Source organism: Mus musculus, chromosome 9 (assembly GCF_000001635.26).
Source record: "Mus musculus strain C57BL/6J chromosome 9, GRCm38.p6 C57BL/6J".
Lineage (NCBI taxonomy): Eukaryota > Metazoa > Chordata > Mammalia > Rodentia > Muridae > Mus > Mus musculus.
The window spans coordinates 97,217,851-97,269,419 of record NC_000075.6 but is presented as its reverse complement, the minus strand read 5'-3'; the positions used below and the strand labels follow the sequence as shown (position 1 = coordinate 97,269,419).

Below are 51,569 nucleotides of genomic sequence, written 5' to 3'. Positions count from 1 at the left end.
AAGTCCCTCCCTCCTACTGCCTCCCATGATTATTTTGTTCCCCCTTCTAAGTGGAATTGAAGTATCCACACTTGGGCTTTCCTTCTTGTTAAGCTTCCTATGGTCTGTGACTTATATCATGGGTATTCTGAGTTCCAAAGTCCATCTGCAATCCCCTCCCATAAATAGCATGATTGTCTTATTTGGGGTTTTATTGCTATGAAGAGACACCATGGCCATGGCAACTCTTTTTTTTTTAATATTTTTATTATTATGTATTTCCCTCAATTATATTTAGAATGCTATCCCAAAAGTCCCCCATACCCTCTCCCCCCACTTCCCTACCCACCCACTCCCATTTTTTGGCCCTGGCATTCCCCTGTACTGGGGCATATAAAGTTTGCATGTCCAATGGGCCTCTCTTTCCAGTGATGGCCGACTAGGCCATCTTTTGATACATATGCAGCTAGAGTCAAGAGCTCCAGGGTACTGGTTAGTTCATAATGTTGTTGCACCTACAGGGTTGCAGATCTCTTTAGCTCCTTGGGTACTTTCTCTAGTTCCTCCATTGGGGGCCCTGTGGTCCATTCAATAGCTGACTGTGAGCATCCACTTATGTGTTTGCTAGGCCCCGGCCTAGTCTCAGAAGAGACAGCTATATCAGGGTCCTTTCAGCCAACGTTTGCTAGTGTATGCAATGGTGTCATCGTTTGGAGGCTAATTATGGGATGGATCCCTGGATATGGCAGTCTCTATATGATCCATCCTTTTGTCTCAGCTTCAAACTTTGTAACTCCTTCCATGGGTGATTGTTTCCAATTCTAAGAAGGGGCAAAGTGTCCACACTTTGGTCTTCGTTCTTCTTCAGTTTCATGTGTTTTGCAAATTTTATCTTATATCTCGGGTATACTAAGTTTCTGGGCTAATATCCACTTATCAGTGAGTACATATCATTTGAGTTCTTTTGTGATTGTGTTACCTCACTCAGGATGATGCCCTCCAGGTCCATCCATTTGCCTAGGAATTTCATAAATTCATTCTTTTTAATAGCTGAGTAGTACTCCATTGTGTAAATGTACCACATTTTTTGTATCCATTCTGTGGCAACTCTTATAAAGGAAAACATTTAACTGGGGCTGGCTTACAGTTTCAGAGGCTTAGTCCATTATCATCACAGCAGGAAGCATGGCAGCATCCAGGCTGACATGGTGCTGAAGAAGCCAAGAGCTCTATCTACATCTTGATCTACCGGCAGCAGGATACTGTGTGCCACACTAGGTGAATCCTGAGTATACACAGCACCTCAAACCTATCTCCACAGTGACTCACTTCTGCCAACAAGGCCACATCTACTCCAATAAGGACATACCTAATAGTGCCACTCCTTATGGACTAACCAGTCAAACATGTGAGTCTGTGGGGGCCATTCATATTCACACTACCATAATGATCAAGTCTGCCACAGCAAGTCTATCCTACTAAAGACTAGGTCCAAAGCAAATTGAGGAGAAAAAGCTATGGTCTACCACTAAGGGAAGTCAAGGAAGGAACTGAGTCAAATGTCCTAGAGAAACATTACTTACTGGTTTGCCTCACATGGCTTGCTCAGCCTGCTTTTTTATACCACTAGGACCACTTGCCTAAGGATAGAACCACCCACAGTGGGCCATACTTCACAAGGGTGCCAATGTTTGAGATCAGGTCTTCATGCTCACCTTCTGTCAGCTGACCCTTCTCCCTTGTGGTTATTTTTATATGCATTTGCTTGAAACAAAAGACCCCTAAGTCATAACCCAATAGTTGACAGAACATGACAGAGCAGGTCCATCTAGTCAGGTGCCATAATTACAAAGGGGCTTCCAGAGGCAGGTGCTAGGTTGAAATACAGTTTCCCCATTTACTGTATGATCTGGCAAGCTCTTTGGTCTTTTATTTGTACCCCTTTTTGTTGTAGTAAAGGGAGGATAATAACAGTGGTAAGATAAATAGTATGTGCCAATTGAAAACAGAATGCATACACACACGTGCACACAAAGATGATCTCTGCAGAAGTAAACAGAGATTGATGGTTTTGCCAAATAATGACCAGAGAGACATTGGAACTTCACAGTGGTTACAGTCAGGGTGAGAGGAAGAAAGGCACACAGGTCAGGTTTGATGGGACAGAGGTAGAAAAGAATAAATTTATCGGTCAAGGCAAAGTGGCGCAGACCTATAATCTCAGCACTTGGGGTACAGAAGCAAAAGTATTACAAGTTCAAGGTCAGCCCTACTTTCAGCATGAGACCCTATTTAAACAAACAAACAAGCTTGTTTATTGCAGGACTCCAGTAATTCTACAAATTTGCCGGACAGAGCTCGAGACTTCAGTATAAACACAGATCCAACGAAAATCAGAAGGAAGCATAAACAAATGGGAAGGGTGGGCCTAGGGACAGCACACACACAATTGGAATTCACAAGGTCATTACTAGTACAAGAAAGAAACCTGAGCTGCAAATATATCCCTAAGTTTTCTGGCAGCCAAAGGAAAACAGTCAATTACAAAATTGAATCTGTCCACAAACATCACGCATTGGTGCTTTGGGCATGAAACAATGCCCTTCTTATACCCAAGGCTTCCGTTTTTCATGTGGCTGTTCTAACAGGGTCTGCTGATTTAGTGGACAATATCCTTACCAACAAGCAACAATAAATACCATGGAGAGTTTTATCCACCCCTTTCTTACATCATCCATCAAAGGACAAAGATAGCAAGCAGACGAGCTGGTTCTGGGAACTTAAGACAGCTGGATACAGGTCTCTCTCCCCTTGACCTGCTTGATAAGTTCTCACTGCTTTGGTTGGCCTGACCATCAGGACAATACACAAATGATGAATTTCACAAACTTGTGGAGGGGGCAGCAGGGCGGATGGGAGAGCCCTGTGCAGGTAATGGGTCGCCGGTCTGCACCCTCCCGAGGGAGGGAAATGCACCCATCAGTCAGTCGTCACCTAGTGAGCCAAACACCTAAGCTGTATGGCTTCTGGAAATAGTCTCGGGCTCTCCACAGCATCACATATAAGACATATAGTCCCTTTCTGAGGCAAATCTTTATTTCTTTAATAGTCTTTTATTCACAAAACACAATTCGGACCTCATTTGTATCAGCTGAACACTGAGCTAGTTGATGTTTGCGAACAGAATGCCATGTCATCAAGATGACACACGTGCCCCGAAAGACCGTGCCTACGAGTAGATTCCCCCGTACACGGAACTGATTAGGATGTTCATGTATACTGTTACTCAAAGAACTTTCAAACATAACAGAGCTCAGAGAAAAATGTCATTTTCTACCTCAGCAGAGCATGTAATGGTTTGTCACTACATGTAAAGTTTAATTTGTAGAAAGACGCTACATTTTCCTGCTTCCCTCTCGGAGAGCCAAGCCAGGCCACCTGAGCCTCCTCTCCTCTTGTGTCTTCCTGGGAAGGGTCAGGTATGAACATGGCAGTAGGAGAGAGTATATCACCAGATGAGATGCTGCTTGTCTGCTCCACTCCCCATCAGCTAAAAGGAAGAATAAAGGTGGACTTTGGAAGGAGATCCCAAAGCATCCAAGCATCTAAGCACCACTTAGGGTCAGAACGAGGTAAAAATCAGACAGGCACAGCAGAGGGGAACATCTTGGATAAGTGCTAGACAGAGAAAAGACAGCTAGGATAAGAGAAAGAGAAAGGGCAGCTGGGGTAAAAGAAAGACAGAAAAGACAGCTGGGGTAAAAGCTAGCCGGAGGAGGACAATTGGGATCAGGTAAACAGAAGACACTACATCCAGACAGAGGCCAGTGTGCAGCTAAGCCAAGACACACGTTAGTGGTTCCAGATGTGGGGAATAGTCTAGAATCTCTGAAGACATCAGAGCTGAAGACAGAACTCTAGAAATGGATGGGGTCAGACCTAAGAGAGAGAGTGGGGAGGGAGTGGGGGTGGGAAGAGAGAGAGAGAGACAAAGTTGATTCTTTCTTTTTCCTGAAGTTGACAGAAGATAGACCTATGAAGCTTTTGAGCCTGAGAGTAACACCAACTCTCAGCCTAGAAGAAGGAGCAGACAGATGGAAGCCGGTGACACTACACACATCCCACTCCCAGATAATTAGTCACTGTCTTTCAAGCATGACTTCCTCCCCAGCTGGACCACCAGGCCAGTGGTAGGAACATGCCTCCTGAGTTCCCCGTGAAGCCTCCCAGAGTACACTTTCCAGCAGTGCAGGAACTCAGGAGGTTTCTTTGCACACGTCAGAAAGGTTCCACCACTCAGTAGGTCTCTTCCCTTCTCTGTTCCACTACTGGCCTGGAACTTTCTAGAAGAGGTCATACCTTCACTGTAATTCAGAAAAGGCCCTCTCCCCTTGTCTGCTACCCCTTCCAAACATGCACAGAGCCAGGGACTGTGGCTGGGTAGCAAGGCACAGACTGGTTCTCAGCCCCCTAGAGCCCTCCCAATGGCATCCTTGCACAGAGCCAGGCCTAGCCCATCACTCCACCTAGGGACAACCTCCTTTATCACCCTGCCCTCGGTGACAAGCAGCAGAGTGACAGCAAGCCATGGGAGAGAGCAAGTATTGGATAAATGACTGTTTAGAGTCCTTCAGGCCAGCACAGATGGCATGCTATTGGAGATGGGGGGATGTGCCCTTTTTTTGTGGTTTGAAAATGTGTTTATGTGTCCGTAAAAAGGGTCTGGAAGAATGCAGGGCACACGGTCATGAGAGGTCGCCCTGGGGAAGACAGAAGGCTGGAGGGAAGAGAGCTTTATTCCATTTGTGCTTCCTTTTTTTATTAAGAGTGTGTATTACTTTTATAATGCAATATTTTACCTTTAGAGAAAAAAAAAACTTCAAGGTCCAGCTCAGGCCCCAACTGCTGGTATTTTCAGGCGCCTGGCCCTGCTGTTTTTCCCTTCTCTGAGCTCTTACAAAGTAGAGAGCCCAAGCCCATTCTGTTGCTGTGTGTTCTCTGATGCCATATGTCAGTGGGACATAAAGAGAACAGTGAGAATGCCTTGATTGGCTCAGAATCAACCCTATGGCTATGAGTCCTCCGTCTTAAATGTCTCGAGAGAGCATTGGGATGCTGGTTAAGAAAAAAGTATCAGATGGTCCTGTAAACCCAAGCTCCATCCCCACACTCCTTTATACACAGAAAATCAAAAGAGGATACCTACAGGGTGAAGGGAGGTGAGTGTTTACGTGCAACCTGAGCCAGGTGAGGAAGGCTACTCAGAGAGGAACTTAGCAGAGGGCATGGCTAAGGTCTCCTGGGGTACCCTTGGAGAGGGGTGTGGCAGAAGGCATGGATGCAGGCCTCTCCAGTTGGTTGTTTGCTGAGCTGCAGGCGGTTACAGTCTGTCCAAAGGCTGCTCCAGGGAAGAGCACAGGCCTCTTTTGAGGAGGCCTTGGGTTGCCTGGACTTTGCAGTAGAGGGACTGTGGTTTCCCAGGTCCTACCAGTTCTAAAGACAGGATTCTGAGCAGAGCAGCCATGAGAGCCAATGAGACAGCCATAGTTTAAAGGAACAGAGCCTCCTACCATAGGCTAACGGTCCTTGTGGAAGAGACTGTGGAAGGCAGGAGCTGGGACTAGGGGCATGAGAGGTCATTTGGACCATTTCACCAGTTTAGCAGAGCCCACTAACAGCTTCACCCACTTTCTTCTAATTCTCCATCCTGCCTATCCCACAAGATTCCGGTAATGAAAAAAGAAAGAAAGGAAAGCTAAGCCCTAGGCTATGCTTGAGCTGAGGGGTGTAAAGGGCTGGATGGGAGATGGGTGTCAAGATTTGAAACTGCAGTTTAGCTGACTCCTTGCTGCTTAGGTGCGCATCTTGACTGTCCAATTGAGCATAGCTACAGTTATAGGAACCACAAAGTTATACTAACTGCTTGAGCTGTAGGTAACGAGTAGAAAAAGAAAATAGAGCCTGTCTGAAGGCCATAGTTGGTGAGAGGTGAATCCTGTTTTGTAATTCAGAGTGCTAACATTCCAGCTGTGAGATGGTATAAATAGACAGAACCCTAGCAATCCAGAATCTCTTCCTAGGAAAGGATTACAGACTGTATCCCTAGCATCCCCTTAGCAAGCATGGGGAAACCAGAATAACACAGTGAATAAATCCAAATTCATGTGTGGATAGTAGCCTGATCCAGCAAGACTCACAGCCCAGACAGCTTTCCCTCATCTGGAATTCTTTGCCTCCGCTAAATATATTTTTAACTGGAAAGCCCTTCAAAGCAACTCAAGCATCCTGGAGGTGTGGCAGGGAAGATGCAACTTATTCTCCTATAACTAAATACCAACTACTCCTTCCATTGTGACCTTTAGTGAGTTCTTTTAGAACAGCGTATGCTTAAAAACTGCAAGCTGTGCTTCACTGACCCAGCATCTGCCAGGGGCAGAGTCCCAGCCCCGGCTCCCAGATGTGCAATTCTTTTTCTCGTTCATTTTAGAAACACTCCTGCATGAATATTCTGCACCAGGCAAACACAATGGATACTGGAGACGCAGGGAAGAGATACTCTGCTTTCCCCTGTGAACCACATGAGCCATGAATGGGAATGAAGACGTTAAGCCATGGAGGGGATCCCATGATGAAATGATCTGATCCATGAGAACTCTGGGGCAGTTAGTCATCCCTGATGAAGGGACAAGCAAGTCGAGAACTGGGAGATGATTAGGAAATGGTGGAGAGGAGAGAACACAGGCTGGAGAATCAGGCTGGAGGAGCTATGCACACAATGAAGTTTATTTCCCTTCCAAATCCACACACAATCCCCACGGCCTGACTTACCAGACACTTTAGTGGTCAGGAAGAAAGACAAAGAACAAAGACAACAAAGAGAAGTTTCTTGAAAGTTGAATTCTACATTAGCAATCTCTTAACAGTAGTCAGTAGCATTTTTCCAATTCTCTTCCACGAAGAATATGTGAGCATCAAATTACTTCCTGGTGTCATCTCTGCCAGCCTGGGTATCTAATATCTCCTTGAGTGTGGAGGCATTGATAGATGTGCTGGTGGGTTTTTTTTTAATGTGTCTCAGTGTGTCATAATGTATTTCATAAATTAGTATTCTTGCATTCCCATCATATGTCAGTGTTGTTTGATTTATACAATATAGATATGATTTATGAGCTATTACAGTAATATATAGCTCAGATAACTAATTTGTTGACCCAGAACCAAACTATAGAAGTCGCCAAACACTTTTCTCAGTGACACAGGTACTCCCTAAGTGAGTCAGTGATTTAAACTAACAGGGGATGAATTTAACCAAGAGAGCATAGGAAACCAAGGTTTCAAGTCTGTAAATCACTCTTCACCTTAAAGGCTCAAAAAGGATGTCCCTTTATCCACATACTGTGGAGAGCCAAGGAAGGAAGCCCTGGGATGTGTAAGGAGCAATTAAAGTCCTAACAAAATGTTATTGTTGATATGGACACAGTCACATCAGGGACTAAGGCATCAGACCCATGGGAACTTGGCAATTTTCCTCTGGTCTGAGTGTGAATGAGCAGTAGATTAACCATCAACTGTGACTTCCTCCTCCAGGATAACTGCAACCAGTGAGTACATCCATACGGACCTCCTAGGAGACTACCTAATTCCCCCATCCCCCACCCTCTACCCCCACCCTTGTGCTGCACATAATAGATGTGCTGAGGGTTCCAGTTTCTTTGGGGTAGTTGTGACTCTATCAGAGTACACACAGCCACCCTGATCCCAGCTTCTCTGTGCATCTGTTGTCTCCTCAGCATCACTCTCATTCATTCCCTCTCCCTAGATAGGTCAAGTCCTAGCTGCACGGAACATGGTAACATTGCCCCATTTTCAGGCATTTAGCCTAAAGGAAATAAAGGGCCTAAAATTTTAAAATGACAGGCAACAAGAAAAAAGTGTCTCCTTTAGTAAAATTTAGGATAGCAAAAGGTTGGAAACAATACAGATATTCAGAAAGAGGAAATACTTTGGCAGTATATGAGCCAACAATTAATATATAACATTAATGAATAAATGTGAGAGCACAGCTGTCCACCCGGCCCGAGAGGCTTCTGCCTCAGCTTCCGCAGGAGCCACCTTGGTTCCGGGACTCCGCGGAGGGCAGGCTGCACGGGTGAGTGTGTGGAATACAGAGGCCAGCAGTGTCTGGGACAGGCAAGAACCACAGACCTTCTGAGGCGGCGCCATTTTCGGCTCCAGACAACCGGCCACCTTCCAGGTCAGAGCACAGGTTTCCGCCCGGCCCGAGAGGCTTCTGCCTCAGCTTCTGCGGGTGCCACCTTGGTTCCGGGACTCCGCGGAAAGTAATCTACACAGGTGAGAGTGTGGACTACTGAAACAACGGCTTCTGTGACAGGCCAAAGCAACACAGCTTCTGGGAAAGATCCTGTTTTGGGCCTTCATCTTCGGCCAGGAGGAGGTCCAAACACCAGATAACTGTGCACCTTCCCTGAAAGAGAAGAGCTTGCCTGCAGAGACTGCTCTGACCACTGAAACTCAGAGGAGAGATCTAGTCTCCTAGGTCTGCTGATAGAAGGTAACAAAATCACCAGAGGAACAATCTCTAAACATAGACAACTATAACAACTAACTCCAGAGATTGCCAGATGGCGAAAGGTAAACGTAAGAATCCTATTAACAGAAACCAGGACCACTCACCATCATCAGAACCCAGAACACCCACTTCGCCCAGTCCAGGGCACCCCAACACACCTGAAAAGATAGACCTAGATTTAAAAGCATATCTCATGATGATGGTAGAGGACATCAAGAAGGACTTTAATAACTCACTTAAAGAAATACAGGAGAACACTGCTAAAGAGTTACAAGTCCTTATAGAAAAACAGGAAAACACATCCAAACAGGTGATGGAAATGAACAAAACCATACTAGACCTAAAAAGGGAAGTAGACACAATAAAGAAAACCCAAAGTGAGGCAACGCTGGAGATAGAAACCCTAGGAAAGAGATCTGGAACCATACATACCAGCATCAACAACAGAATACAAGAGATGGAAGAGAGAATCTCAGGTGCAGAGGATTCCATAGAGAACATAAGCACAACAATCAAAGAAAATACAAAATCCAAAAAGATCCTAACTCAAAACATCCAGGAAATCCAGGACACAATGAGAAGACCAAACCTACAGATAATAGGAGTGGATGAGAATGAAGATTTTCAACTCAAAGGACCAGCAAACATCTTCAACAAAATTATTGAAGAAAACTTCCCAAATCTAAAGAAAGAGATGCCCATGAACATACAAGAAGCCTACAGAACTCCAAATAGACTGGACCAGAAAAGAAATTCCTCCCGACACATAATAATCAGAACAACAAATGCACTAGATAAAGATAGAATACTAAAAGCAGTAAGGGAAAAAGGTCAAGTAACATATAAAGGCAAGCCTATCAGAATTACACCAGATTTTTCACCAGAGACTATGAAAGCCAGAAGAGCCTGGACAGATGTTATACAGACACTAAGAGAACACAAACTCCAGCCCAGGCTACTATACCCAGCCAAACTCTCAGTTACCATAGATGGAGAAACCAAAGTATTCCACGACAAAACTAAAATCACCCATTATCTCTCCACGAATCCAGTCCTTCAAAGGATAATAACAGAAAAAAACCAATACAAGGACGGGAACCACGCCCTAGAAAAAACAAGAAGGTAATCCCTCAACAAACCTAAAAGAAGACAGCCACAAGAACAGAATGCCAACTTTAATAACAAAAATATCAGGAAGCAACAATTACTTTTCCTTAATATCTCTTAATATCAATGGACTCAACTCCCCAATAAAAAGACATAGACTAACAAACTGGCTACACAAACAAGACCCAACATTTTGCTGCTTACAGGAAACTCATCTCAGAGAAAAAGATAGACACTACCTCAGAATGAAAGGCTGGAAAACAATTTTCCAAGCAAATGGTATGAAGAAACAAGCAGGAATACCCATTCTAATATCTAACAAAATCGACTTCCAACCCAAAATAATCAAAAAAGACAATGAGGGGCACTTCATACTCATCAAAGGTAAAATCCTCCAAGAGGAACTCTCAATTCTGAATATCTATGCTCCAAATACAAGGGCAGCCACATTCATTAAAGAAACTTTAGTAAAGCTCAAAGCACACATTGCACCTCACACAATAATAGTGGGAGACTTCAACACACCACTTTCATCAATGGACAGATCGTGGAAACAGAAACTAAACAGGGACACAGTGAAACTAACAGAAGTGATGAAACAAATGGACTTAACAGATAGCTACAGAACATTTTATCCTAAAACAAAAGGATATACCTTCTTCTCAGCACCTCATGGTACCTTCTCCAAAATTGACCACATAATTGGTCACAATACAAGCCTTAACATATACAAAAATATTGAAATTGTCCCATGCATCCTATCAGATCACCATGGACTAAAGCTGATCTTCAATAACAAAATAAATAATAGAAAGCCAACATTCACGTGGAAACTGAACAACACTCTTCTCAATGATACCTTGGTCAAGGAAGGAATAAAGAAAGAAATTAAGGACTTTTTGGAGTTTAATGAAAATGAAGCCACAACATACCCAAACTTATGGGACACAATGAAAGCATTCCTAAGAGGAAAACTCATAGCTCTGAGTGCCTCCAAAAAGAAACTAGAGAGAGCACACATTAGCACCTTGACAACACACCTAAAAGGTCTAGAAGAAAAGGAAGCAAATTCACCCAAGAAGAGTAGAAGGCAGGAAATAATCAAACTCAGGGATGAAATCAACCAAGTGGAAACAAGAAGAACTATTCAAAGACTCAACCAATCAAGGAGCTGGTTCTTTGAGAAAATCAACAAGATTGATAAACCCTTAGCCAGACTCACTAGAGGGCACAGGGAAAGCATCCTAATTAACAAAATCAGAAATGAAAAGGGAGACATAACAACAAATCCTGAAGAAATCCAAAACACCTTCAGATCCTTCTACAAAAGGCTATACTCAACAAAACTGGAAAACCTGGATGAAATGGACAAGTTTCTAGACAGATACCAGGTACCAAAGCTAAATCAAGATCAGGTTAATGATCTCAACAGTCCTATATCCCCTAAAGAAATAGAAGCAGTCATTAATAGTCTCCCAGCCAAAAAAAGCCCAGGACCAGATGGGTTTAGTGCAGAGTTCTATCAGACCTTCAAAGAAGATCTAATCCCAGTTCTTCACAAACTATTCCACAAAATAGAAATGGAAGGTACTCTACCCAACTCATTCTATGAAGCCACAATTACTCTGATACCTAAACCACAAAAAGACCCAACAAAGATAGAGAACTTCAGACCAATTTCCCTTATGAATATCGATGCAAAAATCCTCAATAAAGTTCTTGCTAACCGAATCCAAGAACACATCAAAATAATCATCCATCCTGACCAAGTAGGTTTCATCCCAGGGATGCAGGGATGGTTCAATATACGGAAATCCATCAACGTAATCCAGTATATAAAAAAACTCAAAGACAAAAACCACATGATCATCTCGTTAGATGCTGAGAAAGCATTTAACAAAATCCAACACCCATTCATGATAAAAGTCTTGGAAAGATCAGGAATTCAAGGCCCATACCTGAACATGATAAAAACAATCTACAGCAAACCAATAGCCAACATCAAAGTAAATGGTGAGAAGCTGGAAGCAATCCCACTAAAATCAGGGACTAGATAAGGCTGTCCACCCTCACCGTACCTATTCAACATTGTACTTGAAGTCCTAGCCAGAGCAATTAGACAACAAAAGGAGATCAAGGGGATACAAATTGGAAAGGAAGAAGTCAAAATATCACTTTTTGCAGATGATATGATAGTATATATAAGTGACCCTAAAAATTCCACCAGAGAACTCCTAAGCCTAATAAACAGCTTCAATGAAGTAGCCGGATATAAAATTAACTCAAACAAGTCAATGGCCTTTCTCTACACAAAGGATAAACAGGCTGAGAAAGAAATTAGGGAAACAACACCCTTCTCAATAGTCACAAATAATATAAAATACCTTGGTGTGACTCTAACTAAGGAAGTGAAAGATCTGTATGATAAGAACTTCAAGTCTCTGAAGAAAGAAATTAAAGATCTCAGAAGATGGAAAGATCTCCCATGCTCATGGATTGGCAGGATCAACATTGTAAAAATGGCTGTTTTGCCAAAAGCAATCTACAGATTCAATGCAATCCCCATCAAAATTCCAACTCAATTCTTCAACGAATTAGAAAGGGCAATCGGCAGATTCATCTGGAATAACAAAAAACCTAGGATAGCAAAAACTCTTGTCAAGGATAAAAGAACCTCTGGTGGAATCACCATGCTGGACCTAAAACTGTACTACAGAGCAATTGTGATAAAAAACTGCATGGTACTGGTATAGTGACAGACAAGTAGACCAATGGAACAGAATTGAAGACCCAGAGATGAACCCACACACCTATGGTCACTTGATCTTTGACAAGGGAGCTAAAACCATCCAGTGGAAAAAAGACAGCATTTTCAACAAATGGTGCTGGCACAACTGGCTGTTATCATGTAGAAGATTGCGAATTGATCCATTTCTATCTCCTTGTACTAAGGTCAAATCTAAGTGGATTAAGGAACTCCACATAAAACCAGAGACACTGAAACTTATAGAGGAGAAAGTAGGGAAAAGCCTCAAAGACATGGGTACAGGGGAAAAATTCCTGAATAGAACAGCAATGGCTTGTGCTGTAAGATCGAGAATCGATAAATGGGACCTCATAAAATTGCAAAGCTTCTGCAAGGCAAAAGACACCGTCAATAAGACAAAAAGGCCACCAACAGATTGGGAAAAGATCTTTACCTATCCCAAATCAGATAGGGGACTAATATCCAATATATATAAAGAACTCAAGAAGGTGGACTCCAGAAAATCAAATAACCCCATTAAAAAATGGGGCTCAGAGCTGAACAAAGAATTCTCACCTGAGGAATAACGAATGGCTGAGAAGCACCTGAAAAAATGTTCAACATCCTTAATCATCAGGGAAATGCAAATCAAAATAACCCTGAGATTCCACTTCACTCCAGTCAGAATGGCTAAGATCAAAAACTCAGGTGACAGCAGATGCTGGCGAGGATGTGGAGAAAGGGGAACACTCCTCCATTGTTGGTGGGATTGCAAGCTTGTACAACCACTCTGGAAATCAGTCTGGCGGTTCCTCAGAAAATTGGACATAGTATTACCGGAGGATCCCGCAATACCTCTCCTGGGCATATATCCAGAAGATGTCCCAACTGGTAAGAGGACACATGCTCCACTATGTTCATAGCAGCCTTATTTATAATAGCCAGAAGCTGGAAAGAACCCAGATGCCCCTCAACAGACGAATGGATACAGAAAATGTGGTACATTTACACAATGGAATACTACTCAGCTATTTAAAAAAATGAATTTATGAAATTCCTAGGCAAATGGATGGACCTGGAGGGCATCATCCTGAGTGAGGTAACCCAATCACAAAGGAACTCGCACAATATGTACTCACTGATAAGTGGATATTAGCCCAGAAACTTACGATACCCAAGATATAAGATACAACTTGCTAAACGCATGAAATTCAAGAAGAAGGAAGACCAAAGTGTGGACACTTTACCCCTTCCTAGAAATGGGAACAAAACACCCATGGAAGGAGTTACAGAGACAAAATTTGGAGCTGTGACAAAAGGATGGACCATCTAGTGATTGCCATATGCAGGGATCCATCCCATAATCAGATTCCAAACGCTGACACCATTGCACACACTAGCAAAATTTTGCTGAAAGGACCCAGATATAGCTCTCTCTTGTGAGACTATGCCGGGGCCTAGCAAATACAGAAGTGGATGATTACAGTCAGCTATTGGATGGGTCACACGGCCCCCAATGCAGGAGCTAGAGATATTACTCAAGGAGCTAAAGGGAATTGCAACCCTATAGGTGGAACAACAATATGAACTAACCAGTACCCCAGAGCTCTTGTCTCTAGCTGCATATGCATCAAAAGATGGCCTAGTCGGCCATCACGGCAAAGAGAGGCCCATTGGACTTGCCAACTTTAGATGCCCCAGTACAGGGGAACGCCAGGGCCAAAAAGGGGGAGTGGGTGGGTAGGAGATTGGGGGGGTGGGTATGGGGGACCTTTGGGATAGCATTGAAAATGTAAATGAGGAAAATACCTAATAAAATTTTTTTTAAAAAATGATTAAATGTTCTAAACCAGGGGCCATTTTAACTCTCAGGGAATCCCTGGCAAGGACATCTTTGGTTGTTGGAGACTTGGACTGGAGTCTAGTACGTATTGATAATCTTCAGTGTCCATAGCATCTACTTATGACAGATAACTGGCAAGAGCAAACAAAACAACCAAAGTCCCAGAGTTGGGAAAACTTGCCATCGTTAAATGTAACATTAAAAAGGTGTTTTACTAACAAAGTGACAACCAGAAAACAAAGTTGCATTCATCCTATAGTCTTAGCTATAAAAGCTACATATGCATAGCCCTTGACTAAGGACTGTGGACTGGCAGGAAAAAAAAAAGAAGACATATGTATTCTTAAAAGGGTGAAATTATAGATATTTCTTACAAAATAATTTCATCATTTTTTGTGAAGAATTTCAACAGGCAATAAACTTGCAAAAGTACTTTGGAGTAAATTGATGGTATTAAAGAAATGAAATAATGACATGATATGAGAGCGAGAGAGGGAGAACATATATCAAAAACAAAACAAATAGTTCACCACCCTGTTTGAAACTCAGAATCCTTTGAAGAGATAACTAAACCAAAGCTCAGCCTCTCACTGAAATATCAAAATAGCACTTTCTTATCTCCAATGATGCGTCATAGGTGGTTTTCAATATAGCCAAAGCCAGTTTTCTTTTTTATTTTATTTTATTTTTATTTATTTTAATTTATTTACATTTCAAGTGTTATCCCCTTACCCAGTTTCCCCCCTCCCTGAAACCCCCTATCTCATCTCCCCTCCTCCTGCTTCTATGAGGGTGTTCCTCCACCCACCAACCCACCCACTCCCACCTCCCCGCCTGCCCTCGATTCCCCTACACTGGGGCATCTATTGAGCCTTCATAGGACCAAGGACCTCTCCTCCTATTGATGCCTGACAAGGCCATCCTCTGCTACATATGCAGCTGGAGCAATGTGTACTCCTTGGTTGGTCAAAGTCAGTTTTCTACACTTGATCTTAGCCAAAAGGTCGAGAAGCGATCAAAGCCAGTTTTCTTTTATTTTTTTTAATTAGGTATTTTCTTCATTTACATTTCAAATACTATCCCAAAAGTCCCCCATACCCTCCCCGACCCACTCTCCTACCCACCCACTCCCACTTCTTGGTCCTGGCGTTCCCCTGTACCGAGGCATATAAAGTTTGCAAGACCAAGGGGCCTCTCTTCCCAATGATGGCCAACTAGGCTATCTCCTGATACATATGCAGCTAGAGACACGAGCTCCGGGGAGTACTGGTTAGTTCATATTGTTGTTCCACCTATAGGGTTGCAGATCCCTTTAGCTCCTTCAGTACTTTCTCTAGCTCCTCCATTGAGGGCCCTGTGTTCCATCCAATAGCTGACTGTGAGCATCCACTTCTGTGTTTGCCAGGCACCGCAAAGCCAGTTTTCTAATGTTAAGTGTTTTTCACATGTATATTGTTCTTCCTCAATCATTTTTTTTAGATTTTATCTATATTTCAAGAGTGTATCTTTTAAACAACATAAGATTTAGCACTTCCTTTTTTTAAGATTTATTTATTCATTTAATGTGTGAATACACTGTTGCTGTCTTTAGACACAACAGAAGAGGGCATTGGATCCCATTTCAGATGGTTGTGAGCCACCATGTGGTTGCTGGGAATTGAACTCAGGACCTCTGGAAGAGTAGTCAGCACTCTTAGCCACTGAGCCATCTCTCCAGCTGTTAGCACTGCTGTCTTATTCAGTATAACAGTCTCTGTCTTTTAAATACCATGTTTAGTCTATTTATACTTAATATAATTCTTATGTCCTACTTATCTTCTCTGTTATTAATTCCTTTTTTTCTCTTCATCTGGTTGGTTCTAAATTCTATATATTATACTGTCCTTCTTAACTATAACTATAACTCTGTTTCTGGTTTATAGTTACTCTGATAACTAAAATATGTATATTTATCATATTCTGCCTTGAGTTAGCTTCATACTATAACATACTATTGCTCTTTATTTTACTTCTATATATATTTAAATCCCAATATATTATCACATGATTTACTATAAAAAGCTAACTAGCTTTAAAGAAGCAGAATTTTCAACTTCATATCATTGGTTTTCTTTGCTTTTTTTAATGCCTAGATTAGCACGTGATAACATTTTCCTGTTGGTTTTAAATGTTCCTTTAGCATTTCTTACAGTGCTAAAACATTATCAGTGTCAGCTGTCACTTAGCTGAAAATGTTTTACATCACCTTCATTTTTATCAGAGATTCATTGTATTAGTTTCCAAGTATATAAACAAGTCAAAACAATTTTACAGCACATATCTGTTCCTTGATTATGAGTCATCTTATTCTTTAAAAAAAGTTGTAGACATCAATATACTTCACCATAAATGTTTTAGATTGTATATCATAACTACAGTTAATATTTTTACCCATTTGTCTTCTGAAGCAAAATATATTTGTTACTGAAACAAAATCTATTTGTTAATGTAAATTGTCTGTTTACAGAGAAGTGACTTTGTGAAGCTTTGACTTAGCTGCCATAAGAGGTCACGTTAACTGTGTATTCCTGAACCATCTGGTTTGCCTCCTCTCATCATAAGTAAATAATTGAAATCCATATATAGATGATTATAATTTAAAAGAATCTGTGATGGATGTGATTTTATGAACTAAAAAGTTACAAATCTTAAAACCATTTCTTTCAAGATAAAATGTATACAAATAAATGCATGAGCCATAAGTATGCCGTTTGATGTCAGCTGACAGCTGCATACACATATGCAACCCAAGCCCAAATGAATCCACACACTATGACCATCACCTTAGGAAATGTTTACATAGCCTTGCTTAGTAAGCCCCACTCACCTACTGGAGAGGCAGTTTCTCCTACCACAGGTCACCTTATTAATTCACAGACATGGAATAATGTACTGTGTACACTTTTAAGATTTATTATGAATGATGTTGGGAATTTGTCCATTGTTATATTCATTATGTATCCATCTTACTTCAAAATATCATTTCATCACCTCTTTTGTCCTCTGTTGTCTTCTCTGACTAATGTTCCTCTACTTTTTTCTTGCTTTCCTTTGAGTTAATAAAATAGTTTTTAATTCTCCTTTGTTTTTTTAAGCTACATCCCTATGTGTTATACTTTTTAGTTGTTTCCCTGGGAGTTATAATACATATTCTTATTTTTCCAGTCTATTTACTGGATCATTTCATGTAAAATGTCAATATTTTGCACAAACACATGTAGCATGTAGTTTTTAAAAAATGAACCACTCTAAACCTGGCTAATAATTGCCAGCATCAGTGGTCTTGCCCACCCCATGGCCAGCCATCTTGCCCTGGTTCCTGAGGCCAGTCTTTTGTCAAGCTACTTTGGTCAAAATCCCACTCCCAAGCTAGCTCTTTTGATCTCCAGAACCAGTCTTTCCTGAAATGCCTGCTGCTGCTGCTGCTGCTGCTGCTGCTGCTGCTGCTGCTGCTGCTGCTGCTGCTGCTGCTGCTGCTGTTGCTGCTGCTGCTGCTGCTGCTGTTGCTCAAACTTCCCAGGCCACCCATCCCCTGTGGCTGGCCAGCTACTGCTTGCTCAGATTCCCCTTAGTCCTGTGAATGATAACACTAGAGATGTACATTTTACCAACCAGATTTATAATGGTAGATCTCCTACCCCAAAATGCCAGTGCAAAGAACACACAACTCAATAATTTAATTACAAGCTATACACTTAGATTAGACAAATATATCACTTCACTACTCTATTGTCCAACTATGAAATCCCTCGCTACTTGTGGCTCCTTCAGGCCAAGTGGTTTTGGTTCATCTTCTTCATCCATCTTCTTCTGTCCTCCATCTCATCTATCTTTCTTCTTCCTCTTTTCCCCTCGCTAAAACTTTCAGTTCCACCTTTTCCTTCCACTGCCCAATCTTAGGCTCTGGCCTTATCTGACCAATTAAGATATTACCTGACCTCACCTGAGTACATGATTTTTTCCTCATTGGGGCACCCCTCTTGAGGGAGCAGAAAATATAAACAGCAATCCACAACAAACATCTATTTATTTGTTGTGGTAAGCAGAATTTTACAGACACCCTTCCCCCAGATTCTTATCTCCTGGTTATTCAATCACACACTAATCCAGGAAGTTTTCTATGAAGGAAATTTTGCAGATGTGGCTAAAATTCCAAGTGAACTCACCGTAAGATATAGATATTGTACAGATGGGCTGATCCAGATAAATCAGAGGATTTATCAGAAGATAAAATCAGAGGATATTGGCCAATCAATGGCCAAATACAAAGTTTCTTTTTGTATTTTTCTATTGAAATACAAAAACAAAACAAAACAAAAAACAAAAACAAACAAACAAACAAACAAAAAACCCCTTAATGTCAGAAGCATTCTAGGACAGGCTAAGGATACCAGGTCACCTTCCTGGAGGCAGTCGACATTTTCAAATGGACTAAGATGGGTGAGCTCTGAGGCCTGGTTCCAAAGAGATTTCATCTCAGGATGGCTTCCTGAGGCTGATATGCCTTTCCTGTCTTCATTAAATTAATATAATAGTCATTAGCCCAATTATTGAGCAGATTTACTACAGATCAACATAAAGGTGAACTTTCATGAATTCATGCTGTTTAGATGAATTAATTATTTTATCGAATTTCTGATTTGATTCAAATAATTTTAGGAGGAAAGTTTTAAGAGATGGTCTTAATTGTTTTTCTAGAAAAACATAATAAAGTTAGAATCAATAATAGAATGTGCCCACTCCTCATAAAAGTAAGTAAAGGCTACATAATAGGAAATACAATGACCTTTCATAATCATACTAAAAAGAAAAATAGACTTGGGACAAATTTGTGTTCAAGGAAAAAACATCTATGTCCAAGGATAAAGCCACAGGTATGTACTATGATAAGACAAGGCCATGTGAAACTGTTGCTTTGAACTTATAATGAGCATAAAATGAAACACTGGTTTGAACTTGTTATTGATATTCTTCTGTAACTTCCATTTTGTGTAACATTGTATCTATGGGATAATTTTCTAAAGAACTTTTGTCTAAGAAGGTATTTAAAAAGCCAGAGAAAAGAAATAAAGATGGTGTGATTTGGTAGCTTGGGGGACTCTGTCCCATCCGTCCATCCATCCATCCATCCATCCATCCATCCAACCAACCACCCAAATGTATATACTTACATGTCTGTTTATATGTATGTATGTAGGTATATGTGAATGTATGTAGGCATGTGTGAATGCTTGTGGAGTTGATTGAAATAGACAGTCGGATGTGGCCAGAGTGTGGATATGTGAATGTATATGTGTCTGTGCATATTTGCCTGTATAAAGCATCTTAATTCATGTCCCTTCTTCCTCTCTATTTCACCAAGTGTTAATCAGCCTGGCCAATGAAGGGCTGCCTGGTCAAAAAAAGGCATACTAGCATAAAATCCAATAATTTCCCACCGCTAAACAGCATGGGTTAAACGCCAGATATTGGTGTTTATTCAAACATAAGTAATAAAGAGTTAAATTTTTAGCACAAAATAGTCTGAAAGAGTTAAAGGGCAGGTGAGCATCAATCTTTTGGTCTACATTTGACACTGAGTCCCCTGTCAGCCCATTCCAGGCCAGGCAGGCTTCCAGCAATGCCCTCAGCTGGCATATGGGAGGCTTATGTGAGCTTTTTGGGAAACCTCCAAACTGACTTCTGTAGCATTGGGCTAGTTTACATTCCTCCCCAGTAGTGTAGAAGGCCCTTTTGTCCAGATCATCAGTGTTTCTTGCTATGTTTCCTTAAAGACTATCTTTCTGGCATGTGCCTTTAATCCCACCCCTCAGGAGGCAAAGGCAGAGAGAGCTCTGAATTTGAGGCCAGACTGATATACAGAGTGAATTCCAGGACAGCCAAGCCAGAGAAACCCTGTCTCAATAAATAAATAAATAAATAAATAAATAAATAAATGTCTCCCATTCTTACTTGGGTAAGATAGACTCTCATTGAAGTTTTTATTACATTTCACTGATGGCTAGTGACGCTGAACATTTTCCATGTTTATTGGCCATGTGTGAATCATTATTTATGAACCTGTTTATTAATAGGATCTTTGGACTTCTTGCTTAATTTCTTTTGGTTCGTTGTATACTCTAGATATTAGTCCTACCATATGTATAACTAGGCAAATGTTTTCCTTCCATTCTGTGGGCTGTCTCTTTACTTAATTGTTTTCTGGCTATACCAAAGCCTTGTAATTTAATGAATCCTATTAACAAGTCCTATTGGCTTACCATTAACATTATTTTCTGAACATCTAGAATCCTATTCAGAAAGTCCCCACCTATGACTATATCTTGAAGTCTTTCCTCCCTAACAGTGTTTCCAGTCCTTCACTAATGTCACCGAAGCCTTTGCAGTTAGTTTTTCTGTGTAGGATAAGATACAGGGATCTAGTTCATTCTTCTGCATATGGGTATCCAGTTAGGAAATGTGCTTTCGACATAAACGTCTATGATGGAAGATTTTCCTTGTATCTATTTATGTATATTCCATGTTTTTATGTGCATATGCGTATGCAGGTACATGTGTGTAACTATCAGAGGGCCAACCTTAGGTGTCCTTCTTCAGATGTCCTTTTTGGTTGGTTGGTTGGTTGGTCGGTTGGTTGGTTAGTTGGTTGGTTAGTTGGTTGTTTGGTTGGTTGGTTGGTTGGTTAGTTGGTTGGTTGGTTGGTTCGTTGGTTTTGGTTTTTGAGGCAAGGTTGCTCACCAGCCTGCAGCTTGCCCTTGCCTAACATGAGAGACAGGGATCTGCCTGTTTCTCTCCCTGGCTCTGGGATTACAAGAACAAGCCATCTTACCCAGCTTTTTGAATGTGGGTTCTGGGGAATGGATTAATATTCTCATGCTTGCAAGATGAACACTTTACCGGCTGAACCATCTCCCCAGCCCATAGGTAATTTAAAACCATAACTGAAAGGATTCCAAGATGCTTTCTATGGTAGTTTAAGTAGGAATGGCTTCATAGGCTCATATATTTGACTGCTTAGTTATCAGGGAGCGGCACCACTTGAGAAGGATTATAGCTTTGCTGGAAGTATATCACTGGGCATGGACTTTGAAAAGCCCAAACCAGGCCCAGGGGCTTTCTCTTTCCCTACTGTCTATGGATGTGGATGCTGAACCCAGTGTGGCCCTGGTGGGGACAGAGTGACATGGTTCCTGCCCATGGGACAGGGCCCTGGTGTGAGCTTCCATGAGTATCAATGGCTGCTGTGGGTGTAAGGCTTATTTGTATAAGAATGTACATATTTCACATTCCTCTGAGCAATGTCTTTCCTGTAAATGTTAATGAATCCATGAGAATTAGAGACAGCAGAGTCAAGGAGCTGAAGGTGTGGCTAATATCTAAGGAAAATAGTAGATGCTGGGACCTTCAAGGGTATGGGAAAGCGCTCTAAGTATATGACTTCAAGATATGTATAGTTTCCCAAGTATGCAAATATGAGGATGCAATATAAATTATGAGGGGCTTCATGAATCTAAGGGAGCAAAGGTAGCTATACTGTGAGCAAGCTTGTCAGAAAAATACAAAGGCAGGCAGATTCCTGAGTTCAAGGTCAGCCTAGGACAGATTCCTGAGTTCAAGATCAGCCTGGGACACAGCAAGGTTAGGCCCAGATGTGGTAGAAATGGCAATTTCAGCTTATCACCTGTGCTTAACAAAGGCAGACAGATCTCTGAAGTCTTTTGCAATGTTAAGAAAAAAAATGTATGCTTGTTGTCACCTAAGAATCAAAGGGCTGGGGTCATGGGATGCTGATTCATAAGATAATCAAAAGGAAACCTGGAATAAATGACTGAATTGATATGGAACATCAAAGACTGGACTTGTGTTCCGCAGGAGATGAGCTATCCAGAGAATTTTTTAGGATAAAAAGAGAGAACTGTTTGGAGAACTGACACAAGCAAGCAGAATGTGGACAGAGAGATCTCAGAATAGCAAGAGAATAGACAGAGATCTCCAAAGAGAAAGCAGAACATAGAAATAAGGAGACTGGAAAAGCTAGATCAAGCAGAACACAGGTCATCAGCTTAGATCCATGGTCTGACTTCTCTCAGAACCCCTCTCCATGCCGAGGCTGGCCCTTGGCATGTGGATGTATGTGGATGTAGGACTCTCAGCTACTTCTACAGCACCATGCTTGTCTGTGCCACAACACTTCCTGCCATGCTAATAATGGACTAAATCTCCAAAACTATAAGCGAGCTCCAATAAATGCTTTCTTTTATAAGAGTTGCTGTGATCATAGTGTCTCTTTACAGCAACAAAGCAGTGGTGGAGGGTCTTGTTGCAGTACTGAAAAGGTACACTGCACTAAAGAGCCTCCTAATTATAATAAGATCAGGAAAAGAAGGAAAACCTTGGCCAGTGTCTCAACAGAATAATTGAGGCTTTGAGGAAATTCATCAACCTGGATCTCTCATCTCCCAAAAGACAAGCTTTTCAGAGCCAGAATTTCATTAGCTGATCATCTCCCTGACGTCCATAGCAGAGTTTAGAAGCAACAGATGGGATATCACACTCCCCAGACTCAGCTGCTGAACACTTGATACTCAATAACCCAGAGCTGAAGGATGACAGAAAGAGGTAGAGAAAAGGAGAGAGAGATTTCAGATGGTTGCATCTGTTCTTTTAGGTACCACTATCAGGGCCCATACACATCAAAGGACCCCTCCAAGAAGCCTCAGAGATTCAGACCTGTTTCAAATGCAAACGATGGACTCTTGACCTCACCAAACACCCACCATGGCCAGTCTAGTATGTAAAGATTCAGGGGCCTGGTGAAAGGTGAATGGTCAACACCCCCAGGAGTGGAAAGGGAAAACCCTCAACTGGCTCTCAGGACAGGGTTGCCCATCTTCAGGATAAGGCATTGCTGTCATGAACAGTGATCCTCAGATGAGGAATAATTATCCTGAGAATTTTTGCTGTTTATGGAGTAATCATAGATTTAAGCTAACAGTCTACCTTCTTCTTGTCTGCACATTAATGAGGTAACCCTAAGTAAAGGACATAACAGACCAGCATTTCATTGGGCTTTCTCTTCCCCTTGCAGGTCCAAATGAGAGTCCAGACCTTTAACAAAAACAGTTTATAACATCTGTGATAACAAAACATGAATCCCTTCCAAATTGGATTTGAATTTCTTAGTCAGAGAAAAACAGAGATATCTCCAGACTATTTACAAGGTTTGCATATGTTTATAACTGATAGATATTTAAAATGCAATGTCCATGTCTTCTTTCTTTCAGTTATATCTTTGATGGCTTTCTTTGAAATATATACTTTATTAAATGGCTTTAAGAAAAATAAGGCAAGAAAATCAAGACAGGGGTTAGAGAGATGGCTTAGCAGTTATACTGCTCTGGCAGAAAACCCAGGTTCAGTTTTTAGCACCCATGTTGGGAAGCTATGAATTCCCTGTAAGTCAATGTGTAAAAGATCTAGCGCCCTCTTCTGGCCTCCGTGTAAAGCTACACTAATGTGCACATCCCTCATCACCGCCAATAAAGACATATTTGTGTATACATAATTTAAAATATTTTAACCAAGATGATAAAGCATATAAAACTTATATAGCATATACATCTGACAATAATGCTTTCAGATTAGAAAGGATTTTAGATGGTAGTTTTGCACTAAAGTGGAAATATTTTAAAATGAGGACAAACCTCACTTTCTTATGTTTAAAACTTTTTTTTTTTTTCGAGACAGGGTTTCTCTGTATAGCCCTGGCTGTCCTGGAACTCACTTTGTAGACCAGGCTGGCCTCGAACTCAGAAATCCGCCTGCCTCTGCCTCCCAAGTGCTGGGATTAAACGCGTGCGCCACCACGCCCGGCTTAAAACTTTTTTATATTAAAAACTTCAGCATTTTACAAAAAGTCCACATAGGTCATGAAGAGACACAAGAAGTACAGGTTAATAATGGTGCACACAAGCGGAAGTTTACCATGATTGATGGCTGCTAACATTATTCTTAAGGTCACATTATGGCTGAACACTTATTTCATCAGTCAGTCCTCTCCAGACAGTAGGAAGACACTAGAGAAAAGGGCTGTGGTTTTGCAGACACTCCAAGTTAACTTTTACATTTAGTATTGGGGGTTCCTAACAGCATCATAGAAGTTTGGTCTAGTTCTTCCTTCCAGCCTCATGCTCCCAAATATAAGACTCAGACTCAAAATATATTTACAAATACCTTGGCCATATAGCTAGTTTCTTCTCTGACAAGGCCATAGCTTAAAATACCCCATTTATTTTAACCTATATTCTGCCATGTGGCTGATTACCTGTGCTCAGGAACCATGCATCTTGTCACATCTTCCCTGATGAATCCCCTATACCTAACTCTATCCCAGAATTCTTTCTGCCTTCCAGATGTCCCACCTTCTATTCTACCCTTTACAATAGGCCACAGGCTTTTTAATTGACAGGTGATACATCCATACAATACACAAGATATTCTCTCTACACAGCATAAGTGAAGTAGAAAAATCCAAGAGGCCCTAGAGAAAATAATTACAGATATGAGATTGGGCTGAACCAATAATCTTAACTCTGGGACAGTGCGTTTCCCAGAGAGATTAACAACCCACCCATCAGAGAAATGCCAGGAAGAAGAAGGAAGGTTCCAAAGGGACAGTGCTTGCCACAACTATGGGAACCAGAGCACTGGAACAAAAGCTTCCCTTTCCTTGTGGTTCCAAAGAACAAGGAGCTGCCCTTCAGCGCCAAAGACTGATGCTATCCAAGGTTACCTGATAAAAGTCCTACCGAAGTAACTACAGATAACCAAAATAGGGTTTCGTTCTGTGCCTTAGTCAATAACCCAGGACTCCTTACTAAATGATCTTGTGTAGTAATCAATTATTAATGAGAATTCTCAAAAGCCAATGGACTTACTGTTACCCCTCCAGCCTTGGGAACTGCCCTCTGCATGGCCCAGGAACAAAACATACAGTCGACCGTCAACAGTCTTCACCTGAAGGTTGGGGAGCACTTCCGCATCCATAGCTTCATCATCCAGATAAAATCTGTAGCATGTGGCTATCTAGAGCACTTATATAAGCTGTAACAGCAAAATAAACGCTGATAGATGAGCCCTGTCAAGGAGCTTTTGACGTGACTGACACCTGGTGAGGATAAGAGCTTCCCCCACTTAGACTAAAAGAACGTGAACAGTGAGAGTAAAGGTGAAGTGTTGCCTGTCTTAGGCTGCCTAGCCTGGGGAACAGCTTAAAGACAGAGCTGCTAAAAGCTCTGAAAACTCCTCAATCAGAAATCCATCAAAGGACATCCCCTGAAAGACAGAGATAAGTCCCATTTCAATAATTGCAATTGTTGTTTCATTGCTACTTTTATTTTAGCCCTGTTGCTATACTATCTGCTCCATTGTTACAGGTTCACCCTGCCCCCCTTGTAATCTATCCTTCCACTGTTCCCTTCCTAAAATTGTTCTTTTGTGGTTTGCTACATTTCTCAATACAGAGCCATTAGCAGTATGTTGCTGTAGTTGTTGTTGTGGTGGTGATGGTGGTGGTGGTGGTGGTGGTGGTGATGGTGGTGGTGGTGGTGGTGGTGGTGGTGGTGGTTTTGATGATGTTGTTGTTGTTGTTGTATTGTTTTCAACAACCCAGGAGCAAGCTTTCCAAGGATCAGCCTCCTGGGGCACTCTTGTCCCTGGGAGACCTTTGGCTGACATAATGAGTTACTCTTTCTTAGTTCTTGTATCTACGCTTCTAAAAACATATGCCTTCTAATGTGTGGCATTTTCAAAGTAAAATCCTTGTAACACATGCCTTCCAGCCAACTCCTACCGCAGAGGATCCAACGCCTCCTCTCCGACCAGTGGATCAGATAGTGAGAGAGCTTTATGGTCCCTTTCAGGCAGACGGCTATGCCCTTCACCAACATGACAAAGTGTAGAAGTCTGATCATCATTCTTAAGCTGCCCAAAATATTTCTGAGACCAGAGCTTCCAGAGGGAAGTTATGAGGACAAAGAGTAGGGAGAGAGAGGTATCAAGATTAGCGAGTGAAAGAAACCGTTAACAGAGAAAAAGGTTTAATCTCATAAAACACACCCACCCACCTCCACCACCAAAAAGCTACATGTAAGGCCCACAGCATACAGGAGAAAGGCCCACCACATCTACATGAGGGGGAATGTGGGTGCTATGTAAATGAGTCAGGAAAGGGGGGGATCATGACTGTGACCCAGGGCCACTGATCTTCTGCCTGTCCCACCTCTCTGTGCCCCTTCAGTCCTTAGAAAGCTCCCCTTAGTAAACTGTCTTTATTTCTACTACTATCTATGTGCTCTGATCCAACTGTTTGTTCCAGAGCACAGCCTGTGTTTGGAAGGGGTCCCTGCACACTGCAGTCTGCCTCCAATGCTAGGAAGAGCTGATCTGACAGTTCTTAAGTTAGTGTTCCATTTCCACTTGTTGAATATACTCCTCGAATCCTGCTATTTTATATCATACATTATTTGGATATGACTCTCAACTCACTATAGAAAAAGGCCCAACTCTCAACAAGACTCATATCCCAGTGCCATGCTCCAGTCCCTCCCAAATCTGCCGGACCCCAGGCCCATCCACCTCTTCCACTTACCATCCACATGACCTTGCCTGGTTTCTCAGTCTTTCAGTTTTCTACTGGCCGCTCCTAGGATTCTTCTGAATGCCAGAGCGCTATTTTAGTGGGCGGTATGTCCCAGGTGCCAGGGGCTGCGCTAATTGCGTTCCATTCATCTTCTCATTTAAACTTAAAAAAACCTTTCGAAGTGGGTTCCATTATCACACATCAAGTTGATGAGATGGATCAGCTCTGGGGAGGTGGAGTAGCTGGTCCAGTGATACATAGCTGATAAGTCAAAGTCAAAATCCAAAGCCAGATCTAACCCTGAGCTTAAGGGGTTTTTTTGTTTGTTTGGTTGGTTGGTTTGGTTTGGTTTGGTTTGGTTTGGTTTGGTTGGTTGGGTTTTTTGGTGGGTTTTTTTTTGTTTGTTTGTTTGTTTGTTTGTTTGTTTGGTTGGTTGGTTGGTTTGGTTTGCTTTTTTTTTGGGGGGGGGGGTTCAAGACAGGGTTTCTCTGTATAGCCCTGGCTGTCCTGGAGCTCACTTTGTAGACCATGCTGGCCTCGAACTCAGAAATCCGCCTGCCTCTGCCTCCCGAGTGCTGGGATTAAAGGTGTGCACCACCATGCCCAGCGAGCTTAAGTTTTTAACCGCTCTGCAAATGCCTCACAGCTTTGCCATGGTGACAGTTTCTTGAAAGGACCATGAGTTTCCACACATGGAGCAGTTAGAAAAATTGCCTCATGTTGGCTGTGAAGGTTTTGCTGTTGTTGTCATCAAGATACTCAGGCTTGGCCCTAGAGTCAATTTCTGCTTCTCTAGTGAGAGTCTTCATTGGTACACCCAGGCCACCATCTTTAAGCAGGCAGGGCTAGGCTCTTCTTGCTTGCTTGGGAGAGAAATGTGGGATTGTTAGTGATATGCAGATCCAACCCTAGGTCTAGTGCTCAATTTCTCTGGGGTGAGCCTAGGAATCTGGATTAAGCAAGAGCTTAAGATGGCTCATCTCAGTAAAGTCTACAAGGCATCACATAAACTCTACCCATATTTACCTGCATCATTCCTCTAAGACAGCTGCCTCCTCTGCATTGAAACAATGGATACCTCATGACAGACCATGGAGAACCAGCTGGGACTGCGCATAACTATTTCTGAAAACTGATTTAATTCTACTTACAAAGCTAAGCATGGATCATTCTAGGAACGCAGAGGGGATCGTGCACTGTCACTGGGCATGGGTCACTTCTTCACCTTGGAAACTGATGGCATTTACTGCCCATGGATTTTTACTGACTTTATTAAAAACTTACCAGGACTGTGCGTTCACTCCCAGGAAGCAAAGCAAATGCAACACAAGAGAGGAGTGTTCAGTGTCACAGCCTACATGCAGCAGCTTCTCTAAATGCCCATATGTGTGTGCGCGTGTGCGTGTGCGTGTACGTGTGCGTGTACGTGTGTGAACTCATTGGTACTTTCAATAACACTGAAGTGTAATGGTCTAAATTTTGTGTTGTCTCCCCAGCACCCACTAAGAGGACAATATTAGGACACAAAGACCCTGGAGGAAGAACTTCAGCACAACAGCATCAAAGAAGGCTGTGGAGAACTGGCCTGCCATGCGGTGTTACCTTAGAAGACAGGCTGTTACCAGTTAGCAAATCTGCTTAAACTTGGGCTTCCCAGCCTCCAGAAGAGTGAAAAGTAGTTTTCTATTGTTAAGCTACCTTGACTCTCGATACATATGCTCAATAGGACCAAGACAGTAGACATAATGTAAATACCTCTATTAAAGAGAAAGAAAGACAGGCTGACTTGCCCAGTGTCACACAGTAGCAAGTGACATATGGGAGATGAGTTCAGGCTGTTTGAGTTGGAATCTCAACTCTTAGGCCTTGATTATCTGGCTAGGTGACTAACTGGAAGCCTGTGAGTAAGCCAGTTATGACTTGGCACTGCAGACAGCTACTATCTGTTCTCCAGGATTTTAAGACTCGTGTCTCTTAGCAGGTGACATGGTCAGAATATGAGATGTAGCCAGAAAGGGGAGGCCCGGTGGTCTCGCCTGAGGGGTAAATGAAGGAGGAGCATTTACTTAATGAGAGCAGGAGCGGGAAGCTGAAGGATGCAGTTTTCAGAGCTGGGGGCAAGAGGGGTACAGATGACGGTCTTACCATGCCTCATCACCTTACCTTCCATCAGGGCCATGTTCCTCATGGCTGACCATCTGGGATTCTGAGTTCAGTTTACCTGGCTTTCACTTACTGAGCATCCGCTATATATAGCCAGGGCTATATTTTGTGCTGTAAATAACAAAATGAGCATCCCCACTGTGGAGCCCAGAATACATCAAGAAGATATGTCAATCAATGGCACTTGTTTATAATAACAAAATATAGAAATAAATTAAATGTCCGTGAAGAAAGGATGGGCAAAGCATGAGTCACCTGCTGAGCATTAAACAGCTGAAAAAGATATGCTATTGTGGGCAGGGCAAAGGGAGGGCAGAGTATAAACATACCTTACCTTCTACACTACAACAGGAAAGAACAGAGTATATATCAATATTTCATATATAGAGATATATATGCCTTTTCTGCTGCAAGATTATTATGATTCTTCTATGATAATAAAACTAATTTGTTAATTGATATTAATTAATTAATCTTGCCTATCCCAAAGCCATGCCCTAGTCTAATTCTAGTGCTGGGACTTGTGTGTCTTTTGTCTTGTCAAGTTCGTTTTCCATATTGGTCTTTCCAAAGCATTAATTTTATTGAGGAAGGGACCCTAATATGGTTCCTGTAGCTGGGTCAGGAAAGAGGGTGCAAAGGCTAGGAGCAGAGAATGAGCCTTTTCATATGCTTAGAAGTTTTATTTTGCTTTCAAAATTAAAAAAAAAATAGACATCATTATACCGAGTGAAGCCATGTTAGTATTGCCTCCCTGTCTGAAAATGCTTCTCTTCTTTTTTCTCTTCTCTTCTCTTCTCTTCTCTTCTCTTCTCTTCTCTTCTCTTCTCTTCTCTTCTCTTCTCTTCTCTTCTCTTCTCTTCTCTTCTCTTCTCTTCTCTTCCCTTCCCTTCCCTTCCCTTCCCTTCCCTTCCCTTCCCTTCTTCCCTTCCCTTCCCTTCTCTCTCTCTCTCTCTCTCTCTCTCTCTCTCTCTCTCTCTCTCTCTCTCTCCCTCCTCCAGAGTATCCCCTTGGTCTCTGACAGAACAGTGGGCAGTGTGGAGAAGGTATAGTTAGCAGGAGCTTGCCCCCAGTGAGGGGTCAGCCTCTATTTGCTCTGACACTGTCCATGCAATGCATTGGCAGGACCCCTCACACCCATCCCTGAAACTCTTCCTTAGCAACTTCCTTCCCCAACTGACAGCGGACAAGGAGTGATGTCAAATCAGACCTTCAGTGCCTGCTGACCATGGAAGACTCTGGAGGCCATACTCATCTAAATGTTTTTGTTTCTTGAGTCTTTCCTCTTTAATTTTAGCATAATTTACACTTATATTCTGCCGCTGGATTGTGGGTATGTTGGTGATGACTGACACTCCGTAGCTTTCCATCATAGCCAGAGAGGCAACAGGGCAGCAGCAGCTAACTCAAATAAAATCCTTTCCAATTAAACAGTTCATTGGACTTGTCATGGTTTGGAGTTCTTGTTATCCTCGGGTGTGCACAACTCATGTGTGTTTTTTAGACCCATCATCATAATAAGGTCTTAGTGCAGAAGATGCTCGGAGAGTCGTGCTTCCCCCACCGAGCGACTGTGATGACATTGATTTAAAACTCAGTCTCCTTACACCAGCATGGGCAGCAGAGCTTTACACTTTAATTAGATCGTTCTGGGCTTTGCTCTCCCAGGTCTTTTGTCTAAGTGGTATCAGATGCTGCCCAGGATGAAACACGCCACAGACATTGACAAACTAATGTTGGACCACTGCAGAGCACATCCAATAACTTCAGACATAACTGGAGACTCCTCCAAATCCTGCAGAATGTGCTTCTTGCTACAGAAAGGACGGCTGGCTTACCTGGAGTGTTCACCCAGCAATCATGGCTCACCTAGACAGCTCACAAGGTCAACTTCAAAGCATATATAGACAGTGTAAGTGACTATCAGTTTAACAGGATTTCAAAGACTCTGTCTGCTCCAAACCCATGCTCCATACTGCTGCCGGCACCAACATGAAACACGGGTCAGAATGTACCATTTCCTAATTCAACCGCTCAACTCTCTGACAGGCAACATGGATCCATGAGCAAACCAGACTGAGGTGAAATGCTGCCTCTTATCACTTGCCTCCTCTGGCCGATTTATCATAGTCCAAGTCAAAGCCACTCCAGTTGGCCAGTCCTGCTCTGACCTCTTCTACAGTTCTGAATCCCTCGTCCAGATGCACCCTCTCTCGACCCTCTCTCCTTGGGACCTTTGCATTTGATATTTTCTATTCCTCCAGGTGCCTATATGTTCTCTCACTATCCCATATATCCATCAAATGCTCCCTTCCTGGTGCGACCATCCCCTGATGACGTTTCAAACTGCAACTCCTGAGAGGGCCAGGGGTCTTTGTCTCTTTGGTGCCTTTTGCCTTCATTTTCATGGGTGTCATGTGTCCTTTTCTTTTTTTTAATATTTATTTTTATTAGATATTTTCTTTATATACATTTCAAATGCTATCCCGAAAGTTCCCTATACCCTCCCTCCGCCCTGCTCCCCTACCCACCCACTCCCGCCTTTTGGCACTGGCATTCCCCTGTACTGGGCATATAAAGTTTGCAGTACCAAGGAGCCTCTCTTCCCAGTGATGGCCGACTAGGCCATCTTCTGCTACATATGCAGCTAGAGAGACGAGCTCTGGAGGTACTGGTTAGTTCATATTGTTGTTGCACCTATAGGGTTGCAGACCCCTTCAGCTCCTTGGGTGCTTTCTCTAGCTTCTCCATTGGGGGCCCTGTGTACCATCTTATAGATGACTGCGAGCATCCACTTCTGTATTTTCCGGGCACTGACATAGCCTCATACGAGACAGCTATAACAGGGTCCCTTCAGCAAAATCTTTCTGGCATATGCAATAGTGTCTGGGTACATGTCCTTTTCTGATCTTGCTCAGGCTTGCCTCTCTGGCCTTCAGCAGCCCATCAGCAATCAAGGACAGAGCCCGATGCAGCTCTGATACATCAACAGCGCACAGGACAACACTGTTTCAGGCAGGCCCTCCTGGTGCATTTTGAAAACCAGTGACTCTAAACAGAATCTGCTAGGAAGTGGAAATTGTTGCTTTATATGAAAAGATTGCAAGGATGTTCACCAAAATTTCAGGACATCTCACTAAAATGCTGAAAACAGCTGTCCTGGGAGCACCAAGGCCAGAAGCAGTTGTCCCAGAAGCTCCAAGGCCTGGAACATTTTCACTTTATCCCCAATTCTTTTCCATGTCATCTAGATTTGTGTTTTCTGCTTTGTGTATCTTTTAACACATTTAATAGTATAATAAAAATATTTTAAAATAAAGAAGTTAAGTGGAATTAAAAATGAAGGATGTTTCTTTACAGTGAATTCTATAGCCACTTCTATGGCAAAAAGAAAGGACAATAAAAATTAGTATAAATGTTGGAAATAAGTGTTGAAGAGATCCTTCCAGTGACTGGTTATGTCCTATTCCTTTACCACAACCTGACACTCTGTCTACATCACTCCCCTGCCCTCACTCTAACCCACTCTACCCAAACTAATGAGTGTAAACTTCGAGTTCCACAGTGCTGGGGACCATACAACCACATCATTTATTCTTGGACCACTTTCCTTCCATCTTGCTCCCATTGCCTGTTGAGGTTGCCTTTCACACCACATGGCCCATGTTGATCTGACTTTAGATACTGGTCACTGGTTCTTTCTGATCTAGACTACTGCAAAAACCCCTCCTGGTTATGGCCCAGTTGGCTGGCACTCTGGCCCTAAGAGAAGGTGGAAATTTAATCTATAAATGAAGTTGTACAGACTAACTCTACCCATGTTGCCACAAGTCTGTAAGCAGCAAGCTACTTTGTGGGCAAAACGCAAATTTTTCTTAAACTTCCTCCTCTCAATACTCATTATGAGTCTTCTTTAAACTGAGATCGCCATAGTGATTACTACAAGAAATTGTTGCCCAGGAGGGACCCCCTAGAAGGACATGCAATATTTGTGAACGTTGGATATGCTTAGTACTTTAGGACCCAGCAGCCTGGAGGCCACCTCTCTCTCTCTGGGCTAAATGGTATTTTGGTTATTTTTAATTAGAATAAAATGAACATTTTCAAAACCCTTAGTGACAAAGACTGGCCAAAGGGCTTTACATGTCTTTTAATTCTGTCAAACACAAGATACAAGAAATAGCCTGCTACAACATTTACTCTCTCCAGCCGTTCCCCTAAATTGCAAAAATATTCCCTGATCGAAGAAGCCTTGACCTCAGCTATGACATTTCTCCTCCAGTAACTGAGGCCAGGAGCCAAGGAGTTGCCTGCAACCCACAACTCAATCCCCAGAGTCCCCAGAAACTGGGCCAGGAGAAAAAGGGGCTTGAATACCATGACCTTTTGTATAACGCCTACTGAGCAAAACTTGTGGGTCCAACACAAAGTCCAGTTACAACCCTTTTGCCTTATCTGGGACTCAAAAGGAACAAAGGTCTCTGTGATTCATTTTTGCTGTGGAGCAAAACTTGAATCTGCAGTTTAAAAAAATAAATCCTTTCTATATAAACAGCACACATCAAAAGATGAAACAAAGCCGGGCAGTGGTGACGCACGCCTTTAATCCCAGCACTTGGGAGGTAGAGGCAGGTGGATTTCTGAGTTCGAGGCCAGCCTGGTCTACAAAGTGAGTTCCAGGACAGCCAGGGCTACACAGAGAAACTCTGTCTGGGGGGGGGGGGGGGGGGGGGGACCAAACAAACAAACAAAAGATGAAACAAGGTTTCTTAATAAGTCTCTAAATAGAGAAAGGAAAGTGTGTGTCTCCCTACCTACCTACCCATCACAGAATGATATAACAAATGTTCCAAAACAGGGTACAGTATCTTATCTTAAAACAGAGAGTCTTATTCAAATTATAGGTTCTATTTGTTCCCATAAGGAAGACAAGCCATTATTTGGCTGCCACAGGAGTTCCAGTTTTCATTCAGGAAACTCAACAACAGCTACAACAAAAACATCTCTAATCCTACAACAGCTCTTGGCAACTCCAAGCACCAACTGCCATTTAAATACCAACAGACATCATGTTTTAAGCAAAAAAAAAAAAAAAAAAAAAAAAGTCTTCTGTTTCCAATGTGTTTGGCAGCAAACAGAAAGTGCTCCAAAAATAACTGGATGTTTGTTCATCAATGATTAAGGAATAAACTCTCAGCTACACTTCAGTGATATAGACATTCTCTTTCTCCATCCGATACTTGGTGCAGCATCTCCATCACCAGTGTGACCTATTCACTGGTACAAGAGCATGAACAAGCTCTCTGCTTCCCAGGCAGCACCCTTAGAAACACTGCTGAAAACCTCAATGTCTGGAAAGCCCAGAGCCAGACAAAGTGGAATAATCCACCAACCTCCCCCACTGCTTACAGTGGAAAACTCAGACACAAACAGAAACTACTCATAGACTCAGAAGGTAAGCAGCTGTAGATAGATCAGAAAGATAACAGAGCGATCGATTCCAAGAGGTGAGCTTCCTAGATTTTTTTCTCTTTTGTCCTTTGACTTTGACCCAACAGCAGTCCTGTGTCCCATACCAGGACCTTAAAAGTACTTCAGGAAAACTGAGTAAAGAACGGGTGGGAACTATCTATCCCTGGGCACTAAAAATGTGGAGATCATAGAGAGAAGGAAGCTGGAGAATGGGATGTGCTCACCCTGCCTCAGGTTCCAGCATCATCCCTCAGCTGAGCATGTACAGCACAGCTGCATGAAGACTGAGGGATCCAGGTTAAAATGTCATCCGTTGTCCTGTCTTGGAGTGCTACCCACAAGAAACTGACCCACGGGGCAATGTGAAGGCTTCAGAAGCTAGGCTTCCATTGCAACCACCATCTGCAAATGTCAAGGGAAAACTTTGAACCTAATGAGGCTGATTACCTGCTAATAATATAAATCAACATTCCCCATGGTAGATAAGAAGACCAAAAGACTTATAATGTGATGCCCAAAATGCCTAAAATTCAATTTAAAAGTACCTGATATTCAAAGGATGAAGACAGTGTGATCAATTCTCAGAGGATACACGCTCTACAGGTGGAAACTCTGAGATGATCCAGACAGTGAAGTCAAGGGCATAAAGAGCTTTTAAAACACCCCCCAGCCACTCCTGTCCCAGCCACCGTCAGCCGAAGTCACAGTCGGACCTCGCTCCTCAACTTGGCAAAGAAGCCTACAGAGACTGAGAGATACATCGAATCCCTGATTGCTGTTTTCCAAAAGTACAGTGGGAAGGATAGAAACAACCCTTAACTCTCAAAAACTGAATCCCTTTCCTTCATAAACACGGAGCTGGCCGCCTTCACAAGGAACCAGAAGGACCCCAGTATCTTGACCACATGATGAAGAAGCTGGACCTCAACTGTGACGGGCAGCTAGATTTCCAAGAGTTTCTCAACCTCATTGGCGGCTTAGCTGAGGTGGGCCATGATTCTTTCCTCCGAACTTCCCAGAAGCCCATCTAATCCTCTTCTTTCCCTTCCAACCACCAAGCCATCACCTCCCCAACCCCACTCATACCTGCACTGAGCCCAGCACACCTACCACAACATGCAACCCATGCCAGCTGGCAAAAGTAAAACAATGCCATTTTTTTAATGTTAAAAAAACACTCCCCATGAGGCAAAGACCTCTTTGAATAAGAAGGTGCAGTCAGCCTCAGCTGATATATATACACACACACACACACACACACACACACACACACACACACACACATTCTTAAAACGGAGAAATTTTAGAACTGGGAAAAAAACATGTGAATGTGTAACATTAAAAATTCATTGAGTGAGGGTTATAGCACGGAATGACAAAAAAAGAAAAAAAAAAGAAACCTGAAAACAGGTCAGCAGGAATTAAGTAATGCAAACAGGCAAAGAAAATAGGGATTTTAACAATGGAAACAACTTTGAAAAGTTGTTTTCAGCACAAAGCAAAACATCCAACATCTGTAACACTGAGGGCCAGATCATAGAGAAGGAGGTCATGTCATAAAAAGGAATTTTAGAAGTAATAATTTTAAAAAACTTAAATTCTGTGAAGGATGTGAGACTGAGCCTTTATGGGTGACACAGAAGTGATAGATGTCTATGTTCCGGGTGACACTCACTAAGTGATGATAGATGTCTATGCTCCAGCCAGCTATGGTGTTCACTAAAGGGCCTCTGTTGAGAAGTTCTTCATAATATACATAGGACACAAGTCATCTTAGAACATGCAGAAAATGGGCAGCATGGCAAGGATGCAGTTAAACACGGGCTCAAAATGTGGCCTCCCTTCACCAAGCGCCTGGCTTGCCAACAGCCATGAGCCCTAGACCAGCACAATCCCCTGGGTCTCCTAGCCAACCACTCACCAACAGATGCATTATAGCGTGTCCACTTCATCACAAAGGGGGAAAGAACATGTCCTCGTAGACCAGGAATATACCCTGGATGGGAATTTGTCTTCTCTGTGCTTTTCTTGAATTGCTGTCAACAGAATTCAATAGAATTGCAAATGTCTTGCCATCATCATAGTGTCCCACACACATCATTTCTGACCAAGAACCTATTCACTTGAAGAGCAGCAGTAAGTGTATACCCATGGTATTTCATGACCTATCTTTCTAAAAAAAGAATGATGGGGTGGACTACTGGGGATTCTGTTCCAGAAACCGATGGGCAACAATACCATGGAAGGACAGTTCTGTCACAAAGGGCAAAACAATGTTTATAATGTTGACCAATCAGTGGTGCCAGAATGCATTGATTCGGGAATCAAATTTGAAAGTGAGAATGGCTCTTTTCACTGTTGTCTCTGAGATACATGAATATACCTTTAAGTCCTGTCTCTAGGACTTTGAATTCTATGGGTATGGAGATCTCAGTTGCTCAGAACATACACATACTTCTATTATTGACTAATGTGGTTCGGCTGAGCTGAAGGTTGAGACAAATAGCAGTGGTCAGCTGGCTTCCTCAAACGAACAAGCAAAAGAGATGAAATTATACTCGCCTGGAATAATTAATCCCAACTAACCAAGGAAAACCAGGTTTCTGACACTCAGTTGAAGTGAATAGGATTATTTCAAAAACACAGATGATTTCCAGGGATCATCCCTTAGTAGCTCCATGTTCAATATTAAAAATTGATAGAAGGCAGGCATGGTAGCAGATGCCAGGAGTGACAGCACTTGGAAGACTGATTCAGGACAGTCACAAGTTCAAGGCCAGTCTGGGCTTCATGAACAGGGTCCAGTCTCACAACCAAAACAAAAGGCCCAGAAAGATACCTGAGCTGGTCAACAACCCAGTCCTGATGACCTCACTTTGTGCCCCAAGTTCCACATGGCAGAGAGAGAGACTAGAGTTCCACCATTTATCCTCTGGCCTCCACACATGCACCATGGAACATGCGTACATACACATACACAGTCAATAAGTAAATGTAATTTTTTAAAGAAAAAAATTTAATTAATGTATTACTGTAGTAGATGTCCATATCCCCTATTACACACACACACACACATTCATGGCAGAAACACTGAAGAATCAAGACCTTCAGAAATGAAGGTTTAGTCACCCTATCCAAAATTATGTCAGCCAAGGTTTCCTAATGGCAAATGAAACACATCTGACAAAAGAAAGACTCAAGCACCACAGCCACATCTGTCCATCTATAGACGCAGGAACTGAAAGAGCTGTGCACAATTCCTCCCAACTTACTGCATACTACAGAGGATGTGTGAGTGCCAGTATATGTGTGGGCCTGTTCTGTGACCCTTCTCCTTTATCACTTTTACAAGTGTGAATGGAGATGGTTGGTTTTGCAAGTTAATTTTAAGAATAATGGATGATTACGAGTGGATCTGTGGCAGGGATGCAGGAACTATCTTCCAATGTTTGCTGGAGCTTTGTATCTTCTGTCAGGTTAGACAGTGAGAGAAGGTTTAGTGTACGCAAATCACACTCAACAACACATTGAGATCTTAAGGAAGGATCAGGTTTGTTCCATACCATGGGTACAAAGATGGTTCAACATAAATAAATCAGGAAATGCAATGTAAATGAAAGTGGGAAGTGGTCGAGAGAGATGCACAACATCAACCCCAAGCCTATACACACACATGCACACATATGTTCATGCACACACACGTGTGCACACCATTTGTACATATATACACACACATGCACACATATGTTCATGCACACACATGTATGCACACCATTTGTACATATACTCGCCAAGTAATATTAGGACTGGACTTGATGAGACATGCCTATAACACAGCACTTGGGAGGTAAAGGCGGGAGTCCAAGGTCATCCTCAGCCACATTGGACTTCAAAGAAACAAATGGAAGAAGACCGCAGAAGATAGAAAGAGCTCCCATGTTCATGTGTTCACAGAATCAATATTATAAAAATTACTAAATTGCTGAAAGTATCTATAGATTTAACACAATCACAGTCAAAATTACAACAGCATCCTTTACATGACAAAAAAAAAATTTCTAAGTTAAAAGGAACACAAAAAACCCCAAACAACCAAAGCAGTCGTAAACAATGCTAGAGATATCATAATATCGCAAACTATACGACTACCCACATTAACAAAATACGTGCGGGACTGTCAGAGACACAGACACATAGGCCAATGGAACAAGACAGAAGACCCACCATTAAAGCCGTACAGCTAAGACACCTAGTCTCTCTCTTTTTTTTTTAAGTGAAAGAGAAAAGAGGCATTGGAGAAAAACTAGTCTCTTCCATCAACACTGCTGGAAAAGCTGGGTATTCGCATGAGAAAGGATGAAACTAGTCTATATCTCTCACCCCACACAGAAATCAATCCCAAATTGATGTCGTATGATGATCTAATGGAAGGCCTGAAATGGCTAGAGGAAAACATCTCAGGATATAGGCATTGGGGGAGGGGTTTTCAAAAAACAAAGAACTGCAATAGCCCAGCACGCAATCCCCACAAGTGACAAGTGGGATTGCAGGCACTTGAAATGCTTCTGAGTAGCCAACAAAACCATCAGCAGAGTGGAGAAACAGCCTACAGAACTGGAGAAAATATTGCCAGCTATTCATCTAACCGGGAATTCATATTTAGAATCAATACAGAATTCCAAAATTTAAGCACCAAAGAAGCAAGCTATCTAGTTAATAAATGGGCTACTGAGTTGAATAGAAAGTTCTTGAAAAAATAAAAAGAATGACCAAAAATATTTGGGGAAGGTGGTCAGCTCTATCATGGAAATGGAAGTGAGAACTACTTGTAGAGCCATTTTACTCTGGTTAGAATTAGTCAGAATGGCCATCATCAAGAAAATAAATGGCAAAGGTGCTGGTGAGAATGTGAAGAAAGAAGGACCCTCAAACGTGACTAGTAGAATAAATGTATAGCCACCATAGAAAAGAATGTTGTCAAAAAACTGAAAACTAAATGCAGAACTCCCATAAAACCCAGTTATCCCACTTCTGGGTATATGCCCCAAAATGTCTGAGTCCGCAGACCACAGGGATACTCCCATATCTATGTTATTCCTATATCTATGTTATTCACAATAACTGAGACCTAGAATCTGCCTAGATGGCCATCTAAAGATGAGTGGATAAAGAAAAGATAACACAGACACACAATGGAATTTCGTTCACCCATAAAAGGAATGCAATTATGATATTCACACAAATGTATGGGACATGAGATTATCATGTTAGCAAAATAAGCCAGATCCATAAACACAAATATCATGTTTTCTGCTATAATCAGAATTTAATTTAAATTTAGATAGATAACAGACAGACAGAAGACAGATAATAAAAATAGAAATGAGGTCAGAGGGGGCATTCTAAAGGAAGGGGAAGAGACAAGAGAAAATTTGTGTGCATATGTGTATGTATATGTATGTGTGTGTGTGAGAGAGCACATGCGTTTATATGTGTGTATGCACATGTGTGTTTTTGTATATATGTGTGTGCACATATATTTATGTGTGTGTGCACACACATGTATATGTGTGGTGTGCACTTGTATATATGCATGTGTGCATGTATGTATGCGTATATGCATATGTTTGTGTGTGTGTGTGTGTGTGTGTGATGAAAACAGAAGAGAAATACTTTGGGAGAGATAAGGGATAGGAAACAGATGTGTAAGAACAGAACATGAACTAAAAAGTATGACATATAATGAACCCTATGTCTCGAACCCTATGTCTCTGTACACTAACCAAAAGTTTGAAAAATAAGTATCTGAAAATATGTAATTTTTATGAAAATGCAAAAGCAAATCAGTACTAACAATGTACTGGGCACATTTGTTATCTTATTCCTTTCTGCTCTTTGACGCTGCTGATGAAGCGTCACTGAAGGCTCTCATCACCCTGACGTCATGTCTATGTCAGAGTCTCCCAGGAGCTGGGACAGCTGTGGAAGCTCTTCATCAGAGGGTTGAGCTCCGAAACAACAGATGAGAGTCCGGGGAGCCATTTTGAGCAATGAGGAGTACTCATAGACTGTGTGGTAATGAGAGATCCAAACACCAAGGGATCCAGGGGCTTTGGGTTTGTCACATACGCCACTGTGGAGGAAATGAATGCAAGACCACACAAGGTGGATGGAAGAGTTGTGGAACCTAAGAGAGCTGTGTCAAAGGAAGATTCTTAGAGACCAGGTGCCCACTTAACTGTGAAATAGATCTTTGTTGGTGGTATTAAAGAAGACACTGAAGAACATTGCTTTCAAGATTATTTTGAGCAGAAAAACAGAATTAAAGTGAAATTATGACTGACAGAGGCAGTGGAAAAAAGAGGGGCTTTGCTTTTGTCACCTCTGACGACCATGACTCTGTGGATAACATTGTTATTCAGAAATACCATACTGTGAGTGGCCACAACTGTGAGGTAAGAAAGACTTTGCCGAAGCAAGGGATGGCTAGTGCTTCTTCATCCAGCCAGAGAGGTCGAAGTGGTTCTGGTTTTGGTAGCAATGACAATTTTGGTCGAGGAGGGAACTTCAGTGGTCATGGTGGCTTTGGTGGCAGCCGTGGTGGTGGTGGTGGTGGTGGTGGTGGTGGTGGTGGTGGTGGTGGATATGGTGGCAGTGGGGATGGCTATAATGGATTTGGCAGTGACAGTGGCTATGGAGGAGGTGGCCCTAGTTACTATGGAAGAAGCAGAGGCTATGGAAGTAGTAGACAGGGTTATGGAAACCAGGGCAGTGGCTATGGTGGGAATGGCAGCTATGACAGCTATAACAACAAAGGAGGCAGAGGCGGCTTTGGTGGTGGTAGTAGAAGCAATTTTGGAGGTGGTGGGAGCTACAGTGGTTTTGGCAATTAGTCTTCAAATTTTGGATGGATAAAAGGAGGAAACTGGAGGCAGGAGCTCTGGCCCTTCTGGTGGCAGAGGCTAGTACTTTGCTAAACCATGAAACCAAGGTGGCTAAGGAGGTTCCAGCAGTAGCAGTAGCTATGGCGGCAGCGGCAGGGGGTTCTAATTACAGTCAGGAGACAAAGCTTAGCAGGAAAGGAGAGGCAGAGAAGTGACAGGGAAGCTACAGGTTACAGCAGACTTGTGACCTCAGCCAAGCACAGTGGTTGCAGGGCCTAGCTGCTACAAAGAAGACATGTTTTAGACAATACTCATGTGTGTGGGCAAAAACTCCAGGACTGTGTTTGTGGCTAATTGTATAACATGTTATTTTAGTTTCTATTCTGTGGAAAGTGTATAGCATTCCAACAAAAGGTTTTATTGTAGACCTTTTTCACCCACGCTGTTAATTGCTAAATGTAATAGTCTGATCATGGCGCTGAATAAATGTGTCTTTTTTTTTTTTTTTAATGTGCTGTGTAAATTTAGTCTACTCTGAAGCCATCTTGGTAAACTTCCCCTACAGTGTGAAGTTAGAATTCCTTCAGGGTGATACCAAGTTCCATTTGGAATATATTTCTGTTTGCTTGGATGAAGAAGCCGTTGTCTTCACAAACCTTGGTGTTGTTAAGGTACCAGTTACTATTGTAACTAGTAATGAGTTTCACCGTTGAAAGGGTCATCCAAGCAAGGTCACAGTTTTGTTACAATGGCTGTTAGCACACCCTATGCAATATCAAAATTGAATAATGGTATCAGATAAAATAACAGATGGGAATGAAGCTTGTATATCATCTGTTATCATGAGTATTCAATAAACGATTTAATTCTCTTGGAAAAAAAAGTACACTTTTTTTAAACAAATGGTGCCTGTAAATGTGGATATCCCCAGACAAAAACAAGTCAAAGCCTTGAAACCTAAAACTCATACATTATATGAAAGTTAATTTAAAATATTATTTTGATATTAAATACAAATCATAGAACCCAAAGATCTTTTTAAAGCATTCCTAGATTTAAGAGCACAGATTGTACTCCAGACAGAAACAATTGATGAATTAGACTTCAGCAAAATTACAATTTTCTGTGACTGAGAAGATAAGCAGCAGTCTGAAAGAAAAATACCAGAAAACTATAAATTCAGCTAAGGACCAACGTCTAAAATATAGTTTATAAGGAAACACTCAAATGCAACAGTAAAAATTATCCAAAAAGGAATTGGGCAAAATAAATAAAAGTATACCTAAGTGACTATTAAAAAGATAAAATATGCATTTGAAAATATGTTCAAAATCATTAGTAATGACAGACATGCAAATTAAAACCATAATAGATGCCACTCCATGCCCATTCCGGGCAGTTAAATTTGTAAAAAAATGGCAACACCACAAGAGTGTGAAGCAGATGGCGGAAGAGGATCGATCATACGTTTCTTGGGGGAAAGTAAACTGGTCGTACCAAACTAAGAAACAATGAAAAACATACAACTGTAAAATAAACCAGCAACTGCAGTCCTGGACACTTGTCCCAGAGAAATGAAGTCTCGGGTCACAAAAGCCTATAAGTGGATGCTTAAGGCACCTCCGTTTGTACCATTCAAGCATGGAAACAGCCAGGTGCCCTTCCCTGGGTAAGCAGTTCAACTGCTACAAGCACTGTGGAGAGCTCTTGGTGCCACTTCTAGGAATTTAGCAAGAATATTTAATGTTGGGCTAGGATAAGGAAGTTAGCTCAGGAAAATACAACTCCGGAATATATTCATTGTATCTTGGACATCTTGATAAGTCCCTGCAAAGAGTGACCTCGGGACTTTTGTTTATGCCTTAGGACTGACCAGATTCTTTGTATGTACCTAGAATGATATAAAAACAGACTGGGAGAAATTAAATCTGTGTCAGCATTTGCTGGAGTCATACCATAATGTTGCCTAGTTGTCTTTTTTGGGTTTTTTTAATCCTCCCTCCCTCCCTCCCTCCCTCAAGAACCTGTTGACTGACGGAGCTAGCTTGGTCAAACCACAAGATGGAATATGACCCGCAACAAAAGGGGGGGGGGGGGGGAACAAGCCAGAGGGTTTTCCAAAAATCAGAGGCTTAGTGAAAAAAGAGACATTCCTGAGAGGTTATTCGGTCTTATACAAATGGTTGCATTAACACAGCATGCATGAAATAATAAAATTACAGAGCTAGAGGACAAACCGATGGTCACCTGGAGCTAAAGAGAGACTTCTGCTGGCTAGGCCGGCATGTCAGAGGTTTGTAAGTCGCCACCCGATCCTAACAATCATATCTACAGGTAAAAGAAAAACTGTTAGCCATAAAATAGAGGTGGCCACAGCTGAGAGCAGACACCCATGAACAGAAGCCTCACGGGACCCAGTGCTGGGGAGGATGAATTGCTGGAGACTCGGTGTGGGTGATTGTGAGAAACCACAAACTTCAGAGAGACCGGATCATGGCTGCTGTCGGCTTTCCCTTCCGGAGATCTCCAAGGGTCTCACAGTGAGGCGAGGAAGGAGAGGGAATCTCCCCTATACCCCATCCCCACCCCAGCCTCCCCTACCCCACCCTTCACCCCCTTGCCTGTTTCCATCTGGAGAACAAGAAGGCCGAACTCTTTTAAATGTGAGAGTGTTCTATCTTTCTTTATAAGGTTTGCCCTTGGGAGAAATTATTTCAGAGAATAATTTGCTGGTGTGCACTGGAGCCTAATTGGCCAGGAAAATTTTTCAACCAGAAGTGACTTTAGTCGTCCTATCCCCCTGAGGACAGAGGGACACTCCAGAGAACAGATTCACTCGAATGCTAACACCTGACCATAGGAGTCCGGCATGCTTCTCCCCACCCCACCCCCACCCCCTCGCTTACCTTAGCATGCTCCTGAAGGCCTGCTGAGCTCCCACACACACACACACACACACACACACACTCCCACCTCCCAAACCCCACCGCCCCCCCCCCCCCGGCCCGCGACAGCGCCATATCTGCCCAGCAAGAAAAAGTGCAAAACACACAAAAGGGCAAAGAGCGCAGCTGGAAGAGACAGAAAACATCAAACCCAGGCTCAGATGGAACTACTGCTGGGCTATTGCAATTAGCATTCTAGGAACTAAAACCTGCAATATGCTAGGGGTCCTCGCAGACAAAAGGGGCTGCATATGTTAGAGAAACCTGGACGCTCTAAGGAAGAACATGAGAAGGAGGTTAGGGATCAAAGCCACAGACACAAGTGAAGAACGGCCTTAGCGGGTTTCATTAGTGGATAGGACAGAGTTGAGAACTTGAGGCTATCTCTATAGAAACCTCCAAAACAGAAAAGGGAGGGGGGAGTTGGGGGAAGGGGCTGAAGAAAAAAGAACAAAACATTTGAGAACTACAAAAGGTGAAGCATTCAAAACCTGGAGAGAAGAATAGAAGACAATAAGCAGTTGCGATTTCAACTGCTTGAAATGACTGAATTTTCCCCCAAAAGCAATGTCAGGGCCCTAAGCATCGATCCAGGAAGCCAAGGACAGAAAAGTCAGGAATGCTGCTGCTGCTGCTGCTGCTGCTACGTTTAGCTGTCATTGTCACACTGCAGGGAACCAAGCCTTACCTTTAGAGGAAGAGAACATGTGATCTCGGGATCCCCCCTGCTCCTTCAGCAAATCCTACTGTTATGTGCCACCAGAAGATCACGGCCCACAGATCAACTAATGGTGCACATACCAACTAAGCAGGGATCATAGGCGCTCACAGAGACTAAAACTGTAATCACGGAGCCTGCAGGGGTCTCTGCTAGGTCCTCGGTATACATGCTTAGCTTACAGATTTTGTGGGACTCCTAACAGTGGGAGTGGGGGACTCTTTTCCTCCTCCTTGCTTGCCTTGTCCAACCTTGCTATGAGTGTTTGTGCCTAGTCTTATTATATCTTGTGATGCCATGTTCAGTTGACATCCCTGGGAGGTCTGCTCTTTTCTGAAGGGAGACAGAGGAGTGGATGGGAGAGGGGTAGCATGGATACTAGGAGGAGTGGAGGGAGGGGAAGATACAGCCAGGATGTATTGTGTGAGAGAAGAATAAATAAAAAGAAAAAAATTTTAAAAAAACATGACCTATTGACTGGTGCTGATCAGAAGTAAGCCTGACTTTTGCTCAGAAGCCATGCAAACAACAAGAGGGATATTTTAAAGGTTAAAGAAAATTATAAAAACAAAAACAAAAACAAACAAACAAACAAAAAAACACCCTGCAAAATTATCCTTTAAAAGAAAAGGGGAACTAAAGACTGGCTCAGATGAGGATAAACTGAAAGATGTGTTCCTTGAAAAAGAACTTTAGAAGTTTTTCAGAGAAAAGAAAATTATGTAGATCAGGGACTTTGCTCTGTATGAAGTATTGCAAAAGGAAACCTTGAACGTAAAACCCTTCATTTTGTTATTCTTTTTTTTTTATTAGATAGTTTCTTTATTTGCATTTCAAATATTATCCCCTTTCCTAGTTTTCCCTCTGAAAATTCCCTATCCCTTCCCGACTTCCCCCTGCTCCCCAGCCCTCCCTCTCCCATTCCTGGCCCTGACAGTCCCCTATACTGGGGCATAGAACCTTCACAGGACCAAGGGCCTGTCCTCCCATTGATGACCAACTAGGCCATCCTCTGCTACATATGCAGCTAGAGCCATGAGTCCTACCATGTGTTTTCTTTGTTTGCTAGTTTAGTCCCAGGGAGCTCTGGGGGTACTGGTTAGTTCACATTGTTGTTCCTCCTATGGGGCTGAAAATCCTTTCAGCTCCTTGGATACTTTCTCTAGCTCCTTCATTGGGGACCCTGTGCTCCATCCAATGGATGGCTGTGTGCATCCACTTCTGTATTTGTCAGGCACTGGTAGAGCCTCTCAGAAGGCAACTATATCAGGCTCCTGTCAGCAAGCACTTGTTGGCATCCACTAGAGTGTCTGGGTTTGTTGGTTGCTTATGGGATGGATCCCCTAGTGGGGAACTCTCTGGATAGTCATTCCTTCAGTCTCTGCTACAAACTTTGTCTCTGCAACTCCTTCCATGGGTATTTTGTTCCCCATTCTAAGAAGGAACAAAGTATCCACACTTTGGCCTTCCTTCTTCTTGAGTTTCATGTGTTTTGCAAATTCTATCTTGGGTATTCTGAGCTTCTGTGCTAATATCCACTTATTAGTGAGAGCGTATCATGTGTGTTCTTTTGTGATTGGGTTACCTCACTCAAGATGACATCTTCCAGATGCATCCATTTGCCTAAGAATTTCAGAAATTCATTGTTTTTAATAGCTGAGTGGTACTCCATTGTGTAAATATACCACATTTTCTGTATCCATTCCTCTGTTGAGGGACATTTGGGTTCTTTCCAGCTTCTGGCTATTAAAAATAAGGCTGCTTGAACACAGTGGAGCATGTGTCCTTATTACAAGTTGGAGCATCTTCTGGGTGTATGTCAAGGAGTGGTATTGCTGGATCTTCCAGTAGTACTATGTCCAATTTTCTGAGGAACCGTCAAACTGATTTTCAGAGTGGTTATACAAGCTTGCAATCCCACCAACAATGGAGGAGTGTTCCTCTTTCTCCACATCCTCGCCAGCATCTACTGTCACCTGAGTTTTTGATCTTAGCCATTCTGACTAGTGTGGAGTGGAATCTCAGGGTTGTTTTGATTTGCATTTCCCTGATGATTAAGGATGTTGAACTTTTTTTTAGGTACTTCTCAGCCATTCAGTATTCCTCAGTTGAGAATTCTTTGTTTAGCTCTGTACCCCATTTTTAATAGGGTTATTCGGTTTTCTGGAGTCTAACTTCTTGAGTTCTTTGTATATATTGAATATTAGCCTCCTCTCAGATTTAGGATTGGTAAAGATCTTTTCCCAATCTGTTGGTGGCCTTTTGATCTTATTGACAGTTTCCTTTGCCTTACAGAAGCTTTGCAATTTTATGAGATCCCATTTGTTGATTCTAGTTCTTACAGCCAAGGCATTGCAGCTCTGTTCAGGAATTTTTCCCCTGTGCCCATATCTTCGAGGCTTTTCCCCACTTTCTCCTCTGTAAGTTTCAGTGTCTCTGGTTTTATGTTGAGTTCCTTGATCCACTTAGACTTGAGCTTTGTACAAGGAGATAAGAATGGATCATTTCCCATTCTTCTACATGATAACCACCAGTTGAGCCAGCACCATTTGTTGAAAATGTTGTCTTTTTTCCGCTGGATGGTTTTAGCTTCTTTGTGATCTAGTGATCATAGGCATGTAGGTTCATTTCTGGATCTTCTATTCCACTGATCTACTTGGCTGTAACTATACCAGTACCATGCAGTTTTTATCACGATTGCTCTATAGTATAGCTTGAGGTCAGGGATAGTGATTTCATCAGAGGTTCTTTTATTGTTGAGAATAGTTTTTGCTATCCTGGATTTTTTGTTATTCCAGATGAATTTGCAAATTGCCCTTTCTAACTCGGTGAAGAATTGAGTTGGAATTTTGATGGGAATTGCATTGAATCTATAGATTGCTTTCAACAAGATACCCAGTTTTACTATATTAATCCTGCCAATCCATGAGCATGGGAGTTTTTCCATCTTCTGAGATCTCCTTCGATTTCTTTCTTTAGAGACTTGAAGTTCTTATCATACAGATCTTTCATTTGCTTAGTTAGAGTCACACCAAGGTATTTTATATTATTTGTGACTATTGAGAAGGGTGTTGTTTCCCTAATTTCTTTCTCAGCTTGTTTATCCTTTGCTTAGAGAAAGGTCACTGATTTGTTTGAGTTAATTTTATATCCAGCGACTGCACTGAAGTTGTTTATCAGGTTTAGGAGTTCTCTGGTGGAATTTTTGGGATCACTTATGTATACTATCATATCATCTGCAAATAGTGATATTTTGACCTCTTCCTTTCCAAAGTGTATCACTTTGATCTCCTTTCCTTGTCTAATTGCTCTGGCTAGGAGTTCGAGTACTATATTGAATAGGTACGGAGAAAGTGAGCAGCCTTGTCTAGTCCCTGATTTTAGTGGGATTGCTTCGAGTTTCTCTCTATTTAGTTTGATGTTGGCTACTGGTTTGCTGTATATTGCTTTCACTATGTTTAGGTATGGGCCTTGAATTCCTGATCTTTCCAAGACTTTTATTATAAACAGGTGTTAGATTTTGTCAAATGCTTTCTCAGCATCTAATGAGATGGTCTTGTGGTTTTTGCTTTGAGTTTTGTCTTAGTCAGGGTTTCTATTCCTGCACAAACATCATGACCAAGAAGCAAGTTGGGGAGGAAAGGGTTTATTCGGCTTACACTTCCATACTGCTGTTCATCACCAAGGAAGTCAGGACTGGAACTCAAGCAGGTCAGAAAGCAGGAGCCGATGCAGAGGCCATGGAGGGATGTTCTTTACTGGCTTGCCTCCCCTGGCTTGCTCAGCCTGCTCTCTTATAGAACCCAAGACTACCAGCCCAGAGATGGCCCCACCCACAAGGGGCCTTTCCCCCTTGATCACTAACTGAGAAAATGCCTTACAGTTGGATCTCATGGAGGCATTTCCTCAAATGAAGCTCCTTTCTCTGTGATAACTCCAGCTGTGTCAAGTTGACACAAAACTAGCCAGTACAAGTTTGTTTATGTACTGGATTACATTGACGGATTTCCTTATATTGAACCATCCCTGCATCCCTGGGATGAAGCCTACTTGATCATGATGGATAATCGTTTTGATGTGTTTTTGGATTTGGTTTGTGAGAATTTTATCGAGTATTTTTCCATTGATATTCATAAGGGAACTTGGTCTGAAGCTCTCTTTCTTTGTTGTGTCTTTGTGTGGTTTAGGTATCAGAGTAATTGTGACTTTATAGAATGAATTGGGTAGAGTACCTTTTGTTTCTATTTTGTGGGATAGTTTAAGGAGTATTGGAATTAGGTCTTCTTTGAAGATCTGATAGAACTCTGCACTAAATCCAATCCGGCCCTGGGCTTTTTTTGGTTGGGAGACTATTAATTAATGACTGCTTCTAGTTCTTTAGGGGATATGTGACTGTTTAGGTCATTAATCTGATCCTGTTTAACTTTGGTACCTGGTATCTGTCTAGAAAATTGTCCATTTCATCCAAACTTTCCAGTTTTATTGAACATAGGCTTTTGTCGTAGGATCTGATGATTTTTTTGGATTTCCTCGGATTCTGTTATGTCTCTCTTTTCATTTCTGATTTTGTTAATATCGGATACTATCCCTGTTCCCTCTGGTGAGTCTGGCTAAGGGTTTATCTATCTTGCTGATTTTCTCAAAGAACCAGCTCCTGGTTTGGTTGGTTCTTTGTACAGTTCTTTTCGTTTCCACTTGTTTGATTTCAGCCCTGAGTTTGGTTATTTCCTGCAGTCTACTCCTCTTGGGTGAATTTGCTTCCTTTTGTTGTAGAGCTTTTAGATGTGTTGTCAAGCTGCTAATGTGTGTTCTCTCTATTTTCTTTCTGGAAACACTCAGAGCTATGAGTTTTCCCCTTAAGACTGCCTTCTTTGTGTCCCATAAGTTTGGGTCTGTTGTGGCTTCATTTTCATTAAACTCTAAAGTCTTTAATTTCTTTCTTTATTTCTCCCTTGACCAAGTTATCACTGAGTAGAGTGTTGTTCAGCTTCCACGTGAATGTTGGCTTTCTATTATTTATGTTGTATTAAAGATCAGCCTTAGTCTGTGGTGATCTGATAGGATGCATGGGACAATTTCAATATTTTTGTATCTGTTGGGGCCTGTTTTGTGACCAATTATATGGTCAATTTTGGAGAAATTACCATGAGGTGCTGAGAAGAAGGTATATCCTTTTGTTTTAGGATAAAATGTTCTGTAGATATTTGTTAAATCCATTTGGTTCATAACTTCTGTTAGTTTCACTGTGTCTCTGTTTAGTTTCTGTTTCCACGATCTGTCCATTGATGAGAGTGGGGTGTTGAAGTCTCCCACTATTATTGTGTGAGGTGCAATGTGTGCTTTGAGCTTTACTAAAGTTTCTTTAATGAGTGTGGCTGCCCTTGCATTTGGAGAGTTCATCTTGGCAGATTTTATCTTTGATGAGTATGAAGTGCCCCTCCTTGTCTTTTTTGATAACTTTGAGCTGGAATTCGACTTTATTCCATATTAGAATGGCTATCCCAGCATGTTTCTTAGGACCATTTGTTTGGAAAACTGCTTTCCAGCATTTTACTCTGAGGTAGTGTCTGTCTTTGTCCCTGAGGTGGGCTTCCTGTATGCAGCAAAATATTAGGTCCTGTTTACTTAGCCAGTCTGTTAGTCTATGTCTTTTTATTGGGGAATTGAGTCCATTGATACTAAGAGATATTAAGGAAAAGTAATTGTTGCTTCCTGTTATTTTTATTGTTAGAGTTGGAATTCTGTTCTTGTGGCTATCTTCTTTTAGATTTGTTGAAGGATTACTTTCTTGCTTTTTTCTGGGGCATATAATTTCCTTCCTTATGTTGGGGTTTTCCCTTTTTTATCCTTTGAAGGGCTGGATTCATGGTAAGATATTTTGGAAATTTGGTTTTGTCATGGAATACTTAGGTTTCTCCAACTATGGTAATTGAGAGTTTTGCTGGGTGTAGTAGCCTGAGCTGGCATTTGTGTTCTCTTAGGGTTCAGGATCTTCTGGCTTTCATAGTTTCTGGTGAGAAGTCTGGTATAAAATAGGTCTGCCTTTATATGTTACTTGACCTTTTTTCCTTACTACTTTCAATATTCTATCTTTGTTTAGTGCATTTGATGTTTTGATTATTATGTGTCAGGAGGAATTTCTTTTCTGGTCCAGTATTTTTGGTGTTCTGTAGGCTTCGTGTATGTTCATGGGCATCTCTTTCTTTAGGTTAGGGAAGTTTTCTTCTATAATTTTGTTGAAGAGATACTTACTGGCCCTTTAAGTTGAAAATCTTCATTCTCATATTTATCTATTATTCTTAGGTTTGGTCTTCTCATTGTGTCCTGGATTTCCTGGATGTTTTGAGATAGGATCTTTTTGCATTTTGCATTTTCTTTAATTGTTGTGTTCATGTTTTCTATGGAATCTTCTGCACCTGAGATTCTCTCTTCCATCTCTTGTA

General features: G+C 42.0%; 2 pseudogenes; both read left to right on the top strand.

Moving 5' to 3' along the window:
* Positions 1 to 28,991: 28,991 nt before the first annotated feature.
* On the top strand, positions 28,992 to 35,610 carry Gm29240 (annotated as a pseudogene).
* Positions 35,611 to 37,974: 2,364 nt separating this feature from the next.
* Positions 37,975 to 41,629, top strand: Gm29241 (annotated as a pseudogene).
* Positions 41,630 to 51,569: the final 9,940 nt, after the last annotated feature.